Genomic DNA, 72,089 nt, shown 5'->3' with positions numbered 1-72,089 from the left:
GGGTTAATGTCCGAAATTGCAAAATCAGTAAAAAAGTGCAAATATTGCCATTTCTGAATGCAAGCTCCCAGGAAGAGCAGATTTGGACAAGGGTATACCTCCTGTGATATGTGAAGGGTGCATGTAATTTTAAACAAATGTGTACCTGTGCAAATATGTTTTTTGAGCAAATATAGATTGTGTGTAAAGTTGACAGGGGTGGGTTCTCTGTATCATAAACAGACCTCATCATGATGACACTTCATTTCATTCCCCCAATCAAGTGGAAGCGGATGAAGTGGCCAATGACAAGTGGAGAGGGGCTGGCTAGTGATGCTGCTCACACACACCCATTTTAAAAACAGATAAAAGCAGACAGATAGGACAGATAGGGACCTTCAAATCCATTTGCAGCTGGAAACTCTGCCGGAAAATCCATACTTTACCTCCCTCAACCTTCAGAGAGCAGACATAGAGACTTCAAATCTATCAAATTTCCAGAACCAGAGAGAGAGCAGAGCTGACCCAGATCACTGTTAGCAGAACCAGAGAGAGCTGACCCAGATCACTGTGAAGTGCAGAGACCAGAGTCCAGTCTAAAACCTGACCAGATCCGTGGCGAGGCCCATTTAATTCAAGAATATAGTGTGAGTACCTAGCAAACTGTGCAGAACCAATCTCTTAGTTAAAATAATATAATTCAATCTATTTTAATCTAACCAGGACTGACTCCTAGAAGTTGTACCTTGTCGTTTTGCAAAACTGTCATTTGTCACTTTGAACTTTAAAATTTCAAATCTGAAAAACGACCTCTACAAAATCGCTCATATGTCCGCGACCGTTTGTCTTAGAGACTTGCAGTAACTTTCATCTGGAAGCTGAGATCCTAGGCTTTCCTAGGACCCCAAAACCATAGTGATAGTCCTTGCAGTTCCTCTGTAAACGCGCCCGGCGCACTCGGAAAAATCTGCAGCGATTTGACATTTTGCCGCGATTTGCAAGTTTCTCCACGTGTAAAAATCTGCTGCTGCTTGCCTTCCGTTAAAGAAAAAATTTGTTTGCAACCTGGCAACCATTATAGAGCATTGCTAAAGTGATCCTGAACTTATTCAAAGCATATACCACTCACCCTAAACCTCTAGAGGGAATTAAAAGCATTTTAGCATATTTTTCACTTCATTGCCAGCACATATAAAAGCATTTTGGGCCTGTGTTTCCAACTTCTGTAGTGTAAGCTTGCTGGGGTGAACTGAATTACAGTTGATTGCATTTCTGAGAACTGTGTGCTTTCCTTCCATTTCCTTGCATTGCATAAAGGGGGGAGGGGATTGCCAGAGAAAAGTGATTACATTGTTTTGTTGAAATCATATTGAGTATTTTCTGTATTGCATTTTTCATTCAACATTACATCCATCTGAACTTATATAAAGCATTCTCTATCACCTTATTCTTCTGATCCTATTCACAAGTGTGCTAGTGCCAGACTATCCATTATTGCTTACTGCTCAGATTAAGTGTGATATTCAATTATTAATTTATTATAAAGTGTGATATATAGATCTATTGTTTAAATTATCAAATAAACCTTTTAAACTTGCAAAACAGAACTACTTCTTGGCTCAGTGGGGTCAGGGGGATTCCAAGGGAGGGGTGTTATATAGGGGTAGTCATCCAGAACGCATGAACTGGACATAAAGATATATTAATAAGGGTTTCCATTCAGTATCCCAGACTAGGCATTGACTTGGCTGTAGTGTTGAATTGAATCCTCTTATAAAGTGGGGGCTCGTCCGGGATGTTTGGATTAGATCTATCACTTGTGCAGATTAATACAGCCTGCCAGCTGACCAGATACACATATCCGGTCAGATCACCACGCTGTGTTACGCTGTAAAGCACTCCTCAAAGGAACGCTCTAAGAAGAAGGTCTGTTTTGCAAAAATAAAATACTAATTTCTGTAAGTCAGGACAGAGACCAATCTCTAGAATGACGACCTTAGTAGACATGAAAATAGCCAGAGAGCACCTCTTACATAAGCTATTTGTGAGAGGAGAATGGACCGAACAGGGCCAGGATGCGTGGTTGCAGGCAATCACACAACAGGTCACTGAAACAGGGTCAGATATATATAGAGATCAGGGTCCCCTACATGTGGCCCTGAGTGAACTATACATGGCCCCGAAGGCCAAGGATGAGCACCACAAGATTGCCAAGGTAGCAGCATATTTATATTTACATATGGGAGCCATGCAGGACAAATGGGCTGAAGGCCAAGATCTGGCGAATAGGCAACTGCTGGCATTACAGAAGGTCCAATCTGACCTGGTCTCTTCTGAGCAGAGGCTGCAGAGGAGCCAGGCGTCAGAAGATGATAGTAGGCAGTACATCATTAAAATGAAAGAGGATATGGACATCCTGCAACAGGAAAAGGCAGAACAGGATATCAGATTTCTGGCCTTGCAGAAGGAATACCAAGAAGGTTTGGACTCCCTACTGCAAAACCAGAAAAAGCTGGAGCAACAACTGGACTTCAACAGGGTATGTGCTGAGCAGGTAGTCACCCTGCAAAGCCACCTAGATAGGGAGAAGGCAGAGAGCAATAAACTGATTTTGAAAGACCTGGATACCCAGGCAGAATTTGACCAGGAGCGCCAGAAAGCTGGTGCCTTCCAAAGGCAAAGGGACAACCTGGCGGCACAGATGCAGGCTCTTAGTCAGGCAAGGGATACCTTAGGCCAGGAAGTCTGCCACTTAAAAAGGAAAATGGAAGAAAATCACCTGGCCCACCAGGGACTGGGTGACCTCCAAAAAGAACACCATAACTTGTTAGAGCACACCAGGAAGGTGGAGGATGCTCTGGCAAGAAAGGAGCAGGCCAATAGGGACACAGCTCAGGAGGTAACCCTCCTGCAGCAAAGACTGGCCCAGTGCTCCAGGACCAATCAGGAAACGCAGAGAGAGAATGAGGCTCTCTGCCAGCACAAAGATGTGGGAGATACTGGGGTCAAAAGGAAGTTACATATTGCTTACAGGCCAGCTTCTTCTGGGGCAGTAGAGAGATATAACCGAACCATTGTGAGCATATTAAAAAAATTTGTGGCAGATTCTGGGCCAAGTTGGGATATCCGATTACCTCTGGTCCTAATGGGCATCAGATCTACCCCTTCATCTGCAACCAAAATGTCACCATTTGAGTTGATGACTGGGCGCAAGATGGTGCTTCCGCAGCATTTGCTCTATAGGACCCAAGAGCAGACACTGATAAATGCCTCCACTACTCATGAGTATGTGGAGAATTTAAGGAAACACCTCCAACATGCTTTTGCTTACGCTCAGCGGAATCTAGAAAGATCAGCTGATAGCATGAAGACCCACTATGACCTGAAGACTTCCAGGAAGGAATATCAGGTGGGGGACCGGGTCTATCTATACAACTTCCAAAGAAACCAGGCAAAACAGCGGAAATTCTTGCCTACATGGAAAGGACCCTTTGAGATCATCGACAAGATCTCCCCTGTGGCCTACAAGATCCGCATCCCCAAAGGCGGTTTGGCAGAGGGGGAAGACAAGTGGGTCCACATAAACCAGTTGAAATGTTGCCATCCCAGGCACACTCTGCAACAACTGGAGGAATCCTCTGGAATCCTAGCGGGTACTGTCTCAGACTAATTCAGTTCCAACCATAAAACATACCACATCTAGTCTCTAAAATATTGTGATTTGCATGAAACTGTCTATTAGTTATACTGTTTTTTTTTCAAAATAAGAATGTAATGTTTCGTTATGATGAAATGCATATGCTGCCCCACTATCTCAACAGTGGTGGAAAAATGTCTATGAATAGGTATTGCCGCTCTTCCTTTGTCGTCCTAGGAGAAAGAAAACCGGGAGACGGGCCAAGGAGGACGATCCGGAGACCGGGAGCAGAGACGCAACGGGCCCAGAGTACCGCCCAATATTCCCATCAGGACCGGCAAGGAGAACTGATCGACCCGACCGGATGGAGAGGAAGATGCTGAACTGTGCCATCTACAGAATTGGAAGAAGATAATGTGGACATACCAGCGCCAGGGTTCAAAACCTCCCTTGCAACCGACTCCCCCTCGACTCAAGTCAAAGCGCAGTCGGGCGGGGGGGTTTGTGGAGGGTTTTGACCCATGTGGAATCATTAGACAGGGTAAATGTGGGGATTAAGCTGTCGCTGCCCATCATTTTACCCCAGAACAAAAATAAATCATTGGAGTGGGTAAAGATGGGGATGCGCTGTCACCGCCCATCATTTCATCCCAGAATCCAGGAGAGCTGCGCAGTTGTGCGCACACCAAAATGGGTTGCCAAAGGAAAAACAGTAGCGCCGGTTAGCTCAAAACAGCGCTTCAAAAACCACACTGGTTTCCCTGAATGCAAGCTTCAAATGCCCATTTTAAACATTGCACATATGCAAAATGTTCACTGAACACCAGCAGACATTTGGCAGAAGGAAATGTTGTGTGCCTACAAAAATCTGGGAAGATGAAGAGCCCAGAACTGTGCTTATAACCAAACTGGCTGAGCTATGGAGTCAGCAGTTTTAAGTTTAACTGAACTACAGACATTAAAAATCCAAATGTTTAAAATAAATAAGTGACCTACTTTTGAGTGTCACATAGTCTGTAACTGTTGAAATGTCATAGTTTTGCACTTAGAATCAGCATTTTCGCTGCATTTGTAAAAATTGTAAGTTTTATTTGAATGTAAAAAAAAACTGGGAACACACATGACACTGAGCTGAAACCTGGCTTAAGGAACTTGATTCTGCTTGGCAGCTTCCCCCACCAGGAGTGAAACCCAACAAATGCATTCTCAGGCTTAGCTGCCTCCTGTTGCTCCTGCTAAGAATCTGCCATCTCTCTTATAATTGAATTACCTGTGCTCTGCAGGAGATTGAACAATGCAACTCCCTTCACCCAGGCAGAGGGTTTATTGGGAGGATCATAAATGGCTTCCTCTGGAACAAAGGACCTTCTAGGATCCAAGCAAATGTTTTATTGCGGGGGTCATAAAGGTGGCTTCCTCTTGCCTGGGAAAGTAAGCTGGCTTGGCAGAACTGGAAAAACCAGAAATTCAACCTTGTGCTGGGGGGAAACCACACCCCTTTGGGGCCAGAACCTAACTCTAAAAAGATGGATCATTCATAGAGCGGACTTGTGAAAATTATTTAAATGATACCATAATTCTTGTGATTTTTCTGCCCACATTTTAAGACGTGTTAGGACCCGTTGGTATGTTCAGGGGGGTTTTAGCGGAAAAGAGGATATTACTCAAAATGTGTGCATGTGAAAAATCTGACACTTCATCAACTAATGTCCATACTCCTTGCGCACATGTGTGTAAATTTGGGTTAATGTCCGAAATTGCAAAATCAGTTAAAAAGTGCAAATATTGCCATTTCTGAATGCAAGCTCCCAGGAAGAGCAGATTTGGACAAGGGTATACCTCCTGTGATATGTGAAGGGTGCATGTAATTTTAAACAAATGTGTACCTGTGCAAATATGTTTTTTGAGCAAATATAGATTGTGTGTAAAGTTGACAGGGGTGGGTTCTCTGTATCATAAACAGACCTCATCATGATGAGACTTCATTTCATTCCCCCAATCAAATGGAAGCGGATGAAGTGGCCAATGACAAGTGGAGAGGGGCTGGCTAGTGATGCTGCTCACACACACCCATTTTAAAAACAGATAAAAGCAGACAGACAGGACAGATAGGGACCTTCAAATCCATTTGCAGCTGGAAACTCTGCCGGAAAATCCATACTTTACCTCCCTCAACCTTCAGAGAGCAGACATAGAGACTTCAAATCTATCAAATTTCCAGAACCAGAGAGAGAGCAGAGCTGACCCAGATCACTGTTAGCAGAACCAGAGAGAGCTGACCCAGATCACTGTGAAGTGCAGAGACCAGAGTCCAGTCTAAAACCTGACCAGATCCGTGGCGAGGCCCATTTAATTCAAGAATATAGTGTGAGTACCTAGCAAACTGTGCAGAACCAATCTCTTAGTTAAAATAATATAATTCAATCTATTTTAATCTAACCAGAACTGTCTCCTAGAAGTTGTACCTTGTCGTTTTGCAAAACTGTCATTTGTCACTTTGAACTTTAAAATTTCAAATCTGAAAAACGACCTTTACAAAATCGCTCATATCTCCGCGACCGTTTGTCTTAGAGACTTGCAGTAACTTTCATCTGGAAGCTGAGATCCTAGGCTTTCCTAGGACCCCAAAACGATAGTGATAGTCCTTGTAGTTCCTCTGTAATCGCGCCCGGCGCACTCGGAAAAATCTGCCGCGATTTGACATTTTGCCGCGATTTGCAAGTTTCTCCACGTGTAAAAATCTGCTGCTGCTTGCCTTCCGTTAAAGAAAAAATTCGTTTGCAACCTGACAACCATTATAGAGCATTGCTAAAGTGATCCTGAACTTATTCAAAGCATATACCACTCACCCTAAACCTCTAGAGGGAATTAAAAGCATTTTAGCATATTTTTCACTTCATTGCCAGCACATATAAAAGCATTTTGGGCCTGTGTTTCCAACTTCTGTAGTGTAAGCTTGCTGGGGTGAACTGAATTACAGTTGATTGCATTTCTGAGAACTGTGTGCTTTCCTTCCATTTCCTTGCATTGCATAAAGGGGGGAGGGGATTGCCAGAGAAAAGTGATTACATTGTTTTGTTGAAATCATATTGAGTATTTTCTGTATTGCATTTTTCATTCAACATTACATCCATCTGAATTTATATAAAGCATTCTCTATCACCTTATTCTTCTGATCCTATTCACAAGTGTGCTAGTGCCAGACTATCCATTATTGATTACTGCTCAGATTAAGTGTGATATTCAATTATTAATTTATTATAAAGTGTGATATATAGATCTATTGTTTAAATTATCAAATAAACCTTTTAAACTTGCAAAACAGAACTACTTCTTGGCTCAGTGGGGTCAGGGGGATTCCAAGGGAGGGGTGTTATATAGGGGTAGTCATCCAGAACGCATGAACTGGACATAAAGATATATTAATAAGGGTTTCCATTCAGTATCCCAGACTAGGCATTGACTTGGCTGTAGTGTTGAATTGAATCCTCTTATAAATTGGGGGCTCGTCCGGGATGTTTGGATTAGATCTATCACTTGTGCAGATTAATACAGCGTGCCAGCTGACCAGATACACATATCCGGTCAGATCACCACGCTGTGTTACGCTGTAAAGCACTCCTCAAAGGAACGCTCTAAGAAGAAGGTCTGTTTTGCAAAAATAAAATACTAATTTCTGTAAGTCAGGACAGAGACCAATCTCTAGAATGACGACCTTAGTAGACATGAAAATAGCCAGAGAGCACCTCTTACATAAGCTATTTGTGAGAGGTGAATGGACCGAACAGGGCCAGGATGCGTGGTTGCAGGCAATCACACAACAGGTCACTGAAACAGGGTCAGATACATATAGAGATCAGGGTCCCCTACATGTGGCCCTGAGTGAACTATACATGGCCCCGAAGGCCAAGGATGAGCACCACAAGATTGCCAAGGTAGCAGCATATTTATATTTACATATGGGAGCCATGCAGGACAAATGGGCTGAAGGCCAAGATCTGGCGAATAGGCAACTGCTGGCATTACAGAAGGTCCAATCTGACCTGGTCTCTTCTGAGCAGAGGCTGCAGAGGAGCCAGGAGTCAGAAGATGATAGTAGGCAGTACATCATTAAAATAAAAGAGGATATGGACATCCTGCAACAGGAAAAGGCAGAACAGGATATCAGATTTCTGGCCTTGCAGAAGGAATACCAAGAAGGTTTGGACTCCCTACTGCAAAACCAGAAAAAGCTGGAGCAACAACTGGACTTCAACAGGGTATGTGCTGAGCAGGTAGTCACCCTGCAAAGCCACCTAGATAGGGAGAAGGCAGAGAGCAATAAACTGATTTTGAAAGACCTGGATACCCAGGCAGAATTTGACCAGGAGCGCCAGAAAGCTGGTGCCTTCCAAAGGCAAAGGGACGACCTGGCGGCACAGATGCAGGCTCTTAGACAGGAAAGGGATACCTTAGGCCAGGAAGTCTGCCACTTAAAAGGGAAAATGGAAGAAAATCACCTGGCCCACCAGGGACTGGGTGACCTCCAAAAAGAACACCATAACTTGTTAGAGCACACCAGGAAGGTGGAGGATGCTCTGGCAAGAAAGGAGCAGGCCAATAGGGACACAGCTCAGGAGGTAACCCTCCTGCAGCAAAGACTGGCCCAGTGCTCCAGGACCAATCAGGAAACGCAGAGAGAGAATGAGGCTCTCTGCCAGCACAAAGATGTGGGAGATACTGGGGGTCAAAAGGAAGTTACATATTGCTTACAGGCCAGCTTCTTCTGGGGCAGTAGAGAGATATAACTGAACCATTGTGAGCATATTAAAAAAATGTGTGGCAGATTCTGGGCCAAGTTGGGATATCCGATTACCTCTGGTCCTAATGGCCATCAGATCTACCCCTTCATCTGCAACCAAAATGTCACCATTTGAGTTGATGACTGGGCACAAGATGGTGCTTCCGCAGCATTTGCTCTATAGGACCCAAGAGCAGACACTGATAAATGCCTCCACTACTCATGAGTATGTGGAGAATTTAAGGAAACACCTCCAACATGCTTTTGCTTACGCTCAGCGGAATCTAGAAAGATCAGCTGATAGCATGAAGACCCACTATGACCTGAAGACTTCCAGGAAGGAATATCAGGTGGGGGACCGGGTCTATCTATACAACTTCCAAAGAAACCAGGCAAAACAGCGGAAATTCTTGCCTACATGGAAAGGACCCTTTGAGATCATCGACAAGATCTCCCCTGTGGCCTACAAGATCCGCATCCCCAAAGGCGGTTTGGCAGAGGGGGAAGACAAGAGGGTCCACATAAACCAGTTGAAATGTTGCCATCCAAGGCACACTCTGCAACAACTGGAGGAATCCTCTGGAATCCTAGCGGGTACTGTCTCAGACTAATTCAGTTCCAACCATAAAACATACCACATCTAGTCTCTAAAATATTGTGATTTGCATGAAACTGTCTCTTAGTTATACTGTTTTTTTTTCAAAATAAGAATGTAATGTTTCGTTATGATGAAATGCATATGCTGCCCCACTATCTCAACAGTGGTGGAAAAATGTCTATGAATAGGTATTGCCGCTCTTCCTTTGTCGTCCTAGGAGAAAGAAAACCGGGAGACGGGCCAAGGAGGACGATCCGGAGACCGGGAGCAGAGACGCAACGGGCCCAGAGTACCGCCCAATATTCCCATCAGGACCGGCAAGGAGAACTGATCGACCAGACCGGATGGAGAGGAAGATGCTGAACTGTGCCATCTACAGAATTGGAAGAAGATAATGTGGACATACCAGCGCCAGGGTTCAAAACCTCCCTTGCAACCGACTCCCCCTCGACTCAAGTCAAAGCGCAGTCGGGCGGGGGGGTTTGTGGAGGGTTTTGACCCATGTGGAATCATTAGACGGGGTAAATGTGGGGAATAAGCTGTCACTGCCCATCATTTTACCCCAGAACAAAAATAAATCATTGGAGTGGGTAAAGATGGGGATGCGCTGTCGCCGCCCATCATTTCATCCCAGAATCCAGGAGAGCTGCGCAGTTGTGCGCACACCAAAATGGGTTGCCAAAGGAAAAACAGTAGCGCCGGTTAGCTCAAAACAGCGCTTCAAAAACCACACTGGTTTCCCTGAATGCAAGCTTCAAATGCCCATTTTAAACATTGCACATATGCAAAATGTTCACTGAACACCAGCAGACATTTGGCAGAAGGAAATTTTGTGTGCCTACAAAAATCTGGGAAGATGAAGAGCCCAGAACTGTGCTTATAACCAAACTGGCTGAGCTATGGAGTCAGCAGTTTTAAGTTTAACTGAACTACAGACATTAAAAATCCAAATGTTTAAAATAAATAAGTGACCTACTTTTGAGTGTCACATAGTCTGTAACTGTTGAAATGTCATAGTTTTGCACTTAGAATCAGCATTTTCGCTGCATTTGTAAAAATTGTAAGTTTTATTTGAATGTAAAAAAAAACTGGGAACACACATGACACTGAGCTGAAACCTGGCTTAAGGAACTTGATTCTGCTTGGCAGCTTCCCCCACCAGGAGTGAAACCCAACAAATGCATTCTCAGGCTTAGCTGCCTCCTGTTGCTCCTGCTAAGAATCTGCCATCTCTCTGATAATTGAATTACCTGTGCTCTGCAGGAGATTGAACAATGCAACTCCCTTCACCCAGGCAGAGGGTTTATTGGGAGGATCATAAATGGCTTCCTCTGGAACAAAGGACCTTCTAGGATCCAAGCAAATGTTTTATTGCGGGGGTCATAAAGGTGGCTTCCTCTTGCCTGGGAAAGTAAGCTGGCTTGGCAGAACTGGAAAAACCAGAAATTCAACCTTGTGCTGGGGGGAAACCACACCCCTTTGGGGCCAGAACCTAACTCTAAAAAGATGGATCATTCATAGAGCGGACTTGTGAAAATTATTTAAATGATACCATAATTCTTGTGATTTTTCTGCCCACATTTTAAGACGTGTTAGGACCCGGTGGTATGTTCAGGGGGGTTTTAGCGGAAAAGAGGATATTACTCAAAATGTGTGCATGTGAAAAATCTGACACTTCATCAACTAATGTCCATACTCCTTGCGCACATGTGTGTAAATTTGGGTTAATGTCCGAAATTGCAAAATCAGTTAAAAAGTGCAAATATTGCCATTTCTGAATGCAAGCTCCCAGGAAGAGCAGATTTGGACAAGGGTATACCTCCTGTGATATGTGAAGGGTGCATGTAATTTTAAACAAATGTGTACCTGTGCAAATATGTTTTTTGAGCAAATATAGATTGTGTGTAAAGTTGACAGGGGTGGGTTCTCTGTATCATAAACAGACCTCATCATGATGACACTTCATTTCATTCCCCCAATCAAGTGGAAGCGGATGAAGTGGCCAATGACAAGTGGAGAGGGGCTGGCTAGTGATGCTGCTCACACACACCCATTTTAAAAACAGATAAAAGCAGACAGACAGGACAGATAGGGACCTTCAAATCCATTTGCAGCTGGAAGCTCTGCCGGAGAATCCATACTTTACCTCCCTCAACCTTCAGAGAGCAGACATAGAGACTTCAAATCTATCAAATTTCCAGAACCAGAGAGAGAGCAGAGCTGACCCAGATCACTGTTAGCAGAACCAGAGAGAGCTGACCCAGATCACTGTGAAGTGCAGAGACCAGAGTCCAGTCTAAAACCTGACCAGATCCGTGGCAAGGCCCATTTAATTCAAGAATATAGTGTGAGTACCTAACAAACTGTGCAGAACCAATCTCTTAGTTAAAATAATATAATTCAATCTATTTTAATCTAACCAGAACTGTCTCCTACAAGTTGTACCTTGTCGTTTTGCAAAACTGTCATTTGTCACTTTGAACTTTAAAATTTCAAATCTGAAAAACGACCTTTACAAAATCGCTCATATCTCCGCGACCGTTTGTCTTAGAGACTTGCAGTAACTTTCATCTGGAAGCTGAGATCCTAGGCTTTCCTAGGACCCCAAAATGATAGTGATAGTCCTTGTAGTTCCTCTGTAATCGCGCCCGGCGCACTCGGAAAAATCTGCTGCGATTTGACATTTTGCCGCGATTTGCAAGTTTCTCCACGTGTAAAAATCTGCTGCTGCTTGCCTTCCGTTAAAGAAAAAATTCGTTTGCAACCTGACAACCATTATAGAGCATTGCTAAAGTGATCCTGAACTTATTCAAAGCATATACCACTCACCCTAAACCTCTAGAGGGAATTAAAAGCATTTTAGCATATTTTTCACTTCATTGCCAGCACATATAAAAGCATTTTGGGCCTGTGTTTCCAACTTCTGTAGTGTAAGCTTGCTGGGGTGAACTGAATTACAGTTGATTGCATTTCTGAGAACTGTGTGCTTTCCTTCCATTTCCTTGCATTGCATAAAGGGGTGAGGGGATTGCCAGAGAAAAGTGATTACATTGTTTTGTTGAAATCATATTGAGTATTTTCTGTATTGCATTTTTCATTCAACATTACATCCATCTGAACTTATATAAATCATTCTCTATCACCTTATTCTTCTGATCCTATTCACAAGTGTGCTAGTGCCAGACTATCCATTATTGATTACTGCTCAGATTAAGTGTGATATTCAATTATTAATTTATTATAAAGTGTGATATATAGATCTATTGTTTAAATTATCAAATAAACCTTTTAAACTTGCAAAACAGAACTACTTCTTGGCTCAGTGGGGTCAGGGGGATTCCAAGGGAGGGGTGTTATATAGGGGTAGTCATCCAGAACGCATGAACTGGACATAAAGATATATTAATAAGGGTTTCCATTCAGTATCCCAGACTAGGCATTGACTTGGCTGTAGTGTTGAATTGAATCCTCTTATAATCCGAGACCACTGGCAACCCCCAGCCAGAGAGGCAGAGGGCTACCAGCTTCAGCGATAAGGAAGTTGGTACCCTGGTGGAGAAAGTTCTGGGGCATTATGATGCCCTCTTCACACCATCACGCACCAACAAGGAATGACGGGAGAGGATCTGGGGGGACTTAGTCGTTTGTAGGATATTTTGTGTAGATTTGGGGCCTGACGGTATCTTCTTACCGCCAAAGATAATGGTGATTTAGCAATGACTACTTCTTGCATTCAGATTGGGTTTGGTATGCATTTTGTTGTGGTATAGTGATGAGCATAATTCTCTGTTCTATTTGTGGCCCCAATATCCAAACCCCCCCCCCTTCTTCTTGCTTGGTCTGTTCGTGTGATCACTAGAGAGACCTCAGGCCTACATTCTATGGATACCACCATTTTCACATACAGCATTCACAAACCCATGTGGTATTATCACTAATTTATTTACATTAGTGAGATTATATTTCCAGAGCCTCTCTCTCTGCTGATTCATGTACGCCCAGCAGACTATTGTATTGTATTCCACTCAGAAGTCACACACACACATACCCTGAGTGGAATCACACACACAGCTATTTATAACTGCTCATGACATTACTCCATCTGTATAGAAACTTGGCACATTAAACATCATGCCCTCTATGGCATAATATTTATTTTTTTTAGGCACCAAATGAAAAACAGAAGCAATAGTCTTAGGCAGATTGTGTGTTATCACAATTTCATTTCAAAGTGATACATTACCATTCTTGTGTGGCAATCCTCTCTGAAATAAACATGAGAAAAACAAATACAATAACACCACAAATTTCATTTCATATTTGCAACAAGAAAAAGAAAGATTACATCATTTGTTTTACATTTGGATGGCAACATTAGAATGTGGCATTTAAACACAGTGAATCCCCAGTGGTAAATATCGCTACACTGCCTGCCCGAAAAAGACTTCATACACACAACGCTCTCTCAATTGTACGTGATATTCACCAGCTGTTTGTAGCTTTGTAGCTTTTCAGCACGCAAATTTCCTGGCTTGTCGCCTCCGAGAAGTGGCTCAGGGTTTTCTTTTTAAAGCACCCAGTGGGAACATGCAGTTCAATCTGCAATCTTCAGTTCTCAAGCCAGTGCCGAGTGACTAGGAAACCGCAGTCTTTGAAGGTCAGCAGTGTAACTGGAACGACCCCTCCCAGCAGCCCAGCAAGGCGACCTCACGGCAGCTCCAGCCAAGTCCTCACTGCAGCTCCGCAAAATGTCTAATCCTTCTCCTTCTCCCCGAGCTGCTTCAAGAAACATCTGTTACAGCCCCTAAGGTGACGTGTCACCAATCAAAATACACAATATTCTACCCTCCTTCCTCAACAATGGCTCCCTTTTACATTAAGCAACTGTATCTAACTGATTTCCTGCTATTCGAATTTTGCTTCCTGCAAAGACCGTGAACAGAGCAAAGAGAGAGGAAAAAAAATCTGAACACACGTTTAAAATGAATCTCAGCCTGCCTCATTTTGCACATGGAGAACACATTATAATGTTAAGGAGTTAAAATAGTGTTAGTATTTTTTAATCAAGTTAATTAATTAAGTATCTAATGTTTCACCTGTAATTGAGGCATTTCAAGTGAGAGAAAAAAAATGGTGTGCTTTAACATAAATATCCTGTCTTCATATACCTGTCCATATGTTACCCTGGCAGCAATACTGTGATCCCATGCATTGGCGCTGCACTCCAAAACACGCTAAATTATACTACATACCCTCCTTTTTCTGAGAATTTGGCCATGGTCCAAGCCACAATTAGAAGAAACCCAACTTGCTCCCTTTCTTCTTTTAAAATGTATCAATCCAACAAAATGAATATTCACGTGTGGAAAATGAAAATTGAAAAATCATTGTTCAATCATCATAATATCAAAATTCATCTCTGAGTCCATCAGTTCTTATAAAATATTTTACATATTTCTTCCCAATGGAAGTGTCCATAGTCCAGTGTCTTACTTTTATACTTGAAGTCAATCACAAAACAATAAAATAAAACAAATAGTTAAAATAAAGAATTAACATAACAGATTAAAATAATTAATTAAAATAATAAATACGTGGAACTCCATACTCCAGGACATTTGTCTGCCTCTGATATGTCCCGACCAGCGATGTCACATCATTTGGTTCATTCGGGTACTCTTTCATCCTGGCACTCTTGGATGCTTTTTCCATAGGAGTCATCTCTCTTGGCATTCCGGTTACTTTGTCTTCACCTCCATCCGGAGGCAGGCATCACTTGATCTTCATCCAGGGGACTCCAGGACTCCATCGTGTCCTGTTTCCTCCCATCCCGTGACCTCCAAGCCAAAATGTGTTAATCAATAGTCTAAATCAAATAGAAAAGAAAGAAATTAAGTACATAGCATAATACTAACTTCACCCTTTTGCCACAAATAAAACATGCTTTGCAAAACATTTTGCCCTTTTCCTCTCGCTTTCTGAAATTAAGAACATGTTAAAGAGAAAACAAACATACATAAAATATCATTCAACATTTAATACATTTTCATTTTGCAAACCAACTCCACTAATTTCAGCTTCCATTTTTTTTCCTATATCCATATGTAATAATCAATCACCTCTATTTTATTTCTCTGCTGTTGCTCTCTGACTAAACCCATTTACCTTACCTTATTTTATGTATTGAAGGGACTTTATCTGTTTCTACACGCTCAAGTCTTTTAATTTCGTGTCTGGGGTGCCAGAGTTTAATTTGGTTTACATGAACAAACTGTTCTGTTGCTGTTTCACCTTCAGTTTTCAAAATGTTATAAACCACAGGAGAGACCTTATCTATAATTCGAAAGGCCCCTTGCCAGGCTGCTAGAAATTTGGAATTTTTCTGTTTACCTTTTCCAAAATGAAATGTATACACCTGATCACCCACACAATACTCTTTCACTGATGTCTTTCTATCATAATATGACTTTGCATTGTCAGCAGCTCTTTCTAGATTTCGCTGTACAAAAGCAAATGCATGTTGTAAATGCTTCCTCGGTTCATCAATGTATTCATGAACTGTAGATGCGCTCACAAGTGTCTGCTCATGTGTTCTGTATAGCAGGTGTTGTGGTAACACCATTTTCCTACCTGTCAAAACCTCATGGGGGCTAACACCTGTTGCTTTGGCAGGAGTTGATCTGATTGCCATTAAAACCAAAGGTAAACGTAAATCCCAGCTGGACCCTGCTTCTGTCACAAATTTCTTTAATATGTCCACAACAGACCTATTGCAGCGTTCAACTCCACCAGAAGAAGCAGCTCGATATGCAATATGTAATTTCCTTTTTACACCCAGTATTTGCCATACCTTACTCATTAGAGCACTTGTGAAATGACTTCCTCTGTCTGATTCTATTCTTTGTGGTAATCCAAACCTTGAAAACACATGATTCACCAGTAATGTAGCTGCTGTTTGTGCACTGACATCAAACACATCGCATTCAAAATATAACGGTTCCCCCTGCTCGACCTCTTTACAGGCCCTACATAGTCTATTTGCAAATCTGACCATGGAAGATTTAAGCCTCTTTTCATTAATGGAGCTCTATGCATTGGCGAAGCAGGTTTAAATTAGGCACATACTAGACATCCTCTAGTATATAATTCCACATCCTGGGACATATGTGGCCAGTAAGCATAATCTTTTAGTATTTCCAATGTTTTTTGTGAACCTCTGTGGGCTGCAGTTATTGCATCATGTGCATGGTGTAGCATTAGCCCTCTGAATGAAAGGGGTACCACCCACTGTATCTGTCCTGTTATGGACTCTCTAATCATGAGTCCATCCTGTAGTCTAATTCGTTTTTTATTCTTTAATAGCACCCTCAACTCTTCTTTTCCCATACAATCATTTTCTCTTAAAGGGTTTTGTTCAGGATCTATCAAGTGATTATAATAGATTCCCAAAATTCGATCATCCTTTTGTGCCTTAATAAGATCTTGATCCGGTGTATCATAACTCCACTGTACCACTGGTTGATCTGTCTCCTTTGGTGCTTTAGAATGTGTTACTGCATCAATTTGTATTTCACCAAGTAAATGTTCAATAGGTAGCAATTCTCCCATCCCAGCCCCAATTTTAGCCAGGTGATCTGCCTTATCATTCCCTTCCTTATCCTCTCCTGAAGTTTTTAAATGCCCACGAATTCTCCTCCAGTATATTGTTAAGTCATTCTCTGACACCAATTTGTCTATGGCTTGTATCATTTTTCCATGTTTAAGTGGCTTTTTGTTGTATGTAATCATGCCTCTCGCTTTCCAGCCAGGTAAATATTCCACAAAGCTAATTTGTGCATAGTCAGAATCAGTCACCAGGACAATTTCACTGAATTTATTATCAACTGCAGTAGCAATTACTTTATAAATGGCTGCCAATTCCGCTACTTGACTGCTCCTAGCTCCAATTCTCATCCCTATACCGGGGACGCCTTCACATTTCAACTAGACATTTCCAATTCCTGACACTAATTGTTTATTACTGTCATTTTCAATGTGAAAAGCACAACCATCAACATATACAGTTGGCAAATCCTTGCATGTCTTTTCATCAAAAGCTTTGTGTGGTGATTGTTCAAATTCCTGTAAATTAGGTTCCACTTCCATTTCATTTGATACTTGTTCAGCTGCACAGTCATGTAAATCTGCTAAACCTTGAGCAATTGGGCTATTTTTATTTTGGCCATATCTCACTTCTACAGGAAAACCCTGTAATGCCAGCGTCCATGAAGTGATTCTGGACTGTGCTAGATTACATGACCTTATTCTTTTACTCTCTAAAAACTGCAAAGGTTGATGATTTGTCTCAATAATCACCTTTTCTCCCTGAACAATGGGGCGGAAATGTTGTAGCGCCCACACAGTGGTTAATAGGGCCTTTTCACATTCATTGAATTTAATTTCAACTTGGGAAAACGCCTTACTTGCATAGGCAATGGTTTTGTGATTCAAATCATGTTTTTGTGATAACACTGCTGACATACAATGTTCAGAGAAACCTATTTCTATAAAGAAATCCCTATCCTTTATGGGATATGCTAAACATGGTGCCTTTACAAGACATTCCTTTAATTTAGCCACTGCCTCAGACTGTTCTTTTTCCCATTTCCAGTGTGTATTCAGCTTTTGCAGTTTAGTCAATGGTTGAGTAATTTCAGCATAATTTTCAATTAACTTCCTGTTATAGCCCATCATCCCTAATAAACTTTTTACCCCTTTCACATTTTTAGGGTCTTTTAGTTTTTGTATAGCCTCCACGTTCTTCTTTTGTAGGTTTAATCCATGTTCAGTCACTTCATGGCCTAGAAAATTCACCTTTTTCTTGCACCATTGTGCCTTTTTTAAAGATACTTTGGCGCCTGCTTTCTGCAATTGGCCAAGAACATGTCTTATTTCATCAGAATGGTTTTTCAAGCTTTCATTTTTTATCAGTACATCTTCCACATAAACTATGGTACCTCTTTCCAGTGCATCAGGCATGGCCTTTCTCAAAAAATATTCCAAATTCACTCCCACTATTGACATACCCAAATGGAACTCTAACCCATGCGTATTGCGTCTTATCAAATGAAAATGAAAATAAATTATGAATCTCCTCTGCCAATGGCACGCACCAATATCCAGAGGTGAGATCTAACGTGGTAAACACTTTTGAACCAGGTACCTGAGCTAGGCCCTGATCAATGAATGGCAGTGGCCATCTGGATACTGGCACTCTTTTATTTAACTTCCTCAAATTTGCACACAGTCACCATTGACCGTTTGGCTTTAACACACCTAAAATAGGTGTGTTGGATGTGCTATGAATGGGCCTGATGATTCCCCGCGACTCCACATTTTTTATAATCTCTGCCAACGACTCTAAACATGCCAGTGATAGTCTATACTGGCGCACAAATATTGGGCTTCTGTTACACCCTTCCGGTAGCATGGCCACTTGTAAATCAGTTAGTCCACAATCATAAGCATCTTTTGCAAATACATCTTTAAACTCCACAAATATCTTCCTCAGTTCATTTCTATCCTCATCGTTGTCACGTGCATCCGCTGATAAAATCTGCTCCTCTACCATTTTGTAGAATTCTGGACAATGTTCTGGTAGGGGAATCTCGGCACTTTCCTCTAACTGTGTGGCTGTGTCTCTCTGTAAAGCTGCCAGTTTTAAATGTTTTGGCATATCAGCTTCCACTTCAATGGGCTGATTTTCTATTTCATTTTCATTTAAGTTAAATGTTATGCAATCCTCTTGATGACAGCACACTGTCTCACTTGAATCATAAGGGTACACAGAATGAATTCTAAATATTCCTTTGGGCTGAGAATCCAGGTATTCTGGCAATTCACCCTTGGCATCCACATACTTTTCAGGGATATTTCCAATCACCATGTTATTTAGATCTGATGTGTAATGTGATTTTTGTATGGCCATTCCTAATGGGGAGTTTTCCTCTAAATGAATATCTTGACACCATCATTTTTACAGACCCTTCACCAATGTCTACCAATGGAATGTATTCATAATCCAGGCCTTGCTGTTTTATGGATTCATTCAAGCAGACAAATGCATCAGAATCTTTCAACTGCTGTCCATTTTTGCATTTCAGTGTTATTGCAACCTGTTTGGTGAATGCAGGGATAATAGTATCCTTCCTCAGTTGTAATTCAATTGCATATGGGACCAGCTGTGCGCAATGAAAAGCCCTTCTTTTGTCTTCAAATTCAGGTGCCGGCCCACCTAGGCGTGACCATATCTTTTGATTAAGGAAATCTAACACCATACACATTCTGTGCATTATATCATTGCCCATGTAAAAATAATTCTGTGTCCCACTCACTATCCAAACATTATGGTGAATTGTTTTTTGTCCAATACTAATCTTCTGCATGCATCTGCCTGCAATTCGGTTTTCAAAGTCTGGACTGTCCAAACCAGAAACATACTGGTTTTTAATCCTAAATTTCGGGATCTCCTCCCTTTCCATTATTTTTTGCAACAATTTCTCATTAATGAAACTCCTTTCCTGTTCAAGCGCTAAAGTGGCTTTTATTGTTTTAGAATAGTCATTTATACCAACATGAACCCATGGTTGCTCATCTTCCAAGTGTATTTCAGCAAGAGTGGTGATGTGTTTTTCTGCATCTGTTTTAGGAACAGTATTCTCTTTGCATGTCTTCTCTTTTAAATAAAAACTTAATGGGTGCTCATCTATGGCAGTCTGCCATTTTTTCCCTGGCTCCAAGTATATTTATACAGGTAGTTTTTCATTTTCACTCTGCATTTTGTCTTGATACATTAATATAACAGTGACGCTAGGTATGCAACTATTCTGGAGATATACCTCCACTGCATCATTTGTCTTGGCAACGGTGTGACATTCATTTATATTGCTGTTTTGTGATTTTAGTTTCTTAGGTCTCAATGGTTTTTTGGTTAAGGACCACAGTACTCCATTCACCCCATCTATGAGAGGAGATAATCTTTTCAGGCAATCTGTTCCCATCAAAATTGGAATTTCACAAATGGATGTGACCAATACCTCCTGTTTCATTCTGTTTTTACCTATCTTTATGTCAACCTCAGTGACGCCTATGATAGGCCCCTCCTCCCCATTAAAATTATGCACTGGACCTTGACTTTCCTTCACTGTAATCTGATTCTGCGGGGATCTCCCTTCATTGATACTCTTTACCAATTCTTTAGACATAATTGTGGCCTGTGCACCAGTGTCAATTATTGCAAATGTATTGCATTTTTCTTCTACAGTGATGGGAGCATAATACCTGTCTTCAACTTGCTCTAACACACATAAGAAGTGCAAATTCTTACTGATTTCAGGGCTCACCTTTCTCAGGCCTTTTTCACTTTTGGCTAAGCACATTGGTAAATGGAAAGACATTTTTACCTCCTTTTTGCCCATTTCTGTGTGAGAGGCTTTATTCATTTCTCCATGTTCAGAGGTTTTTTGGAGTGTGGCCACTGTTCGCCAATCCATCCATCGGAGACCACATTACAACCCTCCAACTGAACATGTTTAACAACACCACTTGGCAATTTGTCATTGTCTAATTCTGTGCATTTGTGATCATTTGGTGTAGCATCAGCCCTTTTAACCTCTTCAAAAATATGTGGCTCAAAGAATACTTCAGGTGATTGACATATACCCTCCTTTTGAGTATTTCTTTTTACTGCCTGTGTTTGTTTATTGTTCTGATTGCCCGGGGAAGGAGTTACAGCATCACCACTTACTCCCTGTTCACTGGTATTCCCCATACATGAGTCATTTTTCTTATATCTGTCTCTTTGTTCTTTTGGATCTTCAGGTTTTCCTATTTCATTTGTACAAATCTCCAATGTTTGATTTACTTCTAGGTTAAACCGTACCTCTCTTTTAGAAGTATTTGCACTTTCTGTTACATGTTCATTTACTGGTACTTTCACTTTTAAATCATTAGGCATCTCAGAGTCATTATGCACAATTACATCAGAGCAATCTGTCTTTTTGGCACTGCAGGTATCATAAGTACTTAGTCACTTTCCAGAAGCCCCCCGGTCATTGCTAGGGCCTTCTGCCCCCTCCTTCGATTACTGTTTTTGCGCTGTACAGAGCTATCCTATTTGCTCAGCTAACATTTGTACTTGGGCTTCGAGACACTGGAATTTTTCCATCTCTCTAGAATCCTCTCTCTGTGGCCTAGATCGATATTGGTTGTTTTCCCCATGATTGGATCTATTTTGATAACTCTCCGGTGAGTGATTTCTATTGGGATGATTCCTGAACTCTTGTTGCATTTGTGGCGGGGAGCGGGGTGCACCCATCCTTTGGTTGTAGTCCCCTGGTGGTGAATCATTGTACTGACGTGGAGTGTAGTTCATATTCTGCCTCATGTCCTGTCTCTCAAGTTGTGAATACTGGCCCCTCTGTTCATTCCCATTATCAGCAAATCGATCCACATATCGGGGTCTATCCTGATTACCATATATCATGGTATTGGGGTCAAATCTGCTCTGCGCCCCCAATGTCTGATAGGGACCATCATTTCTTTGATCCTGATTTTGTCTCTGGTTATTGTTCATACCTGACATATCAGGCCGATAGCCTGCCCGGGGCCTATCTCCTAACTACTTGGGGCTGATGTAGCTCTCCCTATTACTAGGATCATGTGATTGAAACATTGGTACAGGAAGTGATGATCTTTGTTGATTACCCCTTTGTTCAGGTGCCAAATTATTTTTACTTGGACTTTGAGCAGACTCAAGGGACATTTTGGCTGACCTGATTTCCATCACGGTTGCTGAGGGGACAATAGAGTACTTCATATAGTTTTGTGCTTTGGTTCACAATCCATTCAAGGGACTTGTCACAATCAAATTCATGGACCAATTGGGATATGATGTCTTTCTGTAGCCCATAGAAGTAGGCAGTTTTAAACTCATTGGAATTGGGGTCAAAAGATACATCAAAACGAGAAAATGCTCTTTTTAAGTCTTGTAAAAACTGGTGAGGGGATTTATTAGGCCCAGCAGTGATTGTGTAAGAGACTTTCTTTGCCTCATGCAATGGCTGGAAAGGAGAAAAATGATGCCTAATCTCTTTTACAAACTCTGCCCACGTCATATTCTGCTGTTCATTCAATCCTCTTAGGATACTGGCCGTCGGAGCATCTAAAGTTAAATGAAAATACTGCCTGTACTGTTCCTTAAAAATGTCATGAACCGCTTCTAAGTGTTCCTCTCTGCAATATTCCCCTCCCTTTTGAAATGGTTTGATCAGGGCTTTGATGGATTTCATTATCTTTATGGGGCTACTTGTTGCAATGCATGGAATTGCACTACTTGGTGACTCAACCCTGCTTCCAGGTGTATGGGATTGGTGGCGGCCCCCAATGGGAGTATCAAATCCCCCAAGGGCGCTGCAACCAAGTTCAGTCGCCGGCCCATTCACTGGGGCACTAGCTCTTTGGGTAGAAATAGAATTCACCTCAACTCCATTGAATGTGGTGCCCTGCTGCCTCTCCTGGGACCTGGGAATGCACATTTGCTGTTCCGAGCCCTTACACTTTTTAAGGAGCCTGTCTGCTTTGTTTTGCAAATAGTTGTTTTCATCACTCATTTTATTAATTACCTCCTGCATGTCACACATTTGCATTTGGCATTCATTACACTCTTCATTTCTCTTGTCTCTTTCTTGAAGCATTTTAACAATTTCTTGTTCTGCATTTTGGAGATCCCTTTCTTTTTCAAAATGTTCTTTTTGTAAAACTTGCATTTCTGAAACCATCTCATCTTTATCTTGTCTAATGTGGTCCAGCAATGCTTTTAAGTGTACCAATTCTTGCTCACTGTCTTCAAACTGTTTCTTGCTTTTGGACAATTGAATATCAAAATCTCTGCATTTTAACTGCATATCTTTCTGACATCCTTCTAATTCTGCTCTTAACATTTCCTCTTTATCACTTGCCCCATCTAATTCAGTCTTTAACCTGTTAATTAGCAGGGTATCATTTTCCTATTCAAAATAAACCAGGATCCCAGCATTCGCAGGGACCTATTCAAAATAAACCAGATCTTGGCATATAGCCGTATCAGACAATCTTTCTCTGCATGTTTATGAGCTGCATTTAATGACCTTAGAAGGCAGACCTGAATTATGCTGCCTTCTGCAAAACTATTGTCTAGTTATCTTTATGCACCTCACCATGAATGCGGTCATGCCATTGTGAGGTACTATTCGATGACCAGGTCCCATGTGCAAATAATTTTGCCTCTAAATATTGCACTAGGTCTGAGAATGTAGCTTCCTTTTGAGACATTCTGAAATTAGTTTTTAGTGACACACTGCTATTATGAAATGGGTTCCCTTTAATGTACAGATGGCAGTGTAAGACACACTTGCCACGCCCAGTAGGTGCTCTATGATCGCTTTCCCGGCCTGCAACGCACCCAAAATATGTAGGGTATTTTGTGTAGATTTGGGGCCTGACGGTATCTTCTTACCGCCAAAGATAATGGTGATTTAGCAATGACTACTTCTTGCATTCAGATTGGGTTTGGTATGCATTTTGTTGTGGTATGGTGATGAGCATAATTCTCTGTTCTATTTGTGGCCCCAATATCTAAAAACCCCCCTTCTTCTTGCTTGGTCTGTTTGTGTGATCACTAGAGAGACCTCAGGCCTACATTCTATGGATACCACAATTTTCACATACAGAATTCACAAACCCATGTGGTATTATCACTAATTTATTTACATTAGTGAGATTATATTTCCAGAGGCCTCTCTCTCTGCTGATTCATGTACGCCCAGCAGACTATTGTATTATATTCCACTTAGAAGTCACACACACACACATATCCTGAGTGGAATCATGCACACAGCTATATATAACTGCTCATGACATTACTCCATCTGTATAGAAACCTGGCACGTTAAACATCATGCCCTCTATGGCATAATATTTTTTTAGGCACCAAATGAAAAACAGAAGCAAGAATATTCTTAGGCAGATTGTGTGTTATCACAATATCATTTCAAAATGATACATTACCATTCTTCTGAGGCAATCCTCTCTGAAATAAACATGAGAAAAACAAAAGCAATAACACCACGAATTTAATTTCATATTTGCAACAAGAAAAAGAAATATTACATCATTTGTTTTACATTTGGATGGCAACATTAGAATGTGGCATTTAAAAACAGTGATTCCCCAGTGGTAACTATCGCTACACTGCCTGCCCGAAAAAGACTTCAAACACACAACGCTCCCTCAATTGTACGTGAAAATTACCAGCTGTTTGTAGCTTTTCAGCACGCGAATATCCTGGCTTGTCGCCTCCGAGAAGTGGCCCAGGGTTTTCTTTTTAAAGCACCCAGCGAGAACATGCAGTTCAATCTGCAATCTTCAGTTCTCAAGCCAGTGCCGAGTGACTAGGAAACCGCAGTCTTTGAAGGTCAGCAGTGTAACTGGAACGACCACTCCCAGCAGCCCAGCAATGCAACCTCACGGCAGCTCCAGCCAAGTCCTCACTGCAGCTCCGCAAAATGTCTAATCCTTCTCCTTCTCCCCGAGCTGCTTCAAGAAACATCTGTTACAGCCCCTAAGGTGACGTGTCACCAATCAAAATACACAATATTCTACCCTCCTTCCTCAACAATGGCTCACTTTTACAGTAAGCAACTGTATCTAACTGATTTCCTGCTATTCAAATTTTGCTTCCTGCAAAGACCGTGAACAGAGGAAAGAGAGAGGAAAAAAAAATCTGAACACACGTTTAAAAAGAATCTCAGCCTGCCTCATTTTGCACATGGAGAACACATTATAATGTTAAGGAGTTAAAATCGTGTTAGTATTTGTTAATCAAGGTAATTAATTAAGTATCTAATGTTTCTCCTGTAATTGAGGCATTTCAAGTGAGAGAAAAAAATGGTGTGCTTTTAAACTAAGTATTGAGAAAAATGGTGTGCTTTAACATAAATATCCTGTCTTCATATACCTGTCCATATGTTACCCTGGCAACACATGGCTTGCTGTACCACATTACAGCAATACTGTGATCCCATGCAGTGGTGCTGCACTCCAAAACACGCTAAATTATACTACAGGTTGCCATCAACATGGAGGGGGTGCCAACCCGCGACATCAAGCATGTTCGGAAGCGCTGGGAAGACTTCAGGGCCAGGACCCTCAGCAATGCCGGCACCTCTTGAAGGCAGAAGATGCAGAGGGGTGGCGGGTCAGCCTGAGCAACATCCAGATGAGGGTCCTGGAACGCATAAACCCAGAGCTCCACGTCCATATCCTTCAGAGGCAGACCCGTCTGGAGTTGAGCGGTAAGTGGCCATGCATTGCTGTGTGCAACAGGGCATGTTGCAGTGTGCTGGTAGTCAGCTACTTGCCTGTATGTGTGACATAGGCCATGTATGGATGTGTGTGTGCAGGGACATCATGGTGCTGCATGTGAGACCAGTCATGCGTGAACCACATGGATGGTGCAAGTGTTCCAATTCAACATGGGGAGCAGCATGTGGAATGCACACATGAATGCATGCCTGTCTCTGTTCTTGGACATGGATGGGGTGTGAGAGATGGGTGCTGCTGTCATGTACATGTATGGTGTACATGTCTGTGTGTCTTAGTAGCGTGTGTGTGACTTTGAAACGCCATGGATGCATGACACATGTCAGTGACGTTGTGTTGATTCACTTATGCAGTCTAGTCATCCTTGTATCCACTGTGTATGTGGTGTACGAGCCCTGATGCATGACCCTCCGGTGATGTGTGTGCATGGGATCAGTATGAGCCATGATGCATGTGAGTTTGAAGACAACATTTATGTCAATAGAGGCACTTGTACATGGATGCTGATGTTGATTGCATGCGCCGTGCCTGTTTCTGCATGTGTGTTGCCTGCATTGACCCATGTGTTGTGGAGGGACAGGATGGAAGTGACGTTTGACAGTGCCACTCATGTGTCATTGCTTCCTGTCTAAGGGACTATTGTACAGTACCATGATGCTTGTGTTCTATGTCTCCCTCTATGCAGCGTCAAGTGAAGAAGAGGGTGGAAACGGCGCTGTGGAGCAAAGCGGTGGGGATGACTCCACCGGGTGGCGACGCAAGGCCCAGCCACCCTCCCAGGAATTGCCATCATCCAGGAGCGAGGGGACTGGTGCCACGTCTGCCACTACGGCTGCAGTGGAAGGGCCGGGTGAGCCCCCACAGGGGCTTGCGATGTCGGACGACGGTGCCGAGCCAACCAGGTTGGTGGTCTACACAGACGAGGAGGAGGCCGCTACTGAGCCGCACATGGAGCCTGGTGGGGGTAGTACCACTGGTGCAAGTGGTGCAGTCCAGGGCCAGGGGCAGGAGGCAGCACAGGTCACCGCGGAGGGGCCTGTGCATGTCACTGTCCCTGACCCTGTGACTGCACCACCATGCACCAGCAGGGATGCCCCGTCCCAGGCCCGTCCGCAGGTAGGGGGGAGGACCTCGTCATCTGGCACTCCAGTACCTGCAGACGAGGAGACCCATGACCGAATGGGGTCCGTCCTGATTGGTGTCGCATTGCTCACGAGTGTCATTCGTGATGACGTGCGTGCTTCCTGGGGGGACCACGCACGCCATCACGAAGAGCTGCATGGCAATGTGGCACAGTTGGGAGGGGCCCTGGTCGGAGGGTTCCTACATGTGTCGAGCACTCTGGCGGCCCTCTCCTCCTCTGTGGCGACTATGTGCCAGCCATTCTCCCTGCCGTCTTCCGGCGCAGATTCCACCAGGGCCCCCTGTGGACCTGGCCCGACCAACACAGCCAGTTTGGTGGAGATCACATCCCTGCCACAGTAGGGAGTCTGAGGTCCAGCAGGGGTGGACACCCCACCAACTGGAGACCAGCAGATGGAGGATGTGCTGGCATTATCAGGCAGGGCACATGGTCAGCAGCAGGCTCAAGGTGGGAGCGATGATGGCTCGGGGCCATCAACATCAGAGGGGCAGGCATCGGCCGGAGGGCAGGAGGACCCTGGAATGGGAGTGTCTTCCGTGTGGCAGCGGTTGGGCCAGTGGATAGATGCGGAGCGGCGGCGGGCAGAAGAGGCACGACTTACCATGGTCAGGGCGGAGTACATGCAGTATAATTTAGGCAACAAACCCAGATGGGCCAGGGCATTACTGAGTCACGTTTTGCCCCAGGAGCAAATCAGAAACCTGAGCGAAGCAAGGGCCGTAACGTTAGCCCCGGGACATTACCAGACCATGTAAATGCACCTGCAAAGAGGGGTTTATTGATGTTAGCATTGCTGCATGTTATACCGGGATGCTAACAGTTTTTTATTTTAAGTTGTGAAACAGCCTGGTAGCTGTTTATCAACTTGAAAAAAAAATTCTAAAGAAGGTGGCTCTCGTGAACTAGGGAGAAAGTAACTACACGTAGTCCCTTCTCCCTTTGCATGGTAGCCATTGCTGCAATGGGGATCCGGCGGGAACACTGACTGTTGCCAGAAAGGGACAAGGGAACATAATATAATTGGGGTGGGGGTGGGTGAGGGCTGTGGAAAGGGGGGCTGGACGGTGAGAGGAAGGAGGCTCAGTCGAGCACAAGGCTCACTTACCTGCTGTCCTGGCGGGGAAGATAGCAGCCTCCACCTCTGCGCAGGCTCAGAGTGGGAGCTTTACCATGTGGTAAAGATGCTGTATTAAGCTTCCTGTTTTGCTGGGAGACCGCAAGACCATGCTCCATAATATAAATAAATGAGAGTGGTGTTGCCATTATAAGGTAATATATAACACAGGTTCAACTAAAGCAATACATAAAAAGTACGCTCATAACATGAACAGTCTGGCCCATTGTATGATGCTTTGGTGGCACATTCGGTCCTCCAGCTAAGCCAATTGTGAACAAACCTGATATACACCATTACATCATATTTTATTCTTGCAAATTGCCTTCCATTTGTGTTTTTTCTCACCAACAATTGATTGCGAGTTATTACATGCAATGATGCTGAGCGAGGACAGTGTCCTAGCTCAGAGAGAGATTGAATATCTGTTCTTACAATTTAGGATTGATCTGAGAAATGAGCATTGTGAAATGTTATTCAGGTTGATGACAGCAGGTGGTGCCAGTGTATGAGAAAAGTAACACAGTGAATTAATGCATATTTTTTTCTAAAGGTTTGTATACGTTTATATTATTGCACACTGTTTTGACTTTGCTCCTTCCATGTATTTATTAAGGTTTCTTCATGTTTCTATAAGGAGAATGATTTCCGGGTGGTAAAACTTGGAAATATAAAATGGGCATTCTACATTGTCACCTAACTATACTGGCAAAGCCTTAGTTTAACCCATGCTTTATGATTAAGGTTGCAAGTTTTCTGTTTTTACTGATTTTTACACATAAATACAGACGGAAATCAAAAGAGTCTTTCTGTCTGGTTCTCTATGATGTCACTGATACATCGCAGGCCAATTACATTGCAAATTGGCAGAATGGGGAGTATAAAAGTTATAAAAAAAATAGCATTTAAGTTCTTTAAATTGCTGACAGCATATACCTTAGGGCAGTAGCAGTCACCGGAGAAACCGTTTGTTCTGGAAGAAATTGAGCTAGCATGTAAATCCTTTACGGCTGCCTGTGTGCTTTAATAAATACATCTTTTAATTAAAATGAATGCAGAAAAATACTGGTTGTGAATTATCATTTTATATGACAAAAAATGAATATGGATAAATACAGACAGAAATGGCAGAAAAATAAATACCACAAAACCGGAAGCCTTATTTATGATGAAGATTTAAAGCTATGGTCTGCTTGCAACTCGTGCAACCTTTTGCGAAAGGGTTATTTTACTTTCTTAAAAGAGTGAATAATTGGATCTGTAGTCTATTCATTCATAATACTGAATGAGATGTGTTTAGCTGTTCTGAATCTGCATTTGCCAAGTATTCTGTTAATGCTGATCCTGACACGCTGAACCCCCAAAGGCACCTGTGAAAGAGTGGTCTTTCTAAAACGTCATTGTGAAGGTCAGCGGAATATGGCTCTGCATTCTCAGCCGTACAATCAGCGCTGTAACTTCCCATCAACATTAATGTAAATAAGCTGCCATGAGCAATTAATCTTAAATCCACTCCTGAGACTATTTTCTTGATTGATAACTGAATTCTCTTTTCTATCGTAGATGTTGGGCGGGGATGAAGATCTGCCAATTAGTTGCTGGTGCAATATCACCTCTTCTTGGTGTTAAGGATTTCAATCAGGCGACACACACTTTGGTCTAGGCCTAGTATGTAGCGCACAACTGAGATGCTTTTCTCCTTATTTTATGCAGATTCAATTTGAGATGGTACACAACTCGTCTCACACCCCCTTTTCAAATACCACGGTTCAAAATGGACCATGAACCAGGCTGGTTGGTAAAATGCAATATTTATGTATTTATTTTAAAATTCAAAAGAAATCATACAATTTTTAATATGGGGCAGCAATCACCAATGGGGTGATCATTACAATGAGGATGTAAGCAATACACTTGGTTTAACCTTCTAGTGGAACCTATATTAAACACCAGGGAATAGGAGCACTTTTTTATTTAGGAAAGATGTCCCCCAAGTTAGGATTTCCCCCGGAAATGTTCCCTCAACCCACAAATAATTGAATTCTGAATGGATAGAAAGAAGCAGCAGGTAATCAGGAATTAGAGGCAGAAGACAGAATAAAACTCAGACCTTCCCTCACCAAATAAGAGTGAAAAACGGATTTTAAACCCCTTGCAATGTTATGAAATGACACTCGAAAATGAACAAATAAATAAATAATGTGCAGTTAAACTCCAAGGTAAATACAATTTCTCACTAAAGCAACAATGCATAGACACTAACAACCACAAGCAATGGATTACCAAGAGCATACAATTGAAAAACGAGTGTAAAATTTAAAACAGGTTGCAGCCAAATGACACATGTAAAAGTTGCATTTCCTTTCAATTTCCGTGTAAATTTACCCAAACAGTTTCTTTTAAAAACAGGTGAAATATTGCAAATCGTAATGCAGTTTTTAGTCTGAGGGACAGAGGTACATCACAGGGATATTACAGAAGTGAAAGAATGGGGGTTGCTGGTGGATTGAGTGAGATTTGGAAGGTAGAGTGAGGTTAGTTTTAAGGAAAATATAGCAGTGAAAAAGAGAAAATCGCTTTTAAAAGTGAAAAGCAGATTTTACTTAAACTAGATTTAATGGCTAAGAAAAGAGGAACGCCACCGTGAATATAAAAGGTACGCTGCAGTTGTAATCCTTCATGCAGTGTACCCCTTTCCTTTAGGGAAAATGTATTTATTTAAACACAATGGCCCTCATTACGACCCTGGCGGAATTCGGAAAACGATGGCGGAAATGTAATACCGCCATCGAATAGCGCTCGGTGCGACTATGACCCGTCACCGCAAAGTACGAAGCCATTAGCGACACCGTAGTGAACGCCAACGCTAACTGCACCAAGCACGCGCGCGTGCGCCATGCCAAACCGTAAATACCACCATGGCGCAAGGGTACGCTAATTCCGACCCTAGCGGACATGTACCTAACGCCATCAGGCATGGCGGAATGTACCATTCCGCCATGGTGAGAAGTACGGCATCGCGAATCAACCGTAAATGGCCCCACTGAGTGCCTGTACACCGCTCCCTGCCCACAAAGTACAACTCCCCGTAGGTGCAATGAAGTCACAATGCAACCAGTGAAATGTACAAGTCACCCATGCATGCCAACGAACAAAAGAAACACAAGAGGGGCCAATGGGAGCTGCAGGGCACAGATGGCACGAATACAGAAGCCAATCCAATGGCCATGACCACAGTCCCCCCCCCCCCGAAACGCACGCAAACACAGGCACCTGTGACCAGCAATATTCCGAAAATCACATCATTCCACCAGTCCACCTGGCTGACCGGCATCTGTTACACAAAACCCAATCCCCCGCCCCTGAGCATGACAACATTCAAACAGTCATATTGGCAGCCCCCATCCCTGACCTCACTGGGCTCCGTAGGCAAACGCGCCCAGTACAGTACCACGCAACTAAACTCCGAAGCTGGAACCCAATGCAGATCTCCTCCCAATACATCGCTCCCCAAATAGGAATATGCCACATCACTTGCAAAGAAGAACGCTACACTGGCCAAATCAGAATAGAAATTTAATGCACAACAAAATCACCAAGCCCATACAGCCATTAGGCCATGAACTCCAAAACACATTTCACCATTGTGGGCTGCATCCGCAAGAAATGACCAGCCACTACTTGTGTGACGCCCTGTACCATCATGGTACACAGAGCCACATTCACGTACGAAAAGGCAACATGGAAGCGCACAGAACCGCAGGGCCGTCCCAATGGGGAGGCACTAGTCCAGCTGAAAGGCCGAAATGTTGCTCCGAGCCACTAGTACTGCGTAAGGGCATGTGGCCCATTGGCGATCGTCCCATAAGATCGTAATGCTGCTCCACTGATTAACACGAAGCAGCAGGTGTCGGGAGTAAAAGCCATCTGCAGGAGTGGCATACAGATGGCAGTGGCAAAAGGGGAGGAGATACCTGTCAACCAAAAGAAAAGAAAAAGAACAGAATGGCAATCAGAACTACATCCGAACAACTCACTTCAATGATCACACTAAATCCACAGCCATATGCATGCTATCCCACTCCAAAGGAACATCACCACCCCAAAACCACTTGTGACTCATAACCATCTATATCGAGGTGTAAACACCATCACAAACGAGTGTACCTGTGCATGCGTCTGTCAAAACAGAATCCATCAGATGGGATTGGTAACGTGCATGGACACAAGTGTCTGAGGGCGCGTCGAGACAGGGAGGGCTCAACAAGGCCAGATAGACGATGGTCCCACTATGGCAGCCCTGCATCACATAGCGCAGGGGAGGCGGATAGATTCCAAGAAGCCCTGTACATGGCAAACTCTGTATCAAATCACCTGCCCATGCATCCATTCATCATTCCCTCATCCCGGGATTAAAACGCCTGAATATTTACTCACATAACATTAGAAATATCCATTGAGTCTGTGCGTTATGCAGCCTGCAAAATCCACAGTGCCCCAGCCCGTAATTCCAGTGTAGTGAAGTAACATGTATTTGGGAACGTCCGGCCTCATCGCCCACGTCGCTATTGCGCATCCCAAACCATTCATATCAATCATTGCATCCTCGCCATGGCCCCTGTCTCAAGGACATTGAACAATAGAACGTTATATTTGCAGTCAGACCTGTGGGCATTTCCTCGCCGCTAGCTGAAAACCGAAAGCGCAGCCCTTCGAATTCCTCATTTGCAACATCACGTCGAAGAGGCATCTGTGGCCGTTTGAAATCACTAATTAATCCATCTAGTGCGGCTGTGTGTGAAAATGGCAACTGCCTTCACCCACAAATGGGACGCCCCGCCCGTCGTTGCAACTCGGTACAGTGATGCATGAGGGCCCACCGTTACTCGAGTACTACGTTCCACTGACCCTTCACAAGTCTGTTCGCGACTGCACAGATAGTATGTGAAACAATGGGACCACAGCAGAATGAACATATCAACCAATGTTACACGGCCATCGGGTACAAATACATGATTGCAATAGCAAGATGCCATTCCTCGAATTGCAGCGTTGTGTGCGGGACGTGCTCGGCCAAAGGGGAGAGCAGTTTGCACAGGTGGAATGAATCACCACAGGTGGAGGCCATACAGCCTGAAAACACATAAATTGCACACCCAGTCTCCTCCCACAACCACACCCACTCCGAAATGCTACCGGCAGGACTCGCGATGTTGGCCCTGGGGGACCTGATAGCACTGCAAGTACTCCAACTCCAAGAAGAAGACGAACACCAACTACAACCGGCCGCACGGTGGAGACGCAGGAGGAGGAGGAGGGCAAGGCAGGGCCAGCAAGGGCCGCCAGCACAGCCACTACCACCACGCAGGCAGCCCGCAATCCCACGCCTCCGAGCACATCCGTTCAACCTCACTGATGAGCAGATCCACACCCTCTACCGTCTGGACCGGGACACCATAGCCGCCATTGTGGACATGACACAGGCTGACCTTGTCAGCATGATAGATAGCCCAACCGCCATCCCACCCCTACTGAAGGTGGTGTCTGTACTCCACTTCCTGGCCACAGGCACCTACCAGCACACAGTCGGACAGTTGCATGGCATTTCTCAGCCACTGTTCTCACAGACACTATTGCAAGTGCTCGATGCCCTCCTGCAGCACGCAGACGACTATATCTCTCTACCACGCTCGGAGCAGGAAATTACAAACACAAAAGTGGGATTCCATGCACTTGCCGGCATACTGGGTTGCATTGGTGCCATTGACTGCACCCATGTGGAATTGGTCGTCCCACATGCCATGGAGGCCCAGTACCGCATCCGTAAACAATTTAATTCCCTGAATGTACAAATGGTGTGTGACTCCAACAGGATCATTACACATTGTTGTGCCAGATTCCCTGGATCAACCCATGATTCTATGGTCTTGAGGAACTCTACTATACCACGCTACATGGAGCGACACGCAGGGAACAGATCCTGGCTACTCGGTGAGTCTCATTTCATGCATGATGATGTGGGGTATGTGATGCGGCAATGACCTGGCAGGAAGGGGGGGGGTGTGCGTACGTAGCAATGGCATTCCACATCATACGTTTCTCGTCCACATACAGGTGATGCTGGGTATCCACTGAAGAGATGGCTCCTCACACCAGTCCGGAACCCACGGGACCAGCATGAGGAGGACTACAACCATGCCCACTCACGTACCCGTGTAGTCATAGAACAGGCATTCGGCCTACTGAAGACTCGTTTCCGCTGCCTCAGCAGGTCTGGCGGGGCACTCCTGTACCGCCATGAGAAGGTTGCAAAGATGGTGATGGCATGTGTCATGCTCCACAACATGTGCGTACGTAGAAGTGTGCCCATGCCCCCTGACGCAGAACTGCAAGCACCTGATGATGGTCATGATGAGGGTGGGGATGTGGCAGCACCTCAAGGAGTCTGCGAGGCACCGGAGGGCCGTGACATTCGTCAGCATCTCATTGATGCATGCTTCTAGCACTCACGCCTGGTGGCTGATACATGGACACGGGACTCGTGGCACTGTGTGTGTCTGGGACATGCACAATATGGACTGTACGCCTATGATGGCCTAGCACACAAAGATCAATGTCCACACATCTCATTGGTTGATCGTGCACTGTTTATGGCATATGTGATATCATGTTGAACACCCTATCGACCCGCCACCCAAGTGAGCACAACACACCCCCTCCACCCTCCTACCTCCCCCCCGAACACCAGTGTCCAAAGATGCTCATTGTCAGTGGGCTGTCGCTATTGCAAGCCCCCTCTGCGGGTATCAGGGGCACCCCTGCCTGTGGAGCGCAGGTTCCTCCCAGATCTACGTTGGGGGCTGCCCTGGACGGAACTTGCAACGGATGATGTCTCTGCCTGCTCACGTCCATGCATGTCCCTAAGGGTTTGCGAGAGCTCAGTGAGCACACGGCGCACTGCGCCAAGTTCGGCACATACATCTTTGGACATCGCATGCAGTTCCCCCCTCAGGCTCTCGGTGCTTCTCTCCATTTGGACTCTCAGGCTCTCGGTGCTACTCTCCATTTGTGCCCTTAGTGTCTCTGTACCTCTCTCGATTTCTGCCCTAAGTGTCTCAGTTGATGTTTCTATGTCTGCCTTAGTGCCCCCACATTCATCGGCATGGTCCTTGAGGAGCGTGGCCAGTTGCTGCTGTTGCACGATTAACTGGTCGAGGGACTGTTGCCTCTGCTGGGCCATGGCCATTTGCGGGGGTGTCACAGAGGGGCTGTTGACCTCATGTTGCCTTGCCACAGGGCTTGTGGGGGATGGCCAGTCGTCGTCTTGTGGGTGCCCCTGCGTGGTATCCTCATGTTGTACGGGATGGGACAGACAGGGGGATTGGGACAGGTCATGGATGGATCTGACTTCGACATCCCCGTCTTCTGTGTCGGAGCATGCTGCCATCAATGGGGTGTCACCTATGGTGCTGCTGCCACCAGAGGCAGTGCCTTCTGTGGCATCCGTTGGGGGGACCTGTGGTGGTGGTGGTGTGGGCATGCTGGTTGCTGGGGTGCCTGTTGATGTTCCCTCCTCTGTGCTGCCACCTGATTTGTGCTGCTGCCGTGTCTTGATGCGTGCAGCTGAGGTGGAGGGTCTTTGGCCGTTGGTCTTGGCCCTCTTTGCAGGTGTGCTGGTAGGGGTGTCCTGATGCTCGTCGTTTGGATCGGACCCTGTGGTGGAGTAAAGGAGGGCGAGGGTTATTAATGGGTCTGTGGGAATTGGAATGGCATTGTTTCACATGCATTGGGGTGGTACCTGAGGGTGATTTGGGTCGGGGCCTTGGAGGTGCTTTCATTTGTGTGTGGAGTGAGGGTGCAGTTGTTTGGCAGCCTGCAGTTAGGGTGTGCCTGCTGCACGTGTAGTGCGTGTTTTAGGGGTTTTTAATTAATTATGTATTTATTGTGGGTTTTAACGTGCGCTATCAGGCCGATGTGTGTGGACGTTCTCCTGGACATGTGTTTCTGTTGCACTATGTGGACACATGGTACTTCACATGATTGGACTTTGTGGATTTGGCATTGTTTTATCTGGCCCACCTACCTGAATCTTCGGATGTCTGCACTCCTTTCTCCATCCCTCCGACTCCCTCTATGCTCTCCATTCCGATGGTGGAGGCACAGATTTCTTCCCAGGGGGTCAACTTGATGGGTGATTCAGGACCTCCCCCGGTGGCTGTGGCAATGTTGCGGTTGGCAGAGAGTATGCTGCGGACGCGTATCCGCAGGTCGTCCCATCGCTTTCTGCATTGCTGTGGGTTGCGGGGTGCGGTCCCCACCGCACTTACCCGCTGTGCCACCAGAGCCCATATGGCCTTCTTGTTCGCAAGTGCCGTCCTGGTCATTTGCGTGGAGAAGACGACGGCTGCATTCTCCTGGAGGGTCTCTGTTAGCACGGTGAGTTCCTCACGGGAGAAGTGGACCTGCCGCTTGCGGTCGCACGCTTTCTTCGCTACTTTTCCCATTTTTCTTGGTTTCGCTAGGGTGGATGACGGGTTGGGGTGTGTCTCAGGGTAGTGTTTTTGGTGGTTGTGTGGTTTTAGTGGTTTTATAGGTGTACGGCGGGATGTTTCCCGTTCCGGGCCCATGTTTTTACTTCCGTTTCCGTATATTTCCGGTCACCGTACTTTCCGGTAGGCGCACACTGCGGTGTCCGCTGTGATGGGTGGCAGTATTGCACCTAGGGCGCCGTACGGCGGCGGTGTGGGCCGTTTTGGGGTCATTTCCGCCATCGCGGACTTTGCACTTCCGCCATGCCGTGGTGCTCGTGCCCGATGGGTCGGAATGGGCCGCACTTTGCTCCTTCGTGCAATGGCGGAAACGCTATTTACGCTGTGGCGGTCCGGTCAGTCACTTTCCGCCAGGGTCGTGACTTATGATCTATGCAAGACAGAAATGAAGAGAAAAGTGGTGCTATTTGGAGATCAAGGGCAAGAAAAAGAGAATTCTGAAAATTTTAACAAGTTAGCAGGATAAGGATAGGATGACTTAGAGAGTGGATACAGACAAATGCAAGAAAAGGTAGACTATGGATTTCTATGGGTTAGGGATTATACTTACAGTCCACTTTTAGTTTTGGGATTTTTGGACCATCAATGGTTCTGGTTAATACATGGTAGCGCGCCTGGCAAAGGACAGCTGGGCAAAGGCAACTGGGCAAGGTCGGGTCACTGGATGGTAATTCTGGTCACTGGATGGCACAGGTACCTCTGGATGCAGTTAGTGGGCAAGCAGTTATTGGGCAGCAAGCCAGGCTGGTTCAGGATTCTTCCCAAAAGAATACCACAGCTTTCCCCTTTGGTTATTTGGGATTTTAGTGGGATTTCAGAATTGAGGCCTGGCTGGGATAGGATCAGCAATGATCAGGCCTTGTAGTTGGGATCTGGACTCAGCAGGATGAATGGAACAGGAACACCATTGCAGGAAAATCAGGATGTATGTGTCTTGTCAGAGACTCTTATTTATAATACATAGTGACATCATCTAAGTATATGGCTGGGCAGGCTTAGCTAAGCACATCTCTAACTGACAGGATTGGTCAGTTGTGCTTGTCTCCGGCTCGCTCTCAACTGATTGGATTTCAAAGCAGCAGGACAGATTTATGATGTGAGTTTACAATGTTCAAAAACCTCCCACATTTATTTTAGCCAAAATCTGATTTTGCCACAATCGTTACATTTATACAGTTGAAATTTCTCAGCAAATTAAATACACAGGTTACATATTTTGTGTAGAGCATAGCACTCCAACTCTGCAATCCGTGAGACATTGTATCACCATTCTAATACTTTTTGGTTATTTTGAGTATGAACGATATCCCTAAAATTCCATAACTTTACACATATGTGTGGATTGTCATAAGGGATGTAAGTATAAAAATGTGCACAAACTTCACTACACTGCAACAACAAAACAAACCACACATGGACTTGCACAACAGCACACTACGACTACCGACCAGAAAACACCCCAAGCCCAGCCAACGGAATTCTGGGCTGAGGCTGCCAATAGCACATCACTGCTCTCTTGCACTTCTACAGCCTACTCCCACTAACTCACCCCCCCCTCCCTTTTCAGAGCCGCCAGAGTGCCAGGAGACCACTTGAGTGGTGATAGTGCACTGTACAAATATCCTTTAACATTAACATTGGCATCATGGATACTTTCCTTGTAATCCATGATTCTTTGCCATTTCTATTCCCAAGGGGTCAGTGAATTCTACCATGTCTTAAATGAAAGCCCATAAAATCACTTTTAAATTGTGAAATAATAATAATAATAATAATAATAATAATAATAATAATAATAATAATAATAATAATAATTTATTTATTTATTTATTTATTTTTACATTTGTAAAGCGCCACGCAGCCCAGAGGCATCGGGGCGCTGTTGCAAGAAAATGACTTAGTTGCAGCAAGATCGTATCTACCCCTAGCCTGGGAAAAAGGAAGTTTTTCCTTTACAGAGGTTATATAGTTAACCGGGCCCAAATCGGGTTTATACAAACAGCATAGTTTTTATTGCTTTCCTGGAGCCCAGGTGGGATTTGATGCCTCTGATCTCGGCGGGTAATAGGTGCCAGTTGGTGGCGGCGAGGACTGGGAAGCTAGCGCCACCTGCTTTGGTTCTGATGCTTTTTGGAATTGCTAGGCGGTTAGTGTGGCTAGATCTGGTCGGTCTGTTAGAGGGGGGACCAGAGAATCTCTGAGCAAGGTAGCGCAGTGCTGTATCGTGTCGACATTTGTGGGTGAGTGCCAGTGATTTGAAAAGGATCCGTTCCTTGACGGAAAGCCAGTGGACGGATTTTCTGGTGGCTGAGATGTGGTCTCTTTTTGAGATTCCCGTGGCTGCTCTGAGGGCATTGTTCTGCACCGTTTGAAGTTTTTTAATGTTTTTGGCTGAAGTGCCTAGTAGGAGTGCATTGCAGTAGTCTAGGCGGGAGCCTATCATAGCTCTTGTGATGGTGAGGGAGTTTTCCTGTGAAAGGAAGGGCCTTGCAGCAGTGATAAGTTTTGAGTGGTAGGCTGCTGCTGAGATGTTTGCGTTGACCTGTCTGACCATGGTGAGGTTTGAGTCCAGGTAGACTCCAAGGGTTTTGACTGCTTTGGAGACTGAGATGCGGCAATTGTCGATGATGAGGGAGTCATATTGGGGCCCCATTTTATTGATTGTGGCTGGTGATCCGATGATGAGTAGCTCTGTTTATTCGCTGTTGAGGCAGAGCCAGTTTTCAGCCATCCAGGTTTGGATGGTGGAGTAAATGGAGATGAGGGTTTTTTGGACGGCCTCGTAGTCTCCAGTGAGAGGGATGAGGACTTGAGTGTCGTCCGCATAGTTGGTGTAGGTGATGCCCATTGCATCGAGGTATTTGAATAATGACCTTGTGAAAAGGTTGTACAGTGTGGGAGATATGCAGGACCCCTGCGGGACACTGCATTCAATTAAATGTGGCTCGGCGCAGGCTGTGTCCGAGAAGACTTTCATTTCTCTGCCCCTAAGGAAGGATGCTATCCAGGCGGTGGCTTCTGCTGAGAAGTTGCCCGCTGTAGAGAGGTGGTGGCAGAGGGTGTCATGATTGACCAGGTCAAATGCCACCGAGAGGTCGAGTAGAAGTAGGAGAGCTGGTTTGCCTACGTCTCTTAGGTCATCGATTTGGTTCTTAAGGTCCAGTAGTGCTGTTTCTGTGCCATGGTTTGGGCGGAAGCCAGATTGCCGGAGACCAAGTAGGTGATGAGCTTCTAGGTAGTTCTGAACTTGGATGTATGCAGCTTTATCCAGGATTTTGAGAAAGAAGGGAACTGTTGTGATGGGCCTATAGTTTCCTGGTACCTTGGGGTCTAGTGAAGGTTTTTTCAATAATGGGCGGACCCAGGCTTCTTTGAGGCAGGATGGCACTTGGTTGGATTTGAACGAGGCGTTGATGAAGGCTGTGAAGAATGGTACCAGTGAGGGGGCACTGTCCTTGATGAGCTGGGCTGGACATGAGTCGCCTTTGCAATTGGAGGGTTTGATGGAGTTGAGTATGGTTAGGACTTCCTCTTCTGTCATCACCTGGAACGAGAAGGCTGGGATTCCGGCTGAGGCGGTGTTCTGGTGTAGGTTGGATAGTTGTTGCGATAGGGCTTTTTGGTGACTGACGATTTTTTCTTGCAGAGTATTCAGTTTGTTGAGCATGGCTTCTTGGATGTCGTTACACCATTCTTTGTCTTTATTCAGGGTGTTTTAGGGGGGAGTTGGGGACTCCAATTCTCTGAAGATTGCGAAGATTTCCCTGGATCCTGATTTAGCGTTGGCGATCCTGGTATTGAAGGAGTTGGCTTTGGCAGCAATGATGGCGGATTTGTATAGTTTGGCGATGTCTTTAAACGCTTGTCTGGTGGTGTCATTGGGGTTAATTTGCCAGACTGTGAGAGCCAATCATTTTTGTGAGCGTATTTTCAGGAGATCCTGAGTGAACCAAGAGTTTTTTTTTTTTTGTGGGTTTAGCTTTCCTGTGTGCCAAGGGAGCAATGGTGTCTATGGCCTTGGTAATTATGGCGTTGTAGGATGCTGCGAGAGTGTCAGGGTTGTTGGAGAAAGGGTGTTTGAGTTCGGGAACCAAGAGGTGGGGAAGTAGTCTTTCCTTGGTTAGTTGCTTGGCGCTCCTGGTGAGGGCGGGCAACAGACCTTCGTGAGCGGTGGGTGGAGTTCTGGAGTAGTTGATATTGAAGTGGATAATGGAGTGGTCCGACCAGGGAATGGGAGAGATGATGTGCATCGAAACCTGACAGTTGTATTGGGCGATCCAATCCAGGATGCAGCCTTTGTTGTGTGTTAGTTTTAGCACTTCTTGTTTGAATCCCAGTGTTGCGAGGGCGCTGTTGAACGAAGCGGCATTCCTGTCTGAAGGGTCATTGAGGCCGAGGTTCATGTCACCCAGGAGGATGGACATGGTGGTTTTCTTGAGGTCGTTGCTGATGGTGTGTAGGAGCGCTTCCTGGAATCCTCCCGCTGGTCCTGGTGGGCGGTATGTGAGGTGGGCGGTTATGGTGCAGCTTGGTGAGGGGTTGATTTTGACGAGCATGTAGTCACAACTGTGCGAGGGGTCTCCTTGGATCCTTCTGATGGGGATGGACTGTTTAGCTATCAATGCAACCCCCCCCTTTTTGTGTATTGAGGTCTTGCCTGAAAATTGTGTAACCATCGTGCAGGGCAATGGCTAGAGCTGGGCCTGCTGCTTCATGGAGCCATGTTTCGCAAATAAATAGTAAATCAAGGTTGGAGTTGCAGAAGAGGTCGTGGATATCTAAGGCGTGCGCCGGGAGGGAGCGTGCATTGATGAGGGCACATTTGAGCTTTGATGGTTTGCTGGGGGTCAATTCGCTGGCAGTGGTGGGAGCGTACATATCAAGTGGTTCAACAATAGCACCAGTGGCAGCAGCAGCAGAGGCAGTGCTGGGCGCACCTGAATCAAGTGGGTAACACATAGCAGATGGTATAACAATAGCATCAGTGGCAGTAGCAGAGGCAGTGCTGGGCGCACCTAGATCAAGTGGGTCACACATAGCAAATGGTACAGCAATAGCATCAGTGGCACCAGCAGGGGTAGTGCTGGGCGCACCTAAATCAAGTGGGTCACACATAGCAAATGGTTTAACAATAGCATTGGTGGCAGTAGCAGAGGCAGTGCTGGGCGCACCTAAATCAAGTGGGTCACACATAGCAAATGGTACAGCAATAGCATCAGTGGCACCAGCAGAGGCAGTGCTGGGCGCACCTAAATCAAGTGGGTCACACATAGCAAATGGTTTAACAATAGCATCAGTGGCACCAGCAGAGGCAGTGCTGGGCGCACCTAAATCAAGTGGGTCACACATAGCAGATGGTGTAACTGTAGCAGCAGTGGCCGTGGCTGTGGCATACATAACAGGTGGGTTGGTATATGCACCACGCCTTGTGTTGCATTCAGTGGTGGCAGTACATAAGGCCATGTTGTGCCTTGCGTTCATATTGCAAGTGGCACTAGCGGATACAGTGGCAGTGGTCTTGCCAGCAGCAGGTACAGTTTTGGCCGAGATGGGGGTAGTGGGTTCCTTAGTGGGGGTTGTTGCTGATAACCGGCGTTCTGCAGGGGGGTATGGTTGATACCTACTTGGCGTAGCGTGCATGGAGGAGGATACAGGATGGCAGTACCGGGACGGTGACCACCAGAGGATGGCTGGGACATGCAGAGCGGCTGAGGGGAGTGATATCCTTGTGCAAAGGCGTTAGTTTCTGCAGAGGTGTGATAGGGCGGCCATGCGGGCGTGCGGGACTGCTGTACGGGCTCATAGGCGTAATAACCTGCTTGTTAGCGGTGCGGGTGACCAATTAATGGGGGGGGTCTTACCTTTAGTCGGCACCCGCACCTTCGAGCAGCAGAGAGCAGACGAGAGCTCTGGATGTGGCCTTTTCCCTGGGCCTTCGCCCTGTGGCTTCGCCTGTCGGTGGCCTCCACCTACTTTTAAAGCAGTAGGGGAGGGGCTGGCAGGCTCCACGGGCCTATTGGATGCTCGGGCGGTAGCGGTGATGATGCAGCAGCCATCTCTGTTGATGTTGGTTGTAATAATAATAATAATAATAATAATAATAATAATAATAATAATAATAATAATTTCGCATTTATATAGCACTACGAACCCTCAGGTATCTGAGCGCTGCTTATTATTACCCACGGTGTGTGGTGCTCATATTTAAATTTTTACAAATTTTTGCTGCAGAGATAAAAGTCTTTATATTTTTATTCATAAATAGTCCTTGGAAGGTAATGGCAGTCCTTGTCTGTCACTGGACCATTTTTTTCTTTCTTCAGCTGCCACCAACTGTCATTTCCTCCAAGTAAGGTTGGGGTCTCCCATCTAATTGAAGGTTTATTGCCCCTTCCCCACTTCACACTTCCTTGTCCTGGAAATTCCATTGTCAGTGGGTTCAGCCTAGACTAGATTCTGTCCAACCTAATAATTATCACTGAGGTGTTAGGGTATGCTACCAACAGGTGGGCCTCTCTCAGCAGATACTAACACCTCAGTGATAATTATTAGGTTGGACAGAATCTAGTCTAGGCTGAACCCACTGACAATGGAATTTCCAGGACAAGGAAGAATTTCCAGGCCCACCTGTTGGTAGCATACCCCCCAAGCAGAATGTCATGATGCCTACCCCCGGGCATCAGGACCAAGGCCCTCAGCTCCGGGAGCAGGCATCCAGACATTTGTTTAAACCTCAGCAGCCCCGGCTAGGGGCTGTCTGGGTTCAGTCCTGGCGCCTTAGGCGCCATGCTCATCATAGAAATCAGTCCTGGCGCCATAGGGGCCAGGCTCATAGACTTTACTTACCTGATGCAGACCGTGCTGCAAAAGAGTCCAAACCTACATAAGGCCTGGATGGGACTATTTTGTCACAGGGACTATTTTTTACTCAGGCGTGGCTCTAGGGAACTTCTTACCTGGAACTACTTTGGAGGCTATTTAAACCACACCCGAACAGCAGCACATGCTTCGCGTTATTCTGCATCCAGCAGTGTGACGCTCGCCGTGCCTGCAGCCAGCATCCAGTCTTCTGCCACGCCCGCCTCGAATCCGGAGCTCCTAGAATAAAGAAGAAGAAAAGGACAAGGTTAGAAAACAAACTTATTTCAAATTCCTCACCTAATTCCGGAACCATTTCATCTCCGGACCTGGAAAGTACATCAGTCCTGCACGCGTCGCTTTGCCAGCTCCAGCACGGCGCCATACTCACCAGTTCTCACAGCTTCTTTCGATCCGGCACTGTCTCCATCATTTCTTCGCCGTAATCCGGCACCTAGGGGACACAAGAAAAAAGAAGGTGAGCCAAGGGAATCAACAAATACAACCTCTTACCACCATAGACTTACCACTGGCGGTATTATTCCATAACTCTCCACATTTTCATATGCCGCATCTGTAAAGAGGGAGAAAAACAACACGTTAACGCATGCAATAGTTACCGGACAGCGTTGGGTAACACAGACTCTTACCTGAACACCAGCAGCAGCTACGAGACCTTCTTCTCACAAACTCAGTTGCAACTTCAGGAAGGAAGGGAACAAGAGTGAACAATTGGCACATTGAACTCTTTGAACTTGATACTTACCAATCCCGCCAGGGACTTCAGAGTCAATACTTACCGGAAACCTCCCAACGCCTTCAAACCAGTGAAGTAACTGGTATCTACGCGCCCCTGCAAGACACGCAGGATGGAGAGCTCATCTTTTACGAACATAAGGTGAGGTTACTAAGGGGATATCGAAGGTGATTAGTGGGGGAGAGCGAGAACAGTGGGAGGCCATCACTAAAACCCACAAGTGGTTAATCACTGTCTCCACTTGCAGGAAAATACTTCTTCAGGTCCAGCAGACAAGACTAGGCGGGCCAGTCCAGACAGTCATCTCTGCACTACGCATCACGTTGAAGGAGACCGCCGCTGTCCGGGTCCGATCGACACCCCTGTGGGGTCCAGGTGAGCGTAACAGAACGCGAAGACTCTCTACAAATACCCACCCGGGTGTTATGGAAACCTCGGAAACCGACCAACTGGCCAATTATTGGGGGAATTTAGGGCAGAAGTACATGCCGCTCGCCAAGAGACTAATGCCCTCAGGAGAGAACTGATTGTCTCAAAGGAGCGCACGGATGATCTGGCTAGGCAACTACTGCAAAACCAAGCTGGGCAAACGCCCCTACCTGGATATGGGGGAAACCCTACCCCCTTTTCATCAAGGAATCCAGTGCAAGTGGTTTTACCAGGAAATATTCCGTTAGCTCCACCCGAACGCTTTGCTGGGGACCCCAAAATGTTCGCCGTGTTTATGAACCAATGCCGCTTGCACTTTTTATGCAGACTGGGAGCATTTCCAAATGACCAAACCAAAGTATCCTTTGTATTGTCATATCTTAGTGGCAGCGCAGCGGATTGGTCCATTCCATTAGTCAACCTGGATGATCCTCTTCTCCGGGATTTTCAGGGTTTTCAAAGGAGCATGGAAAAACTATTCACCAGACACTCACAGGGTCAAGCCCTAGACTACAAACTTTTATCCTTATGACAAGGTAACCAGGATCTGCTAACCTATATTGCAAACTTCAATAGGTTGGTGGTGGAAACCGGGTGGCCGGAGGAAAAACGAATTACATTGTTTCATCGTGGACTTTGGGGAGAACTCAAAGATGTCTTGGCTCAAGTTGTGAACCCACCTCAGGATTGCACAGAATTTATAGACTTAGTGGTCCAGCTAGACCACCGACTTCAGAACCGAAAGACTGATCGAGCTAAATTCGAGAACCGGGTATTGGTTAAACCCATCGTTGCCCCCAAAGGAACAGATGCATCTGAACCTATGCAGATCGGGGGGGTTAAAGGACCCTTACCTCAAAAGGAAAGAGAAAGAAGATGACAGATGCAGTTGTGTCTGTACTGTGGTACCTCAGGACATTCTCTACGGGATTGCCCTACAAAACCACCCAAAAAGGTGGTAGGAGTTGCTGATAAAAGCCACATAGAGCCTGATTCGGGAAACGACCACGCCCGACAAGCGTAGAGGTCCGCTTGCCGAGCTTAAAGAAGGACACTCAGACCTCGCATCTGATCATCCCAATGGTCCTACTTGATCCCAGGCAGCCAACACGTATGCACGTAGTAAGGGCATACATAGATAGCGGGGCCGTAGGAAACTATATGGATCACGAATTGGTGTCAAGGATGACTCTACCTCTTTGCAAAAAGACCACTTCGGATGTCATGACCACAGTTGATGGAACTGAGATTGCCTCGGGACCTGTAACCCATTCCACTACAGAGATGACACTGTTGAGTCAAGATGGGCATCGAGAGACTATTGTGTTTGATCTAATCGAAGCCCCACAGATAATACTGGGGATGCCATGGTTGGAAACACATAATCCTTGTATAGATTGGCAAGAGAAGAGAATAACCTTCCCGGATTGTGCATACACCTGTTACCCGGAGAAAACTTTGAACAAAGGCCTGGCTACAGTCGTTAACCCAATCGTGCAGTTACCTCAGGAATACCAAGAATTTCAGGATGTTTTTCAAAAAGAACAGGCCAATACATTACCTCCTCACAGATCATACGATTGTCAAAACGACCTCCTACCCGGTGCACAACCCCCATGTAGTAGAATTTAAGCCCTCACGGAACCTGAAAATCATCACCTACAGCAATACTTAGACCAATACCTTGCTAATGGCTTTATTCGTCCTTCCAAGTCTCCTGCATCCTCAGCTTTATTCTTCGTGCCAAAAAAGGAGGGTGACCTTAGAACGTGCATAGATTACCGCGCATTAAATCAGATTACGGTAAAAAACCGATACCCATTGCCTCTGATCCCCAAATTACTAGACCAAGTAAAGGATGCTTGTATCTACACTAAGTTATATCTCCGAGGGGCATATCATCTGGTACGTGTCACAAAAGGCGACGAATGGAAGACTGCCTTTCGCACCAAGTACGGATTATTCGATGCCCTTCGGGTTGTGCAATGCACCAGCAGCCTTCCAGTATTTTATGAACAATGTCCTTCGTGAACTCATTGACGTCTGTGTCGTCGTATACATAGATGATATTCTAGTGTACTCCTCCTCAGAATCAGACCATGTTAAGCACGTGTGTGCAGTCCTTGGGAAACTACGCCATCACAAGTTATATGCAAAATTGGAAAAATGTGTTTTTCATGCTACGGAAGTTGAATTTCTTGGATTTATCCTGACTCCAAAAGGAGTCTGAATGGACTCTCGAAAGGTGGACGCAATTCTCAAGTGGCCATCACCCAGTTCAGTCAAAGGGGTACAAAGCATGCTCGGATTTGCTAATTTCTACCGCAGATTCATTCCGACTTCTCCCATGTTGTACACCCCATCACAGCACTTTTGCGAAAAAACAAATGCTTCTTGTGGACCGAAGAGGCTGAAAAGGCCTTCCAAGAGCTGAAAGCGAAATTCACATCAGCACCTGTCTTAAAGCATCCACGCCCTGAGCTTCCATACATAGTAGAAACTGATGCATCCAGTTTAGCCATGGGAGCTGTCCTGTCCCAGAAGGATCCTGAAACCGGTCAACTTCACCCAGTAGCATTTTGGTCCAGAAAGTTCTCAGCACCTGAGTTAAACTATGCGGTTACCGATAAAGAGCTATTAGCTATCAAATCTGCCTTTAAGGCTTGTCGGCACTATCTTCTTGGTGCCAGGCATACTATTACCGTAATCACCGATCACCGGAACCTGCAGTATTTAAAAACAGCCAAAGCCCAATCATCGCGACAACTTCGATGGGCATTGTTCTTTGCCGAATTCGATTTCGTGATCAATTATCGACCAGGCTGCAAAAATGGCAAAGCAGATACCTTATCCCGAATAGGGATGGGAGGAGCATATGCAAACCCGGAACCGGTGCCAATAATTCCTGAACAAAGAATTCTTGGCATAACTACTCCACAGACACTAGAAGATATTCATTCAAAAATCCAACAACTCTTCGATCCAGCAACCCTGCAGGACTGGGTAAAGAAAGGCCCGGAAAACTCAGTCGTCAATGACCTACCTTACTATCAAGGACGACTATTTCCACCACAAAAGGAAATACAAGAACTAGTCATCTCCAATTACCATGACACCCTGATGGAAGGGCACCCAGGTATCCCAAAAAACCAAAGCGAAAATTAAGAGACAGTTCTGGTGGCACACTTGGCGAAAAGATGTAAAGTCATTTGTGATGACTCGTAGCATTTGCGCCCAAAACGAAAAGCCAGAAGAAAAAACCCGCTGGCCTTTTACAACCTTTGAATATTCCACCTACACCATCGCACACCTTGTCTTTAGACTTTATTACAGATCTACCTCCATGTAATGGATTTAACACCATCCTAGTTATTGTGGATCTTTTTTCCAAGATGGCCCACTTTATTCCTTTAACCCTATTAGTGCCCATTGGAAAACACTCAGTGCCATGCTATTTTCTCTGATTCTTAGCTGTTTCATCTCAAATTTCTACAGCTCACTAGAAATCGATAATACTATAGGATAACCATACATTTTTTGTTTCAGTATATTTTTCTCTATAAAATGAGCCAAAAAGCACACGTTTGTGTCACACCCTGAGGTCACATGACATAATTCAATATGGTGGACACATATCACTGTAAAGAGTATATATCACTGACGACAAAGGTAGCACTTTCAGAAAACTATTTTTGCAGTAGGTAGATGGGCAAATTTCAAGTATATTATGTATGCTGCTCAGACAAAAAACTGGTTTCATGTTTTATTTTTATTTTTTTTTGGGCTTAGCGTAAGTGCATCCCATGAGTGTCAAATGTGAACTTTTTTCCAATCCACAAATATAAAGAAAAAAGTGAGAGGAAAAGGCCAATAATTTAGAAGCATCATTAGGGAAATCATGTTTTACTTAGTAGCAATATGATGCAAAGGAAAATAAATATTCTCAGAGGTTCTGGGTAGTCTTACATACATTTAAAAATGGCCGACATTGTTTATTTCCCTTGCTGTTTTCCCTGCAAGAATCTCTATTTCAGAACTAGAACTCAATAAAGTCTAGTAAATGGTTTGTTCTGTTATGTATGTTTAGTCAGCAGACAATTTTCGAACGTGTTATATCTGTATGTGAGCCAATGGGTCACAGTGTTTGTATCTGACCTTTGACCTTAAAATGCACTACATTCAATGTTTTTGTCATCATATCTTTATAATCCTAAATCTGTTTGTCTTAATTGCGGTGTCTTTTGAAAGTTAATGACATGTTCTCCATAATCCATTGTCTAATATGTAGCGAGGTTATGACATTTGACCTTTGACCTCACAATAATCAAGTGCAAAGTGCTTTTTTGTTAATTGTTATACAACCGTGGGACCGATTTTGACAAATGAGGTGTCTTTTCGAAAGTCCTGACTTGTGCTTTTTAATTTATGGATCAGATAAGGTCTCTTGTATTGTTATTTGACCTTTGACCTTAGAATCACCCACCCAAAAGTGTTTTTTGTTGTTGCTCTGCTACCATTTAGCACATTTATATAAAAGAGGTGTTATTGGAATAGTCATGTTGGGTACTTTGACTTGGAGGCATCAAGTGGAGTGTAGGCGGTATGACATTTGACCTTTGACCTTAGAACAAGCACTTTCAAAGTGTTTTTGTAATTTCTCAGCAACCATTCATTTGATTTAGATGTGTGGGGTATAACTGTAATGGATATGGTATGTGCTACTCATCAATGGGGCAGACAGTCAAAGTGGCCTTTTCGTTTGACCTTTGACCTCAGAAAAAGGATTGTAAATATGATGTATTTGTTATATTGTGATAATTCTTGAACAGTTTTAGAAAAGGGTGAAGCCAACAATAATGTATTGGTCTGTACTATCAAATCTATTGGATATATAAGTGGAAATTATCGTTGACCTTTGACCCTTAGAACAATTATTCTCAATGCGTGTTTTGCTATTGGGTTCGATAGAGACAAATGTGGTGTCATCTCAAACCAATGGCACATTCTTTCGTATAAAAAGGTACAGATAGTTTGAGATGCTTTGGGAAATCATTCAACTAAAAAATGTTGTTTGGCTACGATGTACCACGTTTACACATGGGGTGTTGTTAGAATGGTCAAAAAACTTCAGCCAATAAAAAACAAAACAAAACCACACAGGGATGGTATCCTGTGTCCTAGAAAGACTCAGGAAGGGCTAAAAAAAAATATTTCCTTCCCAGTAAAGCTACACGGAGTAGACTTTACCAAAACACAATCACCCAGTCACCCAAATGTCCAAATTCACCTTTGAAATCAATCTCCTTGACAAAGAATTGGTTTCACACGAGCAGTAAAAACACAACCTTTCTCCTTCAAACACTAAGCCCTAAAAGAGAGATTCGAGTCAGTCAGAGGCTAAATGTACCTTTTTTTCCCCTTTCACTGCTGCAAGGCTGAACTTTATTAGCAAAGGTCACACACAGTGGACATGGCTGGGCACTGTAGCACCCCCTGCTGCCTGGCCATGCCCCATATCTAACAAATTAGTTATACAAATGAACCCCTTTGAGGAGCATTTCTGAGAATACTTGACATGTTTTATAATGTGGTGAAATGCGGGGACTGTGAGTGGATTTGGTTATTTTATTGAAGAATATCAGTACTTTCATAGAGAAGAGAGAAAAAAGAGCTGAATGGGTTGTGTGTGACTGTCTTGACAGAAAATGTTTTTGGAGAGCCTTTTTCTTGAACAGTCCCTACAATCTATTACTGTAAAGTGTGTGGTAAAATTATAATTTAACACCAAAAAGCACTTATAAACCAAGAAATAGATCTACATTTTCTGTCACAAACATTGGAGAAAAGAAGTCTACTTCGCCTTACACAGAGAGCCCTGTAAGAAGGCCTGATGACAGAAAGCAGGTAAATGTATCTATTTCAGCTCTCCTTGGCTGCAAGCTCAGCCCCTTTTCAAGCAGCACCCAGTTCGCATGAATAAGTGTAACCACATCCTATTGGTAATTTATATTGCATGCTTTTTAAATGGAGAAATGGTAGATTTTGTTAGTAATCATGAATGTCAGTAAAAACATGAAATTAATGCACTTCATCTTCTTTTAAAACACCCACTTCACTATGGGCAATGCCTGCTTGGAAATGTGCTGTAGTGCAATCAAAGTGTGGCATGAAAAAGCAAGGGTTTCAGGGGAGTACAAACTTTCAAACTGTAGATTGTGTGGGCTGCAAAATCCTTCCACCATGACACATATTGATTGTATTGAGGAATCATGGGTGTTGTAGTAAAATGAGTAAGATCTCGAGAGCCACATGTTGCAGACCCCTGCTGTGGGCTTAGTTACCTCCTAATTATAAACATATTTCATGCTTTTAAATGCATTCCATTTCGGTAATGAGCACCATAAACAATAATTTTAAGAGAGCCTGGCCAACCATAGACACAGCTGGGATCACTGATGCGGGCAAAACCCCCTATGGAGGTAATTTCTGCTTCTCTAACTTCAACATGAAAAATCTTATGGCATCTGTCTTTGACCAGCACTAAGACCGAACATGTTGGGAAGATCATTAAGGACATTTTGCACACAGAAAATGTAAACGAGAATAAAAGGTAGGCACTTTTTTATTCAACATATTCCCTGTGGCCACATTTGGTATAAACTAGCAACACCTGAACAGACTGCCTTCCTGAAGATAGCAAGAGACATGAAAGCGCTTGGAGGAGAAGATCAATTGGACTGTGGAAGGTATACTAAGCTGGGAACCAGAGTGCACCACTCATCCACTAGTTATAGTTTTATATATATATATATATATATTAATTCACCTACATAGAAACCAGAACAATAGAGAAGCAAGATCAATAGTGTTGTAACATGTCAGGCCGCTCAAATTACTATAGTGTAAAGTCTCCTAAAACAGGGTGACTTTCCTCCTGAGAGCATGGCGTCCCTGATAATATATCACACACGGCAACCAGGCAGCTCAGGGAGAAAGGGGTGGAGCTGGGTGGTGCAGTGCTCACTCCCATGCTGCAAAGAAAACACAAAAAGAATTGGTTGTCACCCACAATAAGACTAAAATACTCCCCTACAAACTTATCAATAGAAGATTGCGATGCCCAAATGGGGGTGAAAGTAGGGCAAAATCCTTTTGCGAACCTTAACCACAGCACATTGGAAGTGGAGTGAGTGACTGCATATGTTGTTCTAGTCTCTAGAGGAGTATGCACACTTTAATTAAATGTGTATGGTAAAACAAGGGAGAAACTGAGTAATTAGCCCTCACGCACCCATCAATCCCCCACACCCATTCCCTCCCACCTCCCTCAACTCCCCACACCCATGCCCTCCCACCGCCCTCAAACCCCAACACCAAACTATTTTAAGAAATTACAAATTAAAACATAGATGCTGAAAATCAAACTAAGATTACTGCGAGCAACCAGTAATTTACTGACATATTTAGAAATGCATTAATTAAAATACTGCTGAGGCCTAGTCTAGTGGCAATCCCTGGTCTACTGTGTTGGGTGTAGAGATGACGATGTGGGGTCCACCTGCAAGAAAAAGACAGATGCAGAGATTTGTCCGTCAACCAGCTGCCCAGGGGAGCGCAAGGCGGGAAAACTCACTGCCCGTCAGGGGCTTCAATGGGCAGGTTGGATAGACTCAAACTGCATGTGCCTAATCTACTGACGAGCCCTGGTCTGTCGTGTGGGATGTAGAGAAGATAATGCCCGGCTCCACCTTCAAGAAAAAGACGGATGCAGAGATTTTGCTGTCAACCAGCTGCCCAGCAGAGCGCAAGACGGGAGAATTCACTGCCCATCAGGCGCTTCAATGGGCAGGTTGGATAGACTCAAACTGCATGTGCCTAATCTAGTGATGAGCCCTGGTCTGTCGTGTGGGATGTAGAGAAGACGATGCCTGGCTCCACCTGCAAAAAAAGACAGATGCAGAGATTTTGCTGTCAACCAGCTGCCCAGGGGAGCGCAAGACGGGAGAATTCATTGCCCATCAGGCGCTTCAATGGGCAGGTTGGATAGACTCACACTGCATGTGCCTAATCTAGTGACGAGCCCTGGTCTGTCGTGTGGGATGTAGAGAAGACGATGCCCGGCTCCACCTGCAAAAAAAAGACGGATGCAGAGATTTTGCTGTCAACCAGCTGCCCAGGGGAGCACAAGACGGGAGAATTCACTGCCCATCAGGCGCTTCAATGGGCAGGTTGGATAGACTCAAACTGCATGTGCCTAATCTAGTGACGAGCCCTGGTCTGTCGTGTGGGATGTAGAGAAGAGGATGCCCGGCTCCACCTGCAAAAAAAAGACGGATGCAGAGATTTTGCTGTCAACCAAATGCCCAGCAGAGCGCAAGACGGAAGAATTCACTGCCCATCAGGCGCTTCAATGGGCAGGTTGGATAGACTCAAACTGCATGTGCCTAATCTAGTGACGAGCCCTGGTCTGTCATGTGGGATGTAGAGAAGACAATGCCCGGCTCCACCTGCAAAAAAAAGACGGATGCAGAGATTTTACTGTCAACCAGCTGCCCAGGGGAGCGCAAGATGGGAGAATTCACTGCCCATCAGGCGCTTCAATGGGCAGGTTGGATAGACTCAAAATGCATGTGCCTAATCTAGTGACGAGCCCTGGTTTGTCGTGTGGGATGTAGAGAAGACGATGCCCAGCTCCACCTGCAAAATAAAAGACGGATGCAGAGATTTTGCTGTCAACCAGCTGCTCAGGGGAGCGCAAAACAGGAGAACTCATTGCCCGTCAGGCGCTCCGATGGGCGGGTTGGATAGACTCAAACTGCATGTGCCTAATCTACTGACGAGCCCTGGTCTGTCATGTGGGATGCAAAGAAGACGATGCCCGGCTCCACCTGCAAGAAAAAGACAGATGCAGAGATTTTGCTGTCAACCAGCTGCCCAGCGGAGCGCAAGACAGGAGAACTCATTGCCCGTCAGGCGCTCCGATGGGCGGGTTGGATAGACTCAAACTGCATGTGCCTAATCTAGTGACGAGCCCTGGTCTGTCGTGTGGTATGCAGAGAAGACGATGCCCGGCTCCACCTGCAAGAAAAAGACAGATGCAGAGATTTTGCTGTCAACCAGCTGCCCAGCGGAGCGCAAGACAGGAGAATTCACTGGCCATCAGGCGCTTCAATGGGCAGGTTGGATAGACTCAAACTGCATGTGCCTAATCTACTGACGAGCCCTGGTCTGTCGTGTGGGATGTAGAGAAGATAATGCCCGGCTCCACCTTCAAGAAAAAGACGGATGCAGAGATTTTGCTGTCAACCAGCTGCCCAGCAGAGCGCAAGACGGGAGAATTCACTGCCCATCAGGCGCTTCAATGGGCAGGTTGGATAGACTCAAACTGCATGTGCCTAATCTAGTGACGAACCCTGGTCTGTCATGTGGGATGTAGAGAAGACGATGCCCGGCTCCACCTGCAAAAAAAAGACAGATGCAGAGATTTTGCTGTCAACCAGCTTCCCAGGGGAGCGCAAGACGGGAGAATTCACTGCCCATCAGGCGCTTCACTGAGCAGGTTGGATAGACTCACACTGCATGTGCCTAATCTAGTGACGAGCCCTGGTCTGTCGTGTGGGATGTAGAGAAGACGATGCCCGGCTCCACCTGCAAAAAAAAAGACGGATGCAGAGATTTTGCTGTCAACCAACTGCTCAGGGGAGCACAAGACGGGAGAATTCACTGCCCATCAGGCGCTTCAATGGGCAGGTTGGATAGACTCAAACTGCATGTGCCTAATCTAGTGACGAGCCTTGGTCTGTCGTGTGGGATGTAGAGAAGAGGATGCCCGGCTCCACCTGCAAAAAAAAGACGGATGCAGAGATTTTGCTGTCAACCAGATGCCCAGCAGAGCGCAAGACGGAAGAATTCACTGCCCATCAGGCGCTTCAATGGGCAGGTTGGATAGACTCAAACTGCATGTGCCTAATCTAGTGACGAGCCCTGGTCTGACGTGTGGGATGTAGAGAAGACGATGTCCGGCTCCACCTGCAAAAAAAAGACGGATGCAGAGATTTTGCTGTCAACCAGCTGCCCAGGGGAGCACAAGACAGGAGAATTCACTGCCCATCAGGCGCTTCAATGGGCAGGTTGGATAGACTCAAACTGCATGTGCCTAATCTAGTGATGAGCCCTGGTCTGTCGTGTTGGATGTAGAGAAGACGATGCCCGGCTCCACCTGCAAAAAAAGACAGATGCAGAGATTTTGCTGTCAACCAGCTGCCCAGGGGAGCGCAAGACGGGAGAATTCATTGCCCATCAGGCGCTTCAATGGGCAGGTTAGATAGACTCACACTGCATGTGCCTAATCTAGTGACGAGCCCTGGTCTGTCGTGTGGGATGTAGAGAAGACGATGCCCGGCTCCACCTGCAAAAAAAAGACGGATGCAGAGATTTTGCTGTCAACCAGCTGCCCAGGGGAGCACAAGACGGGAGAATTCACTGCCCATCAGGCGCTTCAATGGGCAGGTTGGATAGACTCAAACTGCATGTGCCTAATCTAGTGACGAGCCCTGGTCTGTCGTGTGGGATGTAGAGAAGAGGATGCCCGGCTCCACCTGCAAAAAAAAGACGGATGCAGAGATTTTGCTGTCAACCAAATGCCCAGCAGAGCGCAAGACGGAAGAATTCACTGCCCATCAGGCGCTTCAATGGGCAGGTTGGATAGACTCAAACTGCATGTGCCTAATCTAGTGACGAGCCCTGGTCTGTCATGTGGGATGTAGAGAAGACAATGCCCGGCTCCACCTGCAAAAAAAAGACGGATGCAGAGATTTTACTGTCAACCAGCTGCCCAGGGGAGCGCAAGATGGGAGAATTCACTGCCCATCAGGCGCTTCAATGGGCAGGTTGGATAGACTCAAAATGCATGTGCCTAATCTACTGACGAGCCCTGGTCTGTCGTGTGGTATGCAGAGAAGACGATGCCCGGCTCCACCTGCAAGAAAAAGACAGATGCAGAGATTTTGCTGTCAACCAGATGCCCAGCAGAGCGCAAGACGGAAGAATTCACTGCCCATCAGGCGCTTCAATGGGCAGGTTGGATAGACTCAAACTGCATGTGCCTAATCTAGTGACGAGCCCTGGTCTGACGTGTGGGATGTAGAGAAGACGATGTCCGGCTCCACCTGCAAAAAAAAGACGGATGCAGAGATTTTGCTGTCAACCAGCTGCCCAGGGGAGCACAAGACGGGAGAATTCACTGCCCATCAGGCGCTTCAATGGGCAGGTTGGATAGACTCAAACTGCATGTGCCTAATCTAGTGACGAGCCCTGGTCTGTCGTGTGGGATGTAGAGAAGAGGATGCCCGGCTCCACCTGCAAAAAAAAGACGGATGCAGAGATTTTGCTGTCAACCAAATGCCCAGCAGAGCGCAAGACGGAAGAATTCACTGCCCATCAGGCGCTTCAATGGGCAGGTTGGATAGACTCAAACTGCATGTGCCTAATCTAGTGACGAGCCCTGGTCTGTCATGTGGGATGTAGAGAAGACAATGCCCGGCTCCACCTGCAAAAAAAAGACGGATGCAGAGATTTTACTGTCAACCAGCTGCCCAGGGGAGCGCAAGATGGAAGAATTCACTGCCCATCAGGCGCTTCAATGGGCAGGTTGGATAGACTCAAAATGCATGTGCCTAATCTAGTGACGAGCCCTGGTTTGTCGTGTGGGATGTAGAGAAGACGATGCCCGGCTCCACCTCCAAAAAAAAGATGGATGCAGAGATTTTGCTGTCAACCAGCTGCCCAGGGGAGCGCAAGACGGGCAAATTCACTGCCCATCAGCCGCTTCAATGGGCAGGTTGGATAGACTCACACTGCATGTGCCTAATCTAGTGACGAGCCCTGGTCTGTCGCGTGGGATGTAGAGAAGACGATGCCCAGCTCCACCTACAAAATAAAAGACGGATGCAGAGATTTTGCTGTCAACCAGCTGCTCAGGGGAGCGCAAGACAGGAGAACTCATTGCCCGTCAGGCGCTCCGATGGGCGGGTTGGATAGACTCAAACTGCATGTGCCTAATCTACTGACGAGCCCTGGTCTGTCATGTGGGATGCAGAGAAGACGATGCCCGGCTCCACCTGCAAGAAAAAGACAGATGCAGAGATTTTGCTGTCAACCAGCTGCCCAGCGGAGCGCAAGACAGGAGAACTCATTGCCCGTCAGGCGCTCCGATGGGCGGGTTGGATAGACTCAAACTGCATGTGCCTAATCTAGTGACGAGCCCTGGTCTGTCGTGTGGTATGTAGAGAAGACGATGCCCGGCTCCACCTGCAAAAAAAAAAAAAAGACGGATGCAGAGATTTTGCTGTCAACCAGCTGCCCAGGGGAGCGCAAGACGGGAGAATTCACTGCCCATCAGGCGCTTCAATGGGCAGGTTGGATAGACTCAAACTGCATGTGCCTAATCTAGTGACGAGCCCTGGTTTGTCGTGTGGGATGTAGAGAAGACGATGCCCGGCTCCACCTGCAAAAAAAAGACGATGCAGAGATTTTGCTGTCAACCAGCTGCCCAGGGGAGCGCAAGACGGGAGAATTCACTGCCCATCAGGCGCTTCAATGGGCACGTTGGATAGACTCAAACTGCATGTGCCTAATCTAGTGACGAGCCCTGGTCTGTCGTGTGGGATGTAGAGAAGACGATGACCGGCTCCACCGGCAAAAAAAAGACGGATGCAGAGATTTTGCTGTCAACCAGCTGCCCAGGGGAGCGCAAGACGGGAGAATTCACTGCCCATCAGGCGCTTCAATGGGCAGGTTGGATAGACTCAAACTGCATGTGCCTAATCTAGTGACGAGCCCTGGTCTGTCGTGTGGGATGTAGAGACGACGATGCCCGGCTCCACCTGCAAAAAAAAGACGGATGCAGAGATTTTGCTGTAAACAAGCTGCCCAGGGGAGCGCAAGATGGGAGAATTCACTGCCCATCAGGCGCTTCAATGGGCAGGTTGGATAGACTCACACTGCATGTGCCTAATCTAGTGACGAGCCCTGGTCTGTCGTGTGGGATGTAGAGAAGAGGATGCCCGGCTCCACCTGCAAAAAAAAGACGGATGCAGAGATTTTGCTGTCAACCAAATGCCCAGCAGAGCGCAAGACGGAAGAATTCACTGCCCATCAGGCGCTTCAATGGGCAAGTTGGATAGACTCAAACTGCATGTGCCTAATCTAGTGACGAGCCCTGGTCTGTCATGTGGGATGTAGAGAAGACAAACCTGAGAAAAGTATTTACATTTATAGGGCAAGAATAGTGCAGGTAATAAACTCGGATTCCTAGTAAGTATACCATGCTGCTTCAAAAGTCACCACATGGTGCCCACAACTTGGTATACCCATCTAGTCACTGACTTACCTGGGAGTTGATTTCAATGATCTACAACACTTGCCAGCACGTTGATTTGGTAGTGTAGACATCTGCAGCCACCATTCTCAGTGAAAACATTCCAAAAACAGAGAGAAAAGAAGTCAGTCATACAACAGTGGCACAATCCCTCCCCCCACCCACTACAGCTGATTTCACTTGTCTGATTTCCATGTCTCAGGATAACAGTTCAACCTATTACAAAGCCACACCAGCAGGAGTCCTCACTATTCTCAAACCCTCACTTCTCCCAACTGACTCAGTTTCACATCTCCAATTACCTTGCACTACATACAGCCACATGCTACCTATCACTTGGTAATGTTTTGCCTGCCAGTACCTGATTAAACTTACACAGTAAGACCAATTCAGTAAGGAGAGTGGACGGAGGGAGAGGAGTAACGTTGATACAAGTTGGAAAGTGAGGACCATCTGAAGGTATTTCAGGAACCTGAACACAATCCACTCCTTGGAAATGCAATAAAAATAGAATTCTCTGGTCCCCTCCACGTCTCACAACCCTTGACTATTGCAACAGCCTTATCTTGAAACTACCCTCTTCCTTTCTACGACCCCTCCAGCTAATTCAGAATAGGGCAGCAAGACAAATCCTCGGCCACAAGCCCAGAAACCACATCTCTCCTGCCCTAAAAACTCTTCACTGGCTCCTGCTTGCTGCACAGATTAATTTAGAATACCCCTCCATTGTCCACAAGGCTGTCTGGGGCCGGGGACCAAGCTATTTGCAACTCGCTCTTACTAAATACTCTCCATCGCCTCAAAACTTTTTTCACCTCCTACTTCCCGTCTTCCCTCCTCTGCTAATAACACAGTCGCTGTGATTGGTGACCAGGGTCCTTTTGAGTCCTTCGGGGCCCCGGCAACCCACACAAAATCGCCTCATCCTCTGCCTACACACATCACTTGCCTCAGAACCCACTGGCCTATGCCACTGTTGGCCTGCACTTACCTACTTATTGCAGCTCAATGCTCTCTAGCACTTACTATACTGGGCACTTACATCTGCTGCTCAACCATGAGCATGGACACTCCAGCACTTACCCCCCACTCCCTCTTGCACTCTTCTCTCTCTGCACTTGCATGTCCTGAATACTCACACGGCCTAGTAAGTTTGTCTTTTATCCTCCAGTTAATATATTGTTTTCAAACCCATGTTCCCTCTCTGTTGCCCTGTGGGTGCTTTGAAACACTTCGAAACACAATTTGCTTGTTGTATTAGCACCTAACAAATGCACAATAAATAATTCAAGTGGATCATTGCAGATTAATTACTTACACCATTTAACATCATCAAAACACCCTTCACACGAGGCACTTTGTCAAATGCACTGAAAATGGAAGAGATCCTCCCCCCAGCTAAAGAAACCCATACTAAACCCAAATTACCTACCTAATGTTTGCCCCATCATGCATCTACTCTTCCTCCTAGACATGTGGTAGGTGATACAATTATTCCGAGTGAACGCGAAGACATTCATATCAGATTGGCTTGATCTGAAGTATTTTGTCTGGCTTGGCTTGTGAGGAACATAAATTCAGTTATGGTGAAGTTGGGATGTACTATGTGCTTGATAGCCTAATTTGAACAAGCACAAATCAGTGTTTTAGCTATGAGATTACTTTGACGCTGCTGACCTTTAGGTACAACTGTGTGTCATTGGCTTATTGATTTCCTTAAGGCCCTATGTTAAAGATGTTAAGTAAATGGATGGAGCTTTGAGGAACTACACATGTGACTGGCGCAGTGTGCTGATGGAAGAGTTGATCACTGCCCAACGGGAAGGAGGCAAACCCGGTAAGGTCAGTCTGTGATCCCAACCATGTAGTGACAGAATGTAGTTACAGAACAGTTGAGTGGTTGACAATGTCCAATACTGGGAGAGGTTGAGCAGGCCATTAGAGAAGCAATCTTTCACTTTATGCTTTTAGTTTGCATTCCTAAAAGGGATAGTGTGCCCAAACATGCGCCACAGTCAACTAAGATGCTGCACCCATAAATACGGTTGTAACACTCAACTTTAAAAACATGGGGAATCAAACACTCGAGCTCATGTTTCAAGCCTGCAATGTTGAGGGTCAAGTCATTCCACCAACTCCACAAAACATGCCCACAGCACTGCACCCTTGCGCTGTTGACACTCAGCACCTCCTAAATACATGGGAAAACAAGCCCTCAATGCTGTATTTCAAACCAACCCAGACAAGGCCTAGTTCTTGGGAGTGAAACACTCCATGTTGGTCGATGTCACTTAACTCTGTTAAAATAAAAAACCCAAACAAACCTTGGGGGCGCCCGCTCCCCCATATGAAAACATGGGTAGATGCTATCCAGTGATATCCAAGAGCACAGTACACCCCTCCCCCAAACCTCTGAATGCATGCACCAGTCTAGCTGTTGCATGCCCCCAAACCACTGCAGGTCTCTGATACCACCTTTGCCCACTGCACTCTCTTGCACCCCACACTCCATGGCACGTCCATAGGGGGCATTCTCTTACCTGGCTCTACTTGGATTCCTGGTCCAGAGGGGTCTTCTCGAAGCCGATGAAGAGGTGCTGGAAGTTGCTCAAGCTCATGGTGCTCCACTCCTCCTGCTTTGGTCTCTGATAAGAAGAAGCCACGTTCACTGCAGAGGCAGAGACAGGGAAAGGCTAGAAAATAATTTAGACCACTTGAGTAAATTGCAATTTGTGGCTTTTCTCGATTGACTATATTCCATGCCTACATCACACGGCTGATTTTTCCCCAACATTTGCACATAGAATAAAAAGAGTATACATATTCCATTATTTTTTTATTTATTTTTTTTTTATTGAAATATTGACTCTTTTTAAGGAACTGAGTTTTATCAAAAGTTGTGAAAGTTTGTCCTCTTTCTTCGATTATGGAGGGAATGGCTTCACGCAACGCCACCGCAGGTTATTCTCCAATGGATGTTTACTCCGGAGACACCTCTCGTGCGTTGCGGCTTACGGTGGAGGGTGAAGAAAGAGAATCTGTCGTTTGCTGTGGATGCACTGGAGTTCCTTGGGAGTTTATTTCTTTCATCGCTAGTTCAATTAGCTTGGCCATTGCCACTGCCCAACTCGTTTTCTCTCCTGAGATTAGTCTATCCCACCACTCGTCGGACTCCAAGATCCAGGCGTTCTCGATCAGAGGGCGAAGGTAGGCTATTCTGTTCTCCCTGGTCGTAGGGCAGTCGATCAATAGGTGTTTGACAGATTCGATCATAGTCTGGTCTTTGCAGAGGCGGCAAGTCTTGATGGTCTTTGGGTCACGAATGGCCATAACTTCCAGTGTCGGGAGTAGGTTCAATCTGGCTTTCAGAAGTAAGGTTCTCAATTTTTTATCAGGGAATTTTAGACAGTAGTTTAGTGGCTTCTTTAATTTGTTGAACGTGGGCGGTAGGTTGGATAAAAGTTTGTTTTTAGTCGCCTTTTCCACTGTAGTGATCCAATCCCACTCTTCCATTTTGCGCTTGATGCGGTCTGGATTTTCCTTCAGGTCTTGTCCGGGGCAGGCTATTTGGGCTAGATCGTTTTCCCTTTTCTTCACCCAGTTGGTCAAGGCGGTACATTTACCTTGCTCTTTTTCTTTCCTCAGGGTTTCATATATTTGCAGAGTGTCAGACATGATGATTTTTCTAAATAGCCTCATCGCGCTTTGGTCCACCATGAACGCCAGGGAAACTAGGCCCAGTTCTCGCCTAATTGCTGGCATAGCGGTGGATTTGGGTAAACCGAGGACCGTTTTCCACACGTAACCCTCTAGTTTGGACCATAGCTGCCGAGGTAAGCACAGAGATGGCTCGGCGCCGAATACTATTGACGGGACCACCTTTGTTTTATAGAAGGTTATGGCTGGCGTGAGTGAAAATGTGCCATATTTTCTGTCCACAGCTCTTACTTGGGCGGTCAGCCGTTTGGTTTTCTCCCATAGTTGAAGTTGCCAAGCCAAGTCTCCTCCAGAACAGTCCAGCAGAACACCTAGGTATTTAAAGGTTTTAACAGTTTCGATTTCGGTGTGCTCAAGAAACCATGTGTGTTGTTTAGTTCTTTTATTATTTTTTTCGAAGACCAGAATCTTGGTTTTGGACTCGTTGATCTCCAGGTTGTTTTCGCTGATATACTTTGCCAGGTTTGTAATTTTGCGCTGGAGACCGACTGGAGTTTGGTCAATTAGTATGACATCGTCTGCGTACAGCAATCGCGGGATCTCTGTATTCCCTATTTTAGGGGGGAATGACCTGATTTTACTTTCTGTCTGGCCGTAATCTCCCAAAAATGCAATGAATAGGGCGGGGGCCAATGGACAACCCTGTTTTACGCCTCTATGAACTTCAATCTCTTCAGATAGAGTCCCTTGGTGATTCAATTTGACCCTGATTTTCGTCTTCTCGTGGAGAGCTTTTATTGGCTCCAGCACCTCGTCCGGGCAGTGCCAGTGATGGAGTTTCGACCATAACCTGTTACGATCAATCTTATCGAAGGCCTTCGATAGGTCCACGAAGGCTAGAAAGATCCTGGGCGCCCCTTCCTTTACCTTGGCTTTCAAAATGTTGAGGATTAAGATATTGATCGTAGTACTCCCGTTTTTTTGGAAGCCTGTTTGTAGGAAGTATTTCGACAGGCTGTTTTGTTCCCACGATTTGAAGTGGGCCAATAGATGCGTTGCAAAGATCTTACCTATAATGTCAAGGAGAGCGATGGGTCTGTAGCTGACGGGCTCGTTGCAGGCTCCCTTTTTGTACACCGGGACAATGACCGCGTTGTTCCATGTTTTGGGGATCATCTTTTTTCTGCCGCACTCTTTGAAATTTTCACTGATCAGTTCTGACCATTTTTTTGGGTACCGCTTGAGGTTCATATTCGTGAGGCCATCGGGACCTGGGGCTCTTGATGTTTTAAGTTTGTTGATTGATGCTTCTATGTCGCTGGAATCAGATACATCAACCAAAGATGAATTCGACCGTTTGGTCTCCGGAAACACTTTACTGTCTGGACTCTTAAATTCCGTGGTCAGGTATGTAATCCAGCTTGATTCGGCAACCGCGTTTGTCTGAGCTGAGCCAGGGACGTTTGACATATCTTTTATGAGGCCCCAAAAATCGCTGGATTTTTTTGTCTGTAATTTGGACATCATCAGCTCAGCGTCTAGTTGTAGTTGGTAAGCTCTCTTATTTTGTTTGCTGCCTCACAGAAAGCACAGGTGATCAAGCAACAATAAAGGAGGAATATAGCAAGCAACAATGGATGTATATATCATAGCATAGACCATGGGTACGGACTTGAAAGTTTAGGGGAAGGTGCACGTATCTTAAAAAACGGACGTAATAAATCATATTACCTTCAACACAGTTGAATATCAACTCCCTGTCACTGGTCCCCATCAGACTTCCATAGATACATGCATACATACACACTCACACAGGTAGAAACAAGCCTACCTGGCACATGCCCCACCCACTGTAGGCCTATGCTACCTTGCCCCACTGCACTCTCTTTCACCATCCACCCCACACTTCATAGCAGCCCCACAGGGTCGCACTCTTACCTGGCTGTACTTGGACTTCTGGTCCAGAAGGAGTTCTCAAGTCCACTGAGGTGCTGGAAGTGGCTCCTGCCAGGGTGTTCCACTCCTCTGGCTTTAAACTGTGATAGGAGGAAGCTTTGTTCACTGCAGGGAGAGAGACAGGACAAAGGTGAATGGGAATGGCTTAGATGCAAAGGAATGCCCTCCCCCAGGACTGGCATGTGTTTTCAAGAAGCTCCTTCACACTGGTGGGGTGAAAGGCTGGTTACACGGGGTGAGATAGAGCAGATGGCACAGGGGGAAAGGATGGTAGGTTATATGAGGGAGAAGTGGCAGGTGACATGGTGGAGAAGGGGCAGGTGACAGAGGATGAAGGAGGTGCCGTGTAGTGGAGAATGGACTGCTGACATGGGGGAATGGGCACATGAAATTGGAGAGCTGATGACATGGGCGAGGGAAAGGCTGTTGACATGGATGAAGACAGGTAACATGGGGAAAAGGAACAGGGGAAGAAGAGGTTAGAATCATTGGGTATAAAGGACATGTAACATGGGCAGGATGGAAGAAAAGATGCTGAATTGTCAAGGCAAGAATAAAGAAGAGATACAGAGATGTTGGGAAAGAGGTCAGTTGCAAACTAAAGGAACAGTGCTTACTCGCGAAGGGCGGGCCGAATGACTGATTGTGTGTAAAGCAGCAGCGATAACTGGACAGTACGAGCCAGTTATAGAAACTGCAGAAAAAATGAATGCAAGAATAAATGGCCAAAGATTACAAAGTTGTTGATATGGGCAGACGATAAAGGAGGACCGTTGCAGATAATACCTCTAGCAAGTGTGTCACTGTGTTTCAGAAATAATCGCACAAGGAAAGTTGGAGAGAATCATCAGTTTGGTCGAATTTTTGATGTACCAGGCATGAAGGATGGAACAGTCGTCCTGATGGATCATTATTGGGCTTGTGGGTCTTGAGCCTACATGAAGCTGCCCAAAGACTGGGGAGGGATGTGCTCTGTAGTGCTTATCCATGTTCCAACATTAGTGATTCCGAAGAGTGACCTGGACATTGGAGAGTTTCCAAAAGCAGATACCCATTTGAGGAGGAGAAGATCACTCGAATTCCTCAACCGAACAAAGAGGGAGATTTACTTTTCAGCTAAATTGATAGAAGCCTTTGACGCTATTCCATATGACCACAGGTTGTTCAGCCAGACTTCAGCGATATTCACAACTATCTTTATATGCCAGGGATACAGACAATGGCGAGTGCAAAGTGGTTGAAAATCACTCGCTGGGAGCTCCTGCATGCAATCAACACTATCATAAAGGGATTCAATGCTATCAAAGAAGAATTGAGGGCCATAAAACTGATGACCCTCCAGAGCAGATATGTTCTTGATAAGATCACAACAATGGATGGATGAGTTTGCGCCAAAAATTGGGGAATCATTTTGCATGTTCATACCTTCTAATGATGACAACAATGAGACCTTGACAGAGGCCATAACGTTGCTGACGCAACTGCACGATCAGATGGGAGATGAGACAGAAGAAATTGCAGATGACAGTTGGTTCGTGTCTACCTTCTCATGGGTTCCACAATGGATGGTGAATAGCTTCAAGCTTCTTGGAGCAGTGCTAGTGATGTTTGGAGTCTGTGTGATCAGGATGATAATCACACAGTGCAAGAAGACAGCAAAGAAGGCAGTAAGGATGAAGATCATAATCAATGTTAAATCAGGGTTCAGACCCAAGGAGTTGACAGATGAAAAAATCAGAAAATATATAGAGGCCAGCATCTTAGCACATGAGGGGACAAAGTTCCCGTTGATGTCCGTCAGAAATCCGTTGATGTCCGTTTTAACTCCCTGTTTTAGACAATTGACAATAAAACAGTCGGCAAAGACTTTTTGCCAACTTCCTGAGTCAGTCTTATTGTTTGGTGCAAGAGTTATTCTGCATCCCATCCTGAGTATGACATGTTACTGATTTAAGGACCCCCCGGGTTCACTGAACAGAGGTTATATCTCTTTAACAGGAGGAATCTAGGCCCGTAAGCAAGGAGGGTTTCGGGTCGCAGTGCCACAGAGAAACAAGCTAAAAGTAAGCAGCAGTGGGTGCGGGGGAGAAATAATCGCAAAAAGAAATTTTAATGTGTACCATTTTACAAGAATAGGGTGTCAGAATTCAGAAGACCTGATAAACTACCGTATGCAAGCAACAAACATTAAACGTTTCATACTTCACAAACCTAGTTGTTAACAATTTCAAAACAGCGTTTTCAGGTTTCATCTCTGCAGCTTCACACCACAACAAAGCACCAAAGGGTGATGTAAATAAGGCAGGCATGTCAGGAGGGTTGTGTATGTAGGACATCCGCTTTGGAAAAGCAAGAAAAGAAAATTGCATATCCCAACAGCACAGGCCAGATGGGAGCAGCCAAACTGCAAAGATTTAACTCCTATGGCAGAAATCTGATAAAATGAGAGAACCATTTTGGGGAACTTTTAGCAGCCCTGGATGGCCAGTCTACTAGGACCTGGAGCAGAGAGATGGCACTGCAGGCGCATGCAAAGTATAGAATTCTGGGGCACAGTTACCACTTGCAAAGGGCTTGCTTTACTTACCTGTGCAGCAAGATATGGAAACATCGCCTACCTTCTTAAGGTGGTGGAGGCATGCTGATACTGATCTCCACTGACCCTGCAAATATTAGGCTGTGAGAAAGAATCTTAGAATACTGATGCCTTGCAAACGTCATGCCTTTCAAACTCAAGTGCTTTTTTCTGAACCTAGGGAGAACATGGCAAGAGCAGCTCTGCCCATCAGAACAGAAAGTAAACCAGAACACTATTATGATAAGTACAGTGCCTTGGACTATGAAAATGACATTAGAATTAACTTTGTGAAGAAAATCTGCTGAGATTCTGCTGCAAGACAGAGTTGGGCCTGAGAAACCATGTTCACCCCAAGCAAATGCACAATTGTCGAGAAGAGTGCCTGCCACATTACCAGCAATAGTTAGACCATGGTCCAGATACTACAGACAATGCTTGCAAAAAACATTGACCCATTCATTCCTGGACTGGCATGCAGGGAACGATCATGATATGGAGGCTGCATGCTCTTTGAAGTTTCCCACACTCTTCTCACACTCAAGTTTCTGACTAAGCTCAAGCCTTTCTCATTGTTTGTGCACTCAATGTTCGTGCACTTATGAAGGCCGAGGGAGCAGTGCTTCCTGCACGTGCCTCAGCGTGCAACCGAAAAATGTGCAAACACCACAGTCTCCAGCTGAAAGGAAAAGGCAGATTCACATATAGGCACATTGCAATCGTTTATTGAAACTTGATCTGTCTGCTGAAGTGTGGCCATTTAATTGCCAGCAGCCCAGCCATCCTTCAGTTTGGACAAGAGTCAAACGCCTAACCAGAAATGCATGCTACACACATTACAGCACATGCCAATGAAGCAAAAAATATTAGCCAGCATGGCCCCATAAAATTCGTTTTCATGGGGCCATTGAAACATATTGAATTATGACTCCAATTAACATTCCTGATGGTTGACAATATATGACATTATAAAAAAGCACTGCAACACACGCTTACTTCCACTAATGCCTGCATGCAGCCCCAGTCACACATGCATACTTATTCGTACTCCAATATTCACACATTCTCACTTGCAGACGAGCAGACACATCCTTTCTTGCATGCACCCAAACACGTGTTTACACTATTTTCCTTCACTTACCTTTTGGTGCAGTAATGGCTTGGACAGAGGAGAGCAACTTTCTGAGGGAAGACACTGAAGGAGTGAGCATCAGAGATGTTGGCCAGAGTATGATTTAGGAGTTTGGGAATAGAGTCTGAAGTTCCGTGGAGAGGAATCCGGTGGGAGTCAAGGGAACAGCAAGAATGACTGTTGAGTAAATGGCTGGAGCTCACAGAAGGTGTATTTAGCTGCTGCTTTTCTGACAGCACGTGCACAAGCATGACCCTTTCTTCTCCTCTGCACAGATCTGACTCGTGTGTCAATTCCGCACTATCGGGTATTCTGTCATGCATAGATAGTGCTACAGACCTTTAATATTCATTTATCTGAACATTTCGAATGAGCCAGCATTACCAGCTTCAAGGAAACACGGCTTCTAGGAGCATTCTGAAACATCGGATTTTGTTCTGGCGACAATCCGATTATCTTCACAACTCTTTTGCCAACCCAAAGGCAACAAGCATATTTACAGTGTGCAGCACCTTTGTTCTGCTGAATTTGTGACCCGCTTTGCGGTGCAGACTATAGCGCCTGCTTATTTTTGGGTGTGCATTCCATCTAACGTTGACGGGTGGATTTATTTGAAAGCCAGTCAGAACACTTTCCCCTTCCCAAGTAATGAGCATGTGTTTATGCTCACAACAGAAATGTGCTGTATGCAGTTGTGCTGCCTCAGTCATCAGGCATGAGGACAGCTCCCCCCTCCTCGCCCCCCATGCTCGGCAGCAGGCTGCCTGGTCACCTCTCATCCCGGCCTCTTCCTGCTCAGTGGGCTGCAACACTCTGCCATCTGCACCAGGCAGCCCCTGACTGCATGGGAACTAGCGGCATAGTGTAACCACACCGGCTCCGGCGGCCCACACCGTTGCTCTATTTAACCATACAAGACCGCATGTAATATCAAATTGTGTCAGTGGTTGTTTACTTTGGCTGCAATAGAAACAGCAGACACGGCCATATAAAGCAAGCAGCTGGATTTGAACAGGAGAACCACTGAACATTAGACCAAGGCCTCAGTCCGAACAAAATGCGCCAAATTGACCTGCTATACAAAAATCGGATTGCACTGCAGCTGAAGACCAAAGTTTGAAATTAAATCTTGAAAATGCACATTTTTTTTACACGTTACATTTCCGTGCTTTTAAGTACGAACATTTGAAAAAAGTGTTTTTCATATGCATTTGAATGCTAATGCTATATTTGAATATCGTTTCTCCTCTACTGTTCCCCCGATCCCCTCTCGCCTGCGCAGGTTGGGGCACAAAAGCGGAAACACGGAGGAGGTTGTCAGGGAGGAAGAACGAACATTTAATAACAAATCCTGCAGGAGCTGTGCGTGATTCATTAGGGCACAACGTGCTTGTTAAGTTTTCTTGATCCAAGTTCAAACACACACTCAAATACACGTGCAGATTAACATATGTACACACAGATTATTTTTAAATGTACACTTCCTTTTTTGATCGCGCAATGGTTCTGCAGCTCAGCTCCTGCTCACGGCCCACGTGCTCATTCTCCCACTGCAGACTCACGTGTGTGCGGAAATGCCCCACCTCAAGCTTACCTTAGTATTCCATGTTGAATTCCACATTTCCCAGGGACATCGAACTGCAGAAACGTAATCCAAAGTGAAAGTAGGCCTCCTGAAAACACCTACGCTGTGCACCGGATCAGTTATTCGTTTTGCACGTGCAGGGCCTCTGCTCTTGCAGCAGATGGACTAAACCAATTGAGTTATGTCAGTGGGGGTGAGACAGTAAGTTACAAAATGCGCGGATAACACAAATCATGTAATACAGAGCCCAGAGCTGCGTGTGCCCTTATAACAGACAGCACTGCAGCATAACAAAATAAGCAGTGTTCTAAAAAACACGTATATTTACCTCTGTATTCACATCATGAAATGGTTGGCTCTTGGAGTGGGACTAGAGGGTGGGTTTAGAGGGAGGGGTCTAAAACATGTTTCCATTTAAACAAATGGACTCTGCTCTGGAAACAGTGAGCAAAACTCCTCCTACATGGGGGCGTTGCCCAGGGCCAATAGAAACGGCTTGAGCAAATTCATCATCATACAAGGGCCGATTAGAACAGCCCGTGGCACTAACTGGGTTAAAGAGGTTACCTTCTGCTACGATTCTGGCCAAGGAGTACCTCGAAAACATTGTTCGATTACACGGATTCCCTTCCGTATTGGTTTCTGACCGAGGTAGTCAATTTATCTCGCAATTTTGGAAGAAATGTTGTCAACTGGCACAAATCGACGTGAGGCTATCAACAAGTCACCATCCCCAGACCGATGGTCAGACGGAAAGGACTAACCAGACCCTTGAACAGTCCCTATGCTGCATGCTACACAAGACCGAAAGCAATTGGAAATATATTTTATGGATTTCCGAGTACGCATACAATAACTCTGTACATTCAGGAACCGGACAAAGCACTTTTTATACCATATATGGACATCACCCTCGAACCTCAGAACTCGATTCGCCTCAGTACTTAGAAATGCCTGCAGTTAGTCATTTGCACTCTACTATTACACAAGCCTTTAAGGAAGCCACAGAACATTTGAAACAAGCAAAAGAGAAATACAAGAAAAATGCTGATCAACATAGAAGTGAAACTCCACAATACCAGATTGGGGATCAAGTTTGGCTGGCTACAAAACATATACCTCTGAAGGGAACTCAGACTTTTAATCCTAGATATTTGGGACCTTACACCATTAAGGCCATTAGCAACCCGGTGGCCGTCAAATTGGAATTACCCTCTAATATGCGAATTCATCCTGTCTTTCATGTTTCACTTCTAAAACCAGTTCAACCAGGGACAAGATTAACCAAACCACCTGACCCCATCTTGATAGATGGAGAACCTGAATTCGAGGTAAAAAATATCCTGGACGCCAAGATGATTAAATCAAAACTTTTTTATTTGATCGATTGGAAGGGCTACGGACCACAAGAAAGATCATGGGAGCCTAGCGACCACGTTCATGCACCTCGGTTGGTGAAAAGATTCCATCGGAACTTCCCAGACAAACCGGGGCCAGGGGGAAGACTAACTTTAGGAGGGGCCTTGGGGGGGGAGTGCTGTCATGATGCCTACCCCCGAGCATCAGGACCAAGGCCCTCAGCTCCGGGAGCAGGCATCCAGACATTTGTTTAAACCTCAGCAGCCCCGGCTAGGGGCTGTCTGGGTTCAGCCCTGGCGCCTTAGGCGCCAGGCTCATCATAGAAATCAGTCCTGGCACCATAGGCGCCAGGCTCATAGACTTTACTTACCTGATGCAGACCATGCTGCAAAAGAGTCCAAGCCTACATGAGGCCTGGATGGGACTATTTTGTTACAGGGACTATTTTTTACTTGGGCGTGGCTCTAGGGAACTTCTTACCTGGAACTACTTTGGAGGCTATTTAAACCACACCCGAACAGCAGCACATGCTTCGCGTTATTCTGCATCCAGCAGCGTGACGCTCACCGTGCCTGCAGCCAGCATCCAGTCTTCTGCCACGCCCGCCTCGAATCCGGAGCTCCTAGAATAAAGAAGAAGAAAAGGACAAGGTTAGAAAACAAACTTATTTCAAATTCCTCACCTAATTCCGGAACCATTTCATCTCCGGACCTGGAAAGTACATCAGTCCTGCACGCGTCGCTTCGCCAGTTCCAGCACGGCGCCATACTCACCAGTTCTCACAGCATCTTTCGATCCGGCACTGTCTCCATCATTTCTTCGCCGTAATCCGGCACCTAGGGGACACAAGAAAAAACAAGGCGAGCCAAGGGAATCAACAAATACAACCTCTTACCACCATAGACTTACCACCGGCAGTATTATTCCATAACTCTCCACATTTTCATATGCCGCATCTGTAAAGAGGGAGAAAAACAACACGTTAACGCATGCAATAGTTACCAGACAGCGCTGGGTAACACAGACTCTTACCTGAACGCCAGAAGCAGCTACGAGCCCTTCTTCTCACGAACTCAGTTGCAACTTAAGAAAGGAAGGGGACAAGAGTGAACATCGGGCACATTGAACTCTTTGAACTTGATACTTACCAATCCCACCAGGGACTTCAGAGTCAATACTTACCGGAACTCTCCCAACACCTTCAAACCAGTGAAGTAACTGGTATCTACGCGCCCCTGCAAGACACGCAGGATGGAGAGCTCATCTTTTACGAACATAAGGTGAGGTTACTAAGGGGATATCGGAGGTGATTAGTGGGGGAGAGCGAGAACAGTTGGGAGGTCATCACTAAAACCCACAGGTGGTTAATCCCTGTCTCCACTTGCAGGAAAATACTTCTTCGGGTCCAGCAGACAAGACTAGGCGGGCCAGTCCAGACAGTCATCTCTGCACTACGCATCACGTTGAAGGAGACCGCAGCTGTCCGGGTCCTATCGACACCCCTGTGGGGTCCAGGTGAGCGTAACACAGAAACCTATTTTTCTTTTGGAACTTGCAACATCCAGCCAAATAGTTTAACAGTTCTACTTTCTTATATTTGGTCCTGAATTAAACAAGCCAGTTGAATAAAATAACCCATGTGTGTATTTTCCCCAGCAACAAACCCCTTCACATTGCTAGATAATGGCAGGCTTTCATTCAATAGTTTACTTTTAAAACAGGCATTGCTCTCCTTCAGTTTGCAAAGCCCATTTTACATGTGTGGTTATAAACTGGCATTTCTTTTTAAATTCGGTGTTGCATCTCCGTCTGGATTCTCACACTGTCTTGCAGCTATAGACATTTGCTTATCTGCAGGAGTTTTGTTTGAAGCACAGATGCATTGAAATTGAAATGGCTCAGATAGCTGGAGTTTCTTTGAACTACAGAGCTTTGATACATTGGGCCTCATTACGACCCAGGCGGTAAGGGGTTTACGGCAGCGTAAACAGCGCCGACCCTTACCGCCTGATTCCGAGGTCCCTTAGCGCCATGGAGGATTTAACACCTGCTTTTAGCAGGTGTTAAAATCCATGGCGCTAAGGGACCTTGTTGTTAATTACGCCACCGTAATTTACGGTGGCGTAATTAAAAGCCTTCCCCACTCCCATTATGCCCTATGGGGCAAAAATGGGAATGGGGAAGGGTAAATGGGGATTGGGGAC

This window comes from Ambystoma mexicanum, chromosome 5q (assembly GCF_040938575.1).
Source record: "Ambystoma mexicanum isolate Mex_15411 chromosome 5q, UKY_AmexF1_1, whole genome shotgun sequence".
Classification (NCBI taxonomy): domain Eukaryota; kingdom Metazoa; phylum Chordata; class Amphibia; order Caudata; family Ambystomatidae; genus Ambystoma; species Ambystoma mexicanum.
Note: the sequence above shows the minus strand (reverse complement) of the source record.